Source organism: Somniosus microcephalus, unplaced genomic scaffold (genome assembly GCF_052327205.1).
Source record: "Somniosus microcephalus isolate GS21.2 unplaced genomic scaffold, FLI_Smic_1.0 unresolved_chr7, whole genome shotgun sequence".
NCBI classification, from domain to species: domain Eukaryota; kingdom Metazoa; phylum Chordata; class Chondrichthyes; order Squaliformes; family Somniosidae; genus Somniosus; species Somniosus microcephalus.
The window spans coordinates 14,027,892-14,099,400 of record NW_028225185.1 but is presented as its reverse complement, the minus strand read 5'-3'; the positions used below and the strand labels follow the sequence as shown (position 1 = coordinate 14,099,400).

Genomic DNA, 71,509 nt, shown 5'->3' with positions numbered 1-71,509 from the left:
GACAGTGCGGCGCTCCCTCAGTACTGCCCCTCCGACAGTGCGACGCAACCCTCAGTACTGGCACTCACACGCAGGCTCCTCCCGAACCCGCACTCTACCAATCCCCCGATCTCCCAAACCCGCGACCTCTTCCACCTAGAAGGACAAGGGCAGCAGGCGCATGGGAACACCACCACCTCCAAGTTCCCCTCCAAGTCACACTCACCATGCTGACTTGGAAATATATCGGGCCGTTCCTTCATCGTCGCTGGGTCAAAATCCTGGAACTCCCTCCCTAACAGCACTGTGGGAGCACCTTCACCACACGGGACTGCAGCGGTTCAAGAAGGCGGCTCACCACCGCCTTCTCAAGGGGCGATTAGGGGGATGGGCAATAAATGCCGGCCTTGCCAGCGACGCCCACATCCTGCCCGCCAGGAAGCCGGATGGGAAAGCGCGCGCACCTGCCCATTTGTGTGCGTTCACCTGCGCACAGGATCGGGATCGGGCGCGGCGGCAATGCCCTCTGCAGCTGAATAGCCGGCCGGCAACTCTGCCACCGCCTGGCCGCTTTGGGCGCCGTCACGGGGGGAACAGCCCCATCGATCAGCTGCCCGGCCAGAGGAGCGTGGGTTGCGCAGCTGAGGTCAGCGCTGCGAGACGTGCGGCCGTGGGGGGAATCACCGGCCACCTGCTTGTGCGTCCCCCTTGGGCGCGGGGACGCGGCTGTTAAGCAAATCATTGGGTGGTGGAGTGGGAGGAGCGAGGGGGGAGCTGTCAATATGCCGTTGACGATTGGCCGCCCCCACGGTTGGCTTGTTACCGCAGTCGTGCCTGGCTGCGACCTGCGGGGCTCCCCCACTCTCCCCACCCCTGTGTGAACCTCCCACCTGAGCTCGGTGGAGCTTGGCTGCTCGAACTGAAATCTGCTTGGCTGCCGGCAGCGGAGGAAACCCAGCCCAGCGGGATCGCGCTGTGTGGCGGGACTTTCCCTTCCATCCCACAGTCAGGAGGGACCGTCCCTGGTCCCGGTGGAAGGGAAGGGAAGACGTGGGGAAACCCCCTCCTCCTGCTCTCTGTCCAGTGGACCCTAGGTGGCTCAGTGGGTAGCATCCTCGCCTCTGAGTCAGAAAGTCGTGGGTTCGAGCCCCACTCCACAGACTTGAGCACATACTCCAGGCCGACACTCCCACTGCAGTACTGAGAGAGTGCCGCACTGTCGGGGGGGCAGTACTGCGGGAGCGCCGCACTGTCGGAGGGGCAGTACTGAGGGAGCGCCGCACTGTCGGAGGGGCGGTACTGAGGGAGCGCCGCACTGTCGGAGGGGCGGGTACTGAGGGAGCGCCGCACTGTCGGAGGGGCGGTACTGAGGGAGCGCCGCACTGTCGGAGGGGCGGTACTGAGGGAGCGCCGCACTGTCGGAGGGGCGGTACTGAGGGAGCGCCGCACTGTCGGAGGGGCGGTACTGAGGGAGCGCCGCACTGTCGGAGGGGCGGTACTGAGGGAGCGCCGCACTGTCGGAGGGGCGGTACTGAGGGAACGCCGCACTGTCGGAGGGGCAGTACTGAGGTAGCGCCGCACTGTCGGAGGGGCAGTACTGAGGGAGCGCCGCACTGTCGGAGGGGCGGTACTGAGGGAGCGCCGCACTGTCGGAGGGGCGGTACTGAGGGAGCGCCGCACTGTCGGAGGGGCGGTACTGAGGGAGCGCCGCACTGTCGGAGGGGCGGTACTGAGGGAGCGCCGCACTGTCGGAGGTGCCGTCTTTCGGATGAGACATTAAACCAAGGCCCCGTCTGCCCTCTCAGGCGGATGTAAAAGATCCCACGAGTTCTCCCCGGTGTCCTGGTGGCCAATATTTAACCCTCAACCGAAAAAACAGATGATCCGGTCATTGATCACATTGCTGTTTGCGGGATCTTGCTGTGTGCAAATTAGCTGCCACGTTTCCCACATTACAACACTTGGAAAAATACTTCATTGGCTGTAAAGCGCTTTGGGACGTCCTGAGGTGGTGCAAGTGTTTCTTTAACGTGTAGTCTTGAAGTTTGCTTCGGGAATACACACGGGCCTTGGTGACAGACAGGCAACCCAACTAATGTGATTGGTGAATGCAAATGAGGAACCACACGGCAACAAGCCTGCTATCAACAGATATATTTGCATCGCTGAAAAACAGTTCGAGGAAGTCACGTGGCCCAATAAAGCCCTGGCTCCGAGCCAATGCCCCGACTGCAAAAAGTTAGAGAGCTCTTAAGGGAGAGATAGTTGGATCGTAAAATCTCTCCTCGAAGCCTGGACTGGGCTTGTTGAGTGACAGCTGCAGCTCAGTCGTGCTCTGGCTCTCTCCACCCCCCCCGCCACCCAACTCCGAGTTCCTCCGCCACAGCTGGTCACCCACCCCCCCTTCGCTGCTCGTGGGATCTTGCTCTGCGCGGAAAATGGCCGCTGCGGTCAACATCGCCACCTCCTGGAGACGGGCACTCGCCAGCGACGCCCGTATCCCCCTGAATGAATAATTGTTATTAAGTTTTTTTATATAATTGCCCCGCGTAACAACGGCCACTGCCCCTCAAACCGACCCACCGCGGGGACAATTCGGAACGGTGATGCGGGACACTTGACGAGTTAAAAGAGTTCCTCATATAGGGGCTGCTGGAAAGTTACCTTTCCGTTTCAATGCCGACATCAACACTTTTAATGAGCGTGTTAAGTAGCATCACTTTACATGAAAGGGTTAAAGGTGATCGACCGCTGAGGTTATTAAGCGAAACCACGAAGAGACGTTTCAATTTCATCTGAAGGCACAACATGACCTTTCATGGTAGTTTGGAAGAATTTCCCTTACAGAGCAGGGTACGTGCGAAATGATCACTCTGTATCTAACCCGTGCTGTACCTGCCCTGGGAGTGTTTGATGGGGACAGTGCAGAGGGAGCTTTACTCTGTATCTAACCCATGCTGTACCTGCCCTGGGAGTGTTTGATGGGACAGTGTAGAGGGAGCTTTACTCTGTATCTAACCCCGTGCTGTACCTGCCCTGGGAGTGTTTGATGGGGACAGTGTAGAGGGAGCTTTACTCTGTATCTAACCCGTGCTGTACCTGCCCTGGGAGTGTTTGATGGGGACAGTGTAGAGGGAGCTTTACTCTGTATCTAACCCGTGCTGTACCTGCCCTGGGAGTGTTTGATGTGACAGTGTAGAGGGAGCTTTACTCTGTATCTAACCCGTGCTGTACCTGCCCTGGGAGTGTTTGATGGGACAGTGTAGAGGGAGCTTTACTCTGTATCTAACCCGTGCTGTACCTGCCCTGGGAGTGTTTGATGGGACAGTGTAGAGGGAGCTTTACTCTGTATCTAACCCGTGCTGTACCTGTCCTGGGAGTGTTTGATGGGGACAGTGTAGAGGAAGCTTTACTCTGTATCTAACCCGTGCTGTACCTGCCCTGGGAGTGTTTGATGGGGACAGTGTAGAGGAAGCTTTACTCTGTATCTAACCCGTGCTGTACCTGCCCTGGGAGTGTTTGATGGGACAGTGTAGAGGGAGCTTTACTCTGTATCTAACCCGTGCTGTACCTGCCCTGGGAGTGTTTGATGTGACAGTGTAGAGGGAGCTTTACTCTGTATCTAACCCCTTGCTGTACCTGCCCTGGGAGTGTTTGATGGGACAGTGTAGAGGGAGCTTTACTCTGTATCTAACCCGTGCTGTACCTGCCCTGGGAGTGTTTGATGGGACAGTGTAGAGGGAGCTTTACTCTGTATCTAACCCGTGCTGTACCTGCCCTGGGAGTGTTTGATGGGACAGTGTAGAGGGAGCTTTACTCTGTATCTAACCCCGTGCTGTACCTGCCCTGGGAGTGTTTGATGGGACAGTGTAGAGGGAGCTTTACTCTGTATCTAACCCGTGCTGTACCTGCCCTGGGAGTGTTTGATGGGACAGTGTAGAAGGAGCTTTACTCTGTATCTAACCTGTGCTGTACCTGCACTGGGAGTGTTTGATGGGGCAGTGTAGAGGGAGCTTTACTCTGTATCGAACCCGTGCTGTACCTGCCCTGGGAGTGTTTGAATTCTGCTTATAGTGTCCATCAGTTGAAATATTGAGTTCAATGACACCCTCTTACTTTGTATAAATGCGGTACTTCACAGCTGTTTTTCAGAGCCGGGGAGGTGAAGGGGAAGGATTAATCACACATTGTGTTCATGAAACTAGTGATATTTAAAACGGTTTAAAATAGGCGAGCTCTCGTTTAACTTCTCCATCAAGCTAAGAACCCTGTGGGTTGTTTGACGGGCCGCTCTGTGTGGGTGTGTACATGTATGTGCCAGTCTGTCTGAAGACTGTTCGCTAGTGTGTGCTTGTGCAGGCGGTTCGGTTCCTGTGCACAGGAACAGTGAATGGGCTGTGTATGTGTATGTGTTTGTCTGTCCCGCCCCCGTGTCCTAACTCTCGCCGAGTCCCGCTTGCCCATCACCCCCTCCTGTGCTCGCTGACCTACATTGGCTCCTGGCCCGGCAACGCCTCGATTTCAAAATTCCTCATCCTCGTCTTCAAATCCCCTCCATGGCCTCCTCGCCCCCTCTATCTCTGTAACCTCCTCCAGCCCTTCCAGAGATCTCTGCGCTCCTCCAATTCTGGCCTCTTGCGCATCCCCCAATTTCTATCGCTCCACCATTGGCGGCCGTGCCTTCAGCCGCCCGGAGGCCCCGAGCTCTGGAATTCCCTCCCTAAACCTCTCCGCCTCTCTCCTCCTTCAAGATGCTCCTTAAAACCGACCTCTTTGACCAAGTCACCTGTCGCAATATCCCCTTAGAGGCACAAAAGGAGGCCATTCGGCCCATCGATGTCCGTGCCGGCTCTCTGTAGAGCGATCCAGTCAGTCCCATTCCCTCCGCTCTATCTCCATAGCCCTGCAAGTTTATTTCCCTCAAATGCCTATCCAGTCTCCCTTGGAAAACATCGAGTGTCTCCGCTTCCACCACTTCCGTCGGCAGCGAGTTCCAGGTCCTCACCACTCGCTGCGTAAAAAAGTTTTTCCTCACGTCCCCCCCTGTATCTCTTGCCCAAAACCTTAAATCTGCGTCCCCCTCGTCCTTGTACCTTATGTGGCTCGGTGTCAAATCCTTTGAAGCGCCTTGGGATGTTAGGTAAAAGGCGCCATATAAATGCAGGCCGTGCTGCCTCCCCTGGTCAAACAGCCGACTGAATGGCTGCTAGAGCGCAGGACTATCGGGATCCAGCGCGTGTGGAGCGTACCGGGAGGAGAAGGAGAAGAGGAAACCGGGAGAGCCAGAAGAAGTTAGCAGATTAAAAAGGGACATCTTTGTGTGAGGTGTATCGGGCCACAGAACAACCTTTCAGCCTTCCTTGTAGGCCGTGCGGCATCAGATTTGTGCAAAGCCGTCTTCATAAAAGCCAATTGTTTGTGTAACGGCAGTGAGCAGAGCATTTTATGCCGCACTATTACCCAATCCTACTTTACAGGCCCCATACAGGATGTGTTACCATGGCAACACAGCACAGGCAGTGTCAAAATGGGGGATGGGGCAGCCTGCAGAAAGCTTTGCAAAGCTGGTGTTGCCAAGGAGGCCCAGACTCGATCCCTGATCCACAGCGAGTCAGTTGGACCCAGTCAGTGCATTAATCGGGGCGCTAAAGACAGACCCAGTGTCCCCCCTCCCCCGGCACACCAGGTTCATAAAGGCTGCACTCATGCTCCTGTGTTAGGCCATGGCTCGTGGGCAGCGCTCCCTCTCTCTCGCCTCTAAGTCAGAAGGTCGTGGGTTCGAGTCCCGCTCCAGAGATTCGAGCCCATAATCTAGGCCGACACTCCCAGTGCAGTACTGCGGGAGCACAGCACTGTCGGAGGGGCGGTACTGAGGGAGGGCAGCACTGTCGGAGGGACGGTACTGAGGGAGCGCCGCACTGTCGGAGGGGCGGTACTGAGGGGGTGCAGCACTGTCGGAGGGACGGTACTGAGGGAGCGCCGCACTGTCGGAGGGGCAGTACTGAGGGAGCGCCGCACTGTCGGAGCGGCAGTACTGAGAGAGCGCCGCACTGTCGGAGGGGCAGTACTGAGGGAGCGCTGCACTGTTGGAGGGGCAGTACTGAGGGAGCGCCTCACTGTCGGAAAGGAAGTACTGAGGGAGCGCCGCACTGTCGGATTGGCAGTACTGAGGGAGCGCCGCACTGTCGGAGGGGCGGTACTGATGGAGCGCCGCACTGTCGGAGGAGCAGTACTGAGGGAGCGCCGCACTATCGGAGGGGCGGTACTGAGGGAGTGCCGCACTGTCGGAGGGGCAGTACTGAGGGAGCGCCGCACTGTCGGAGGGGCAGTACTGATGGAGCGCTGCACTGTCTGAGAGGCGTTACTGAGGGAGCGCCGCACTGTCGGAGGTGCAGTACTGGGGGAGTGCCGCACTGTCGGAGGGGCGGTACTGAGGGAGCGCCGCACTGTCAGAGGGGTGGTACTGAGGGAGCGCCGCACTGTCGGAGGGGCGGTACTGAGGGAGCGTCGCACTGTCGGAGGGGCGGTACTGAGGGAGCGCCGCACTGTCGGAGGGGCAGTACTGAGGGAGCGCCGCACTGTCGGAGGGGCAGTACTGAGGGAGCGCCGCACTGTCGGAGGGGCAGTACTGAGGGAGCGCCGCACTGTCGGAGGTGCCGTCTTTCGGACGAGACGTTAAACCGAGGACCCGTCTGCCCTCTCAGGTGGACGTAAAAGACCCCACGGCCACTATTGGAAGAAGAGCAGGGGGAGTTCTCCCCGGTGTCCTGGGGCCAATATTTATCCCTCAACCAACATCACTAAAAAACAGATGATCTGGTCATTATCACATTGCTGTTTGTGGGAGCTTGCTGTGCGCAAATTGGCTGCCGCGTTTCCCACATTACAACGGTGACCACACTTCAAAAAGTACTTCATTGGCTGTGAAGCGCTTTTGGACGTCCTGTGAAGGCGCTGTAGAAATGCAGAGAGGTTAATGTCGCATCTGAATCTTGGAAGTATGTTTCCGAGCCTGGCCTGACCTGACCTGACCTTGTTTCGCACCTTCTGTCGAACGGAAGCTCATCATTCAGCCTCGTAAACAACTGCACTTCACTGATTCGGTTCCTTTCTCGTGTTCAAGCAACCGAGAATTGCAAGAGTCAGAAGAACATAACAGACGAACATAAGAAACGGGAGCAGGAGTCGGCCATTCGGCCCCTCGAGCCTGACTCCGCCATTCAATAAGATCATGGCTGATCTGATCTGGGCCTCAACTCCACTTTCCCGCTCTCTCCCCATAACCCTCGACTCCCCTTGTAGTTCAAATGTCTGTCTGTCTCCACCTTGAATATTCAATGACTCGGTCTCCATGGCTCACTGGGGCAGAGAATTCTTCAGGTTTACGACCCTCTGAGAGAAGAAATTCCTCCTCATCTCAGTTCTAAAAGGGCGACCCCTTATTCTGAAACTATGCCCCCTGGTCCTAGATTCCCCCACGAGGGGAAACATCCTCGCTGAATCTACCCTGTTGAGCCCCCTCAGAATCTTATGTTTCAATAAGATCACCTCTCAGGCAACCGGCCGAACCCGTCCAAATGTTCGGTGGTCATGCTGGCGGGGCTGGTTATTTAACCACGGGGGGCGTCATCGCACCCCAGTCAACAGTCTCTTCAGAAGACCACTTAAATAACAGATACCCAGGAGTGAGTTACAGGCTGGAATCTAATCGAGGGTTCGGGGGGTTTATATATAGAATAAAAGATACCCGGGAGTGAGTTACAGGCTGGAATCTAATCGTGGGGTTCGGGGGGTTATATATAGAATAACGGATACCCGGGAGTGAGTTACAGGCTGGAATCTAATCGTGGGGTTCGGGGGGTTATATATAGAATAACGGATACCCGGGAGTGAGTTACAGGCTGGAATCTAATCGAGGGGTTCGGGGGGGTTTATATATAGAATAACGGATACCCGGGAGTGAGTTACAGGCTGGAATCTAATCGTGGGGTTCGGGGGGTTATATATAGAATAACGGATACCCGGAGGGAGTTACAGGCTGGAATCTAATCGAGGGATTCGGGGGGTTTATATATAGAATAAAGATACCCGGGAGTGAGTTACAGGCTGGAATCTAATCGAGGGGGTCGGGAGGTTTATATATACAATAACGGATACCCGGGAGTGGGTTACAGGCTGGAATCTAATCGAGGGGTTCGGAGGGTTTATATATAGAATAACAGATATCCTGGAGTGAGTTACAGTCTGGAATCTAATCGAGGGGTTCGGAGGGTTTATATATAGAATAACAGATAGCCTGGAGTGAGTTACAGTCTGGAATCTAATCGAGGGGTTCAGGGAGGTTTATATATAGAATAACAGATATCCTGAAGTGAGTTACAGTCTGGAATCTAATCGGGGGGTTCGGGGTGTTTATATATAGAATAACAGATACCCAGGAGTTAGTTACAGGCTGGAATCTAATCGAGGGGGTCGGGGGGTTTATGTATAGAATAACGGATACCCGGGAGTGAGTTACAAGCTGGAATCTAATCGAGGGGTTCGGGGGGTTTATATATATAACAGATACCCGGGAGTGAGTTACAGGCTGGAATCTAATTGAGGGGTTCGGGGGGTTTATATATAGAATAACGGATACCCGGGAGTGAGTTACAGGCTGGAATCTAATCGAGGGGTTCGGGGGGTTTATATATAGAATAACAGATATCCGGGAGTGAGTTACAGGCTGGAATCTAATCCAGGGGTTCGGGGGGTTTATATATAGAATAACGGATACCCGGGAGTGAGTTACAGGCTGGAATCTAATCGAGGGGTTCGGGGGGTTTATATATAGAATAACAGATACCCGGGAGTGAGTTACAGGCTGGAATCTATTCGGGGGGTTCGGGGGGTTTATATATAGAATAACAGATACCCGGGAGTGAGTTACAGGCTGGAATCTAATCGAGGGGTTCGGGGGGTTTATATATAGAATAACAGATACCCGGGAGTGAGTTACAGGCTGGAATCTAATCGAGGGGTTCGGGGGGTTTATATATAGAATAACAGATACCCGGGAGTGAGTTACAGGCTGGAATCTAATCGAGGGGTTCGGGGGGTTTATATATACAATAACGGATACCCGGGAGTGAGTTACAGGCTGGAATCTAATCGAGGTTGCTGCAGCAGACGGGCTGAGGCAGGGGGTGGAGGCGGGCGATGTGATGGAGGTGTATGTCGGCAATCTTGGCGATGACCCCATAACCTCTCCCGGCCCTCGATCCCCAAACCTTGAACCCAACAAGAACCTGCCTTCACCTTTGGCAGACAAATTGACATCATTATCTTCCTGGCAGCTACCCGTCCCTCGGATTGTGGTTTATGCTCCCACGCCTCGGCCTTCATGTCTTGTCTTGCCTGCGTGTTTCATCAAAGCCAATTAAACTTTTTGCCGTGTTCTTTTTCAGCAGGCCTGTCACTCAGCTTACTCAAGACCTGCATGCCCTCACGTCTAATGTCAGTCGTGGCTCAGTGGGGAACACCCTCGCCTCGGAGTCAGAAGTATTGTTGGTTCGAGTCCTGCTCCAGAGACTTGAGCAAAAAATCCAGGCCAACACTCCCAGTGCAGTACTGAGGGAGTGCCGCACTGTCGGAGGGGCAGTACTGAGGGAGCGCCACACTGTCGGAGGGGCAGTACTGATGGAGCGCTGTACTGTCGGAGGGACAGTACTGAGGGAGCGCCGCACTGTCAGAGGGGCGGTACTGAGGGAGCGCCGCACTGTCGGAGGGGCGGTACTGAGGGAGCGCCGCACTGTCGGAGGGGCGGTACTGAGGGAGCGCCGCACTGTTGGAGGGGCAGTACTGAGGGAGCGGCGCACTGTGGGAGTGGCAGCGCTGAGGGAGCGCCGCACTGTCGGAGGGGCGGAACTGAGGGAGCGGCGCACTGTCGGAGGGGCGGTACTGAGGGAGCGCTGCACTGTCGGCGGGGCAGTGCTGAGGGAGCGCCGCACTGTCTGAGGGGCAGTACTGAGGGAGCGCCGCACTGTCGGAGGGGCAGTACTGGGGGAGTGCCGCACTGTCGGAGGGGCGGTACTGAGGGAGCGCCGCACTGTCAGAGGGGTGGTACTGAGGGAGCGCCGCACTGTCGGAGGGGCGGAACTGAGGGAGCGGCGCACTGTCGGAGGGGCGGTACTGAGGGAGCGCTGCACTGTCGGCGGGGCAGTGCTGAGGGAGCGCCGCACTGTCTGAGGGGCAGTACTGAGGGAGCGCCGCACTGTCGGAGGGGCAGTACTGAGGGAGCGCCGCACTGTCGGAGGTGCCGTCTTTCGGATGAGACGTTAAACCGAGGATCCGTCTGCCCTCTCAGGTGGACGTAAATGATCCACGGCCACTATTGGAAGAAGAGCAGGGGGAGTTCTCCCCGGTGTCCTGGGGCCAATATTTATCCCTCAACCAACATCACTAAAAAACAGATGATCCGGTCATTATCACATTTCTGTTTGTGGGAGCTTGCTGTGCGCAAATTGGCTGCCGCGTTTCCCACATTACAACGGTGACCACACTTCAAAAAGTACTTCATTGGCTGTGAAGCGCTTTGGGACGTCCTGTAAAGGCGCTGTAGAAATGCAGAGAGGTTATGTCGCATCTGAATCTTGGAAGTATGTTTCTGAGCCTGGCCTGACCTGACCTGACCTTGTTTCGCACCTTCTGTCGAACGGAAGCTCATCATTCAGCCTCGTAAACAACTGCACTTCACTGATTCGGTTCCTTTCTCGTGTTCAAGCAACCGAGAATTGCAAGAGTCAGAAGAACATAACAGACGAACATAAGAAACGGGAACAGGAGTCGGCCATTCGGCCCCTCGAGCCTGACTCCGCCATTCAATAAGATCATGGCTGATCTGATCTGGGCCTCAACTCCACTTTCCTGCTCTCTCCCCATAACCCTCGACTCCCCTTGTAGTTCAAATGTCTGTCTGTCTCCACCTTGAATATTCAATGACTCGGTCTCCATGGCTCTCTGGGGCAGAGAATTCTTCAGATTTACGACCCTCTGAGAGAAGAAATTCCTCCTCATCTCAGTTCTAAAAGGGCGACCCCTTATTCTGAAACTATGCCCCCTGGTTCTAGATTCCCCCACGAGGGGAAACATCCTCGCTGAATCTACCCTGTCGAGCCCCCTCAGAATCTTATGTTTCAATAAGATCACCTCTCAGGCAACCGGCCGAACCCGTCCAAATGTTCGGTGGTCATGCTGGCGGGGCTGGTTATTTAACCACGGGGGGCGTCATCGCACCCCAGTCAACAGTCTCTTCAGAAGACCACTTAAATAACAGATACCCAGGAGTGAGTTACAGGCTGGAATCTAATCGAGGGTTCGGGGGGTTTATATATAGAATAAAAGATACCCGGGAGTGAGTTACAGGCTGGAATCTAATCGTGGGGTTCGGGGGGTTATATATAGAATAACGGATACCCGGGAGTGAGTTACAGGCTGGAATCTAATCGTGGGGTTCGGGGGGTTATATATAGAATAACGGATACCCGGGAGTGAGTTACAGGCTGGAATCTAATCGAGGGGTTCGGGGGCGTTTATATATAGAATAACGGATACCCGGGAGTGAGTTACAGGCTGGAATCTAATCGTGGGGTTCGGGGGGTTATATATAGAATAACGGATACCCGGAGGGAGTTACAGGCTGGAATCTAATCGAGGGGTTCGGGGGGTTTATATATAGAATAACGGATACCCGGGAGTGAGTTACAGGCTGGAATCTAATCGAGGGATTCGGGGGGTTTATATATAGAATAAAGATACCCGGGAGTGAGTTACAGGCTGGAATCTAATCGAGGGGGTCGGGAGGTTTATATATACAATAACGGATACCCGGGAGTGGGTTACAGGCTGGAATCTAATCGAGGGGTTCGGAGGGTTTATACATAGAATAACAGATATCCTGGAGTGAGTTACAGTCTGGAATCTAATCGAGGGGTTCGGAGGGTTTATATATAGAATAACAGATAGCCTGGAGTGAGTTACAGTCTGGAATCTAATCGAGGGGTTCAGGGAGGTTTATATATAGAATAACAGATATCCTGAAGTGAGTTACAGTCTGGAATCTAATCGGGGGGTTCGGGGTGTTTATATATAGAATAACAGATACCCAGGAGTTAGTTACAGGCTGGAATCTAATCGAGGGGGTCGGGGGGTTTATGTATAGAATAACGGATACCCGGGAGTGAGTTACAGGCTGGAATCTAATCGAGGGGTTCGGGGGGTTTATATATATAACAGATACCCGGGAGTGAGTTACAGGCTGGAATCTAATTGAGGGGTTCGGGGGGTTTATATATAGAATAACGGATACCCGGGAGTGAGTTACAGGCTGGAATCTAATTGAGGGGTTCGGGGGGTTTATATATAGAATAACAGATACCCGGGAGTGAGTTACAGGCTGGAATCTAATCGAGGGGTTCGGGGGGTTTATATATAGAATAACAGATATCCGGGAGTGAGTTACAGGCTGGAATCTAATCCAGGGGTTCGGGGGGTTTATATATAGAATAACGGATACCCGGGAGTGAGTTACAGGCTGGAATCTAATCGAGGGGTTCGGGGGGTTTATATATAGAATAACAGATACCCGGGAGTGAGTTACAGGCTGGAATCTATTCGGGGGGTTCGGGGGGTTTATATATAGAATAACAGATACCCGGGAGTGAGTTACAGGCTGGAATCTAATCGAGGGGTTCGGGGGGTTTATATATAGAATAACAGATACCCGGGAGTGAGTTACAGGCTGGAATCTAATCGAGGGGTTCAGGGGGTTTATATAGAATAACGGATACCCGGGAGTGAGTTACAGGTTGGAATCTAATCGAGGGGTTCGGGGGATTATATATAGAATAACAGATACCCGGGAGTGAGTTACAGGATGGAATCTAATTGAGGGGTTCGGGTGTTTTATGTATAGAATAACGGATATGCGGGAGTTAATTATAGGCTGGAATCTAATCGAGGGGTTCGGGGGGTTTATATATAGAATAACAGATACCCGGGAGTGAGTTACAGGCTGGAATCTAATTGAGGGGTTAGGGGGGGTTTTATATATAGAATAACAGATACCCGGGAGTGAGTTAAAGGCTGGAATCTAATCGAGGGGTTCGGGGGGTTTATATATAGAATAACAGATACCCAGGAGTGAGTTACAGGCTGGATTCTAATCGAGGGGTTCGGGGGGTTCATATATAGAATAACAGATACCCGGGAGTGAGTTACAGGCTGGAATCTAATCGAGCGTTTCGGGGGGTTTATATATAGAATAACGGATACCCGGGAGTGAGTTACAGGCTGGAATCTAATCGGGGGGTTCGGGGTGTTTATATATAGAATAACAGATACCCAGGAGTGAGTTACAGGCTGGAATCTAATCGAGGGGTTCAGGGAGGTTTATATATAGAATAACGGATACCTGGGAGTGAGTTACAGGCTGGAATCTAATCGAGGGGGTCGGGGGGTTTATATATAGAATAACGGATACCCGGGAGTGAGTTACAGGCTGGAATCTAATCGGGGGGTTCGGGGGGTTTATATGTAGAATAACAGATACCCGGGAGTGAGTTACAGGCTGGAATCTAATCGAGGGGTTCGGGGGTTTATATATAGAATAACGGATACCCGGGAGTGAGTTACAGGCTGGAATCTAATCGAAGGGTTCGGGGGGTTTATATATAGAATAACGGATACCCGGGAGTGAGTTACAGGCTGGAATCTAATCGAGGGGTTCGGGGGGTTTATATATAGAATAACAGATACCCGGCAGTGAGTTACAGGCTGGAATCTAATCGAGGGGTTCGGGGGGTTTATATATAGAATAACAGATACCCGGGAGTGAGTTACAGGCTGGAATCTAATCGAGGGTTTCGGGGGGTTTATATATAGATTAACAGATACCCGGGAGTGAGTTACAGGCTGGAATCTAATCGAGGGGTTCGGGGGGTTTATATATAGAATAACAGATACCCGGGAGTGAGTTACAGGCTGGAATCTAATCGAGGGGTTCGGGGGGTTTATATATAGAATAACGGATACCCGGGAGTGAGTTACAGGCTGGAATCTAATCGAGGGGTTCGGGGGGTTTATATATAGAATAACGGATACCCGGGAGTGAGTTACAGCCTGGAATCTAATCGAGGGGTTCGGGGGGGTTTATATATAGAATAACAGATACCCGGGATTGAGTTACAGGCTGGAATCTAATCGGGGGGTTCGGGGGGTTTATATATAGAATAACGGATACCCAGGAGTGAGTTACAGGCTGGAATCTAATCGAGGGGTTCGGGGGGTTTATATATAGAATAACGGTTACCTGGGAGTGAGTTACAGGCTGGAATCTAATCAAGGGGTTCGGGGGGTTTATATATAGAATAACAGATACCCGGGAGTGAGTTACAGGCTGGAATCTAATCGAGGGGTTCGGGGGGTTTATATATAGAATAACGGATACCCGGGAGTGAGTTACAGGCTGGAATCTAATCGAGGGGTTCGGGGGGTTTATATATAGAATAACAGATACCCGGGAGTGAGTTACAGGCTGGAATCTAATCGAGGGGTTCGGGGGGTTTATATATAGAATAACGGATACCCGGGAGTGAGTTACAGGCTGGAATCTAATCGAGGGGTTCGGGGGGTTTATATATAGAATAACAGATACCCAGGAGTCAGTTACAGGCTGGAATCTAATCGAGGTTGCTGCAGCAGATGGGCTGAGGCAGGGGGTGGAGGCGGGCGATGTGAGGGAGGTGTATGTCGGCAATCTTGGTGATGACCCCATAACCTCTCCCGGCCCTCGATCACCAAACCTTGAACCCAACAAGAACCTGCCTTCACCTTTGGCAGACAAATTGACATCATTATCTTCCTGGCAGCTACCCGTCCCTCGGATTGTGGTTTATGCTACCACGCCTCGGTCTTCATGTCTTGTCTTGCCTGCGTGTTTCATCAAAGCCAATTAAACTTTTTGCCGTGTTCTTTTTCAGCAAGCCTGTCACTCAGCTTACTCAAGACCTGCATGCCCTCACGTCTAATGTCAGTCGTGGCTCAGTGGGTAACACCCTCGCTTCGGAGTCAGAAGGATTGTTGGTTCGAGTCCTGCTCCAGAGACTTGAGCAAAAAATCCAGGCCAACACACCCAGTGCAGTACTGAGGGAGTGCCGCACTGTCGGAGGGGCAGTACTGAGGGAGCGCCGCACTGTCGGAGGGGCATTACTGACGGAGCGCCGCACTGTCGGAGGGGCGGTACTGAGGGAGCGCCGCACTGTCGGAGGGGCGGTACTGAGGGAGCGCCGCACTGTCGGAGGGGCGGTACTGAGGGAGCGCCGCACTGTTGGAGGGGCAGTACTGAGGGAGCGCCGCACTTTCGGAGTGGCAGCGCTGAGGGAGCGCCGTACTGTCGGAGGGGCGGAACTGAGGGAGCGGCGCACTGTCGGAGGGGCGGTACTGAGGGAGCGCTGCACTGTCGGCGGGGCAGTGCTGAGGGAGCGCCGCACTGTCTGAGGGGCAGTACTGAGGGAGCGCCGCACTGTCGGAGGTGCCGTCTTTCGGATGAGACGTTAAACTGAGGATCCGTCTGCCCTCTCAGGTGGACGTAAATGATCCACGGCCACTATTGGAAGAAGAGCAGGGGGAGTTCTCCCCGGTGTCCTGGGGCCAATATTTATCCCTCAACCAACATCACTAAAAAACAGATGATCCGGTCATTATCACATTTCTGTTTGTGGGAGCTTGCTGTGCGCAAATTGGCTGTCGCGTTTCCCACATTACAACGGTGACCACACTTCAAAAAGTACTTCATTGGCTGTGAAGCGCTTTGGGACGTCCTGTAAAGGCGCTGTAGAAATGCAGAGAGGTTATGTCGCATCTGAATCTTGGAAGTATGTTTCTGAGCCTGGCCTGACCTGACCTGACCTTGTTTCGCACCTTCTGTCGAACGGAAGCTCATCATTCAGCCTCGTAAACAACTGCACTTCACTGATTCGGTTCCTTTCTCGTGTTCAAGCAACCGAGAATTGCAAGAGTCAGAAGAACATAACAGACGAACATAAGAAACGGGAACAGGAGTCGGCCATTCGGCCCCTCGAGCCTGACTCCGCCATTCAATAAGATCATGGCTGATCTGATCTGGGCCTCAACTCCACTTTCCTGCTCTCTCCCCATAACCCTCGACTCCCCTTGTAGTTCAAATGTCTGTCTGTCTCCACCTTGAATATTCAATGACTCGGTCTCCATGGCTCTCTGGGGCAGAGAATTCTTCAGATTTACGACCCTCTGAGAGAAGAAATTCCTCCTCATCTCAGTTCTAAAAGGGCGACCCCTTATTCTGAAACTATGCCCCCTGGTTCTAGATTCCCCCACGAGGGGAAACATCCTCGCTGAATCTACCCTGTCGAGCCCCCTCAGAATCTTATGTTTCAATAAGATCACCTCTCAGGCAACCGGACGAACCCGTCCAAGTGTTCGGTGGTCATGCTGGCGGGACTGGCTATTTAACCACGGGGGGCGTCATTGCACCCCAGTCAACAGTCTCTTCAGAAGACCACTTAAATAACAGATACCCAGGAGTGAGTTACAGGCTGGAATCTAATCGAGGGGTTCGGGGGGTTTATATATAGAATAACGGACACCCGGGAGTGAGTTACAGGCTGGAATCTAATCGAGGGGTTCGGGGGGTTTATATATAGAATAACGGATACCCGGGAGTGAGTTAGTGAGTTACAGGCTAGAATCTAATCGAGGGGTTCAGGGAGGTTTATATATAGAATAACGGATACCCGGGAGTGAGTTACAGGCTGGAATGTAATCGCGGGGTTTATTTATAGAATAACAGATACCCGGGAGTGAGTTACAGGCTGGAATCTAATCGAGGGGTTCGGGGGGTTTATATATAGAATAACAGACACCCGGGAGTGAGTTACAGGCTGGAATCTAATCGAGGGGTTCGGGGGGTTTATATATCGAATAACCGATACCCGGGAGTGAGTTAAAGGCTGGAATCTAATCGAGGGGTTCGGGGGTTTATATATAGAATAACGGATACCCGAAGGTGAGTTACAGGCTGGAATCTAATCGAGGGGCTCGGGGGGTTTCTACATAGAATAACGGATACCCAGGAGTGAGTTACAGGCTGGAATCTAATCGAGGGGTTCGGGGGGGTTTATATATGGAATAACGGATACCCGGGAATGAGTTACAGGCTTGAATCTAATCGAGGGGTTCGGGGGGTTTATATATAGAATAACAGATACCCGGGAGTGAGTTACAGGCTGGAATCTAATCGAGGGGTTCGGGGGGTTTATATATAGAGTAACAGATACCCGGGGGTGAGTTACAGGCTGGAATCTAATCGAGGGGTTCGGGGGGTTTATATATAGAATAACAGATACCCGTGAGTGAGTTACAGGCTGGAATCTAATCGAGGGGTTCGGGGGGTTTATATATAGAATAACGGATACCCGGGAGTCAGTTACAGGCTGGAATCTAATAGAGGGGTTCGGGGGGTTTATATATAGAATAACAGATACCCGGGAGGGAGTTACAGGCTGGAATCTAATCGAGGGGTTCGGGGGGTTTATATATAGAATAACAGATACCCGGGAGTGAGTTACAGGCTGGAATCTAATCGAGGGGTTCGGGGGGTTTATATATAGAATAACAGATACCCGGGAGTGAGTTACAGGCTGGAATCTAATCGAGGGGTTCGGGGGGTTTATATATAGAGTAACAGATACCTGGAAGTGAGTTACAGGCTGGAATCTAATCGAGGGGTTCGGGGGGTTTATATATAGAATAACGGATACCCGAAGGTGAGTTACAGGCTGGAATCTAATCGAGGGGCTCGGGGGGTTTATATATAGAATAACAGATACCTGGGAGTGAGTTACAGGCTGGAATCTAATCGAGGGGTTCGGGGGGTTTCTACATAGAATAACGGATACCCAGGAGTGAGTTACAGGCTGGAATCTAATCGAGGGGTTCGGAGGGGTTTATATATAGAATAACGGATACCCGGGAGTGATTTACAGGCTGGAATCTAATCGAGGGGTTCGGGGGGTTTATATATAGAATAACAGATACCCGGGAGTGAGTTACAGGCTGGAATCTAATCGAGGGGTTCGGGGGGTTTAAATATAGAATAACAGATACCCGGGAGTGAGTTACAGGCTGGAATCTAATCGAGGGGTTCGGGGGGTTTATATATAGAATAACGGATACCCGGGAGTGAGTTACAGGCTGGAATCTAATCGAGGGGTTCGGGGGGGTTTATATATAGAATAACGGATACCCGGGAGTGAGTTACAGGCTGGAATCTAATCGAGGGGTTCGGGGGGTTTATATATAGAATAACAGATATCCGGGAGTGAGTTACAGCCTGGAATCTAATCGAGGGGTTCGGGGGGTTTATATATAGAATAACGGATACCCGGGAGTGAGTTACAGGCTGGAATCTAATCGAGGGGTTCGGGGGGTTTATATATAGAATAACAGATACCCGGGAGTGAGTTACAGGCTGGAATCTAATCGAGGGGTTCGGGGGGTTTATATATAGAATAACGGATACCCGGGAGTGAGTTACAGGCTGGAATCTAATCGAGGGGTTCGGGGGGTTTATATATAGAATAACAGATACCCGGGAGTGAGTTACAGGCTGGAATCTAATCGAGGGGTTCGGGGTGTTTATATATAGAATAACAGATACCCGGGAGTGAGTTACAGGCTGGAATCTAATCGAGGGGTTCGGGGGGTTTATATATAGAATAACAGAAACCCGGGAGTGAGTTACAGGCTGGAATCTAATCGAGGGGTTCGGGGGGTTTATATATAGAATAACAGATACCCGGGAGTGAGTTACAGGCTGGAATCTAATCGAGGGGTTCGGGGGGTTTATATATAGAATAACGGATACCTGGGAGTGAGTTACAGGCTGGAATCGAAACGAGGGGTTCGGGGGGTTCATATATAGAATAACAGATACCCAGGAGTGAGTTACAGGCTGGAATCTAATCGAGGGGTTCGGGGGTTTATATTTAGAATAACGGATACCCGGGAGTGAGTTACAGGCTGGAATCTAATCGAGGGGTTTGGGGGGTTTATATATAGAATAACGGATACCCAGGAGTGAGTTACAGGCTGGAATCTAATCGAGGGGTTCGGGGGGTTTATATATAGAATAACAGATACCCGGGAGTGAGTTACAGGCTGGAATCTAATCGAGGGGTTCGGGGGGTTTATATATAGAATAACTGATACCCGGGAGTGAGTTACAGGCTGGAATCTAATCGAGGGGTTCGGGGGGTTTATATATAGAATAACAGATACCCTGGAGTGAGTTCCAGGCTGGAATCTAATCGAGGGGTTCGGGGGGTTTATATATAGAATAACAGATACCCGGGAGTGAGTTACAGGCTGGAATCTAATCGAGGGGTTCGGGGGGTTTATATATAGAATAACAGATACCCGGGAGTGAGTTACAGGCTGGAATCTAATCGAGGGGTTCGGGGGGTTTATATATAGAATAACGGATACCCGGGAGTGAGTTACAGGCTGGAATCTAATCGAGGGGTTCGGGGGGTTTATATCTACAATAACAGATACCCGGGAGTGAGTTACAGCCTGGAATCTAATCGAGGGGTTCGGGGGGTTTATATATAGAATAACGGATACCCGGGAGTGAGTTACAGGCTGGAATCTAATCGAGGGGTTCGGGGGGTTTATATATAGAATAACAGATACCCGGGAGTGAGTTCCAGGCTGGAATCTAATCGAGGGGTTCAGGGGGTTTATATATAGAATAACGGATACCCGGGAGTGAGTTACAGGGTGGAATCTAATCGAGGGGTTCGGGGGGTTTATATATAGAATAACGGATACCCAGGAGTGAGTTACAGTCTGGAATCTAATCGAGGGGTTCGGGAGGTTTATATATAGAATAACGGATACCCGGGAGTGAGTTACAGGCTGGAATCTAATCGAGGGGTTCGGGGGGTTTACATATAGAATAACAGATACCCGGGAGTGAGTTACAGGCTGGAATCTAATCGTGGGGTTCGGGGGGTTTATATATAGAATAACAGATACCCTGGAGTGAGTTACAGTCTGGAATCTAATCGAGGGGTTCAGGGAGGTTTATATATAGAATAACAGATATCCTGGAGTGAGTTACAGTCTGGAATCTAATCGGGGGGTTCGGGGTGTTTATATATAGAATAACAGATACCCAGGAGTGAGTTACAGGCTAGAATCTAATCGAGGGGTTCAGGGAGGTTTATATATAGAATAACAGATACCTGGAAGTGAGTTACAGGCTGGAATCTAATCGAGGGGTTCGGGGGGTTTATATATCGAATAACGGATACCCGAAGGTGAGTTACAGGCTGGAATCTAATCGAGGGGCTCGGGGGGTTTATATATAGAATAACAGATACCTGGGAGTGAGTTACAGGCTGGAATCTAATCGAGGGGTTCGGGGGGTTTCTACATAGAATAACGGATACCCAGGAGTGAGTTACAGGCTGGAATCTAATCGAGGGGTTCGGAGGGGTTTATATATAGAATAACGGATACCCGGGAATGATTTACAGGCTGGAATCTAATCGAGGGGTTCGGGGGGTTTATATCTACAATAACATATACCCGAGAGTGAGTTACAGGCTGGAATCTAATCGAGGGGTTCGGGGGGTTTATATATAGAATAACGGATACCCGGGAGTGAGTTACAGGCTGGAATCTAATCGAGGGGTTCGGGGGGGTTTATATATAGAATAACGGATACCCGGGAGTGAGTTACAGGCTGGAATCTAATTGAGGGGTTCGGGGGGTTTATATATAGAATAACAGATACCCGGGAGTGAGTTACAGCCTGGAATCTAATCGAGGGGTTCGGGGGGTTTCTATTTTGAATAACAGATACCCGGGAGTGAGTTACAGTCTGGAATCTAATCGAGGGGTTCGGGGGGTTTATATATAGAATAACGGATACCCGGGAGTGAGTTACAGGCTGGAATCTAATCGAGGGGTTCCGGGGGTTTATATATAGAATAACAGATACCCGGGAGTGAGTTACAGGCTGGAATCTAATCGAGGGTTTCGGGGTGTTTATATATAGAATAACAGATACCCGGGAGTGAGTTACAGGCTGGAATCTAATCGAGGGGTTCGGGGGGTTTATATATAGAATAACAGATACCCGGGAGTGAGTTACAGGCTGGAATCTAATCGAGGGGTTCGGGGGGCTTATATATAGAATAACAGATACCCGGGAGTGAGTTACAGGCTGGAATCTAATCGAGGGGTTCGGGGGGTTTATATATAGAATAACGGATACCGGGGAGTGAGTTACAGGCTGGAATCTAAACGAGGGGTTCGGGGGGTTCATATATAGAATAACAGATACCCGGGAGTGAGTTACAGGCTGGAATCTAATCGAGGGGTTCGGGGGGTTTATATATAGAATAACGGATACCCGGGAGTGAATTACAGGCTGGAATCTAATCGAGGGGTTCGGGGGGTTTATATATAGAATAACGGATACCCAGGAGTGAGTTACAGGCTGGAATCTAATCGAGGGGTTCGGGGGGTTTATATATAGAATAACAGATACCCGGGAGTGAGCTACAGGCTGGAATCTAATCGAGGGGTTCGGGGGGTTTATATATAGAATAACTGATACCCGGGAGTGAGTTACAGGCTGGAATCTAATCGTGGGGTTCGGGGGGGTTTATATATAGAATAACAGATACCCAGGAGTGAGTTACAGGCTGGAATCTAATCGAGGGGTTCGGGGGGTTTATATATGGAATAACGGATACCCGGGAGTGAGTTACAGGCTGGAATCTAATCGAGGGGTTCGGGGGGTTTATATATAGAATAACAGATACCCGGGAGTGAGTTACAGGCTGGAATCTAATCGAGGGGTTCGGGGGGGTTTATATATAGAATAACAGATACCCGGGAGTGAGTTACAGGCTGGAATCTAATCGAGGGGTTCGGGGGGGTTTATTTCTAGAATAACCGATACCCGGGAGTGAGTTACAGGCTGGAATCTAATCGAGGGGTTCGGGGGGTTTATATATAGAATAACAGATACCCGGGAGTGAGTTACAGGCTGGAATCTAATCGAGGGGTTTGGGGGGTTTATATATAGAATAACGGATACCCGGGAGTGAGTTACAGGCTGGAATCTAATCGAGGGGTTCGTGGGGTTTATATATAGAATAACGGATACCCGGGAGTGAGTTACAGGCTGGAATCTAATCGAGGTTGCTGCAGCAGACGGGCTGAGGCAGGGGGTGGAGGCGGGCGATGTGATGGAGGTGTATGTCGGCAATCTTGGTGATGACCCCATACCTCTCCCGGCCCTCGATCACCAAACCTTGAACCCAACAAGAACCTGCCTTCACCTTTGGCAGACAAATTGACATCATTATCTTCCTGGCAGCTACCCGTCCCTCGGATTGTGTTTTATGCTCCCACGCCTCGGCCTTCATGTCTTGTCTTGCCTGCATGTTTCATCAAAGCCAAGTAAACTTTTTACCGTGTTCTTTTTCAGCAGGCCTGTCACTCAGCTTACTCAAGACCTGCATGCCCTCACGTCTAATGTCAGTCGTGGCTCAGTGGGTAACACCCTCGCCTCTGAGTCAGAAGGATTGTGGGTTTGAGTCCCGCTCTAAAGACCTGAGCACAAAATCCAGGCCAACACACCCAGTGCAGTACTGAGGGAGCTCCGCACTGTCGGAGGGGCAGTACTGAGGGAGCGCCGCACTGTCGGAGGGGCAGTACTGAGGGAGCGCCGCATTGTCGGAGGGGCAGTACTGAGGGAGCTCCGCACTGTCGGAGGGGCAGTACTGAGGGAGCGCCGCACTGTCGGAGGGGCAGTACTGAGGGAGCGCCGCATTGTCGGAGGGGCGGTACTGAGGGAGCGGCGCACTGTTGGAGGGGCGGTAGTGAGGGAGCGGCGCACTGTCGGAGGGGCGGTACTGAGGGAGCGCCGCACTGTCGGAGGGGCAGTACTGAGGGAGCGGCGCACTGTCGGAGGGGCAGTACTGAGGGAGCGCCGCACTGTCGGAGGGGCAGTACTGAGGGAGCGCCGCACAGTCGGAGGGGCAGTACTGAGGGAGCGCCGCACTGTCGGAGGGGCAGTACTGAGGGAGCGCCGCACTGTCGGAGGGGCAGTACTGAGGGAGTGCCGCAGTGTTGGAGGGGCAGTACTGAGGGAGCGCCGCACTGTTGGAGGGGCAGTACTGAGGGAGCGCCGCACTGTCGGAGGGGCAGTACTGAGGGAGCGCCGCACTGTCGGAGGGTCGGTACTGAGGGAGCGCCGCACTGTTGGAGGGGCAGTACTGAGGGAGCGCCGCACTGTCAGAGGGGCAGTACTGAGGGAGCGCCGCACTGTTGGAGGGGCAGTACTGAGGGAGCGCCGCACTGTCGGAGGGGCAGTACTGAGGGAGCGCCGCACTGTCGGAGGGGCAGTACTGAGGGAGCGCCGCACTGTCAGAGGGGCAGTACTGAGGGAGCGCCGCACTGTTGGAGGGGCAGTACTGAGGGAGCGCCGCACTGTCGGAGGGGCAGTACTGAGGGAGCGCCGCACTGTCGGAGGGTCGGTACTGAGGGAGCGCCGCACTGTTGGAGGGGCAGTACTGAGGGAGCGCCGCACTGTCGGAGGGGCGGTACTGAGGGAGCGCCGCACTGTCGGAGGTGCCGTCTTTCCCCTGCTCCACCCCCTACAACCCTCCTCCACCAATTCTGGCCTCTTGAACATCCCTGATTTCCATCGCTCCACCATTGGCGGCCGTGCCTTCAGCCGCCTGGGCCCTAAGCTCTGAAATTCCCTCCCTAAACCTCTCCGCCTCTCTCTCCTCCTTTAAGACGCTCCTTAAAACCGACCTCTTGGACCAAGCTTGCTCTCCTAATATCTCCTTATGTGGCTCGGTGTCGAATTTTTGTCTGATAATCGCTCCTGTGAAGCGCCCTGGGACGCTTTACTACGTTAAAGGCGCTGTGTAAAGGCAAGTCGTTGTTGTAAGTAGGAAGGGGTGTGTGAAAGGGTTAAACCCTTGTGTTGGCAACTGGCTGGCCCCATTGTTCCTCTGTGAGAACAGGATGTCCTTTCAGCCACTGAACATAGGCTGGGTTGGCCAAAGCATGGAATGTGAAGAATGTCGATGAACATCACAATGTGGTTCTCACCCGCGCTATTTCCAGCCACCCACTCCTTTATCTATTCCAAGGCGCCTGCCCAGCTGCTCCAAGCCTCTCCCGTTCGGAAGTACTCCTGGGAAGGAGAAAATCCAGCTGGGTATTGCGACAGGAACAATGACCAGCACAATCGAAAGGAAGTTTGAAGTCTGATGTGGCGCAGTGGGCCGCACTCATTCTCTCTCTCACCTCTGAGTCAGAAGGTTATGGGTTCGTAGTCCCCACTCCAGAGACTTGAGTACCAAACTCCAGGCCGACACTCCCAGTGCCAGTACTGAGGGAGCGCCGCACTGTCGGAGGGGTGGTACTGAGGGAGCCCCGCACCGTCGGAGGGGCAGTACTGAGGGAGCCCCGCACCGTCGGAGGGGCAGTACTGAGGGAGCGCCGCACTGTCGGAGGGGCAGTACTGAGGGAGCCCCGCACCGTCGGAGGGGCAGTACTGAGGGAGCCCCGCACCGTCGGAGGGGCGGTACTGAGGGAGCGCCGCACTGTCGGAGGGGCAGTACTGAGGGAGCCCCGCACTGTCGGAGGGGCGGTACTGAGGGAGCGCTGCACTGTCGGAGGGGCAGTACTGAGGGAGCGCCGCACTGTCGGAGGGGCGGTACTGAGGGAGCGCTGCACTGTCGGAGGGGCGGTACTGAGGGAGCGCTGCACTGTCGGAGGGGCAGTACTGAGGGAGCGCCGCACTGTCGGAGGGGCGGTATTGTGGGAGCGCCGCACTGTCTGAGGTGCCGTCTTTCGGATGAGGCGTTAAACCAAGGCCCCGTCTGCCCTCTCAGGTGGACGTAAAAGATCCCACGGCCACTATTGGAAGAAGAGCAGGGGGAGTTCTCCCCGGTGTCCTGGGGCCAATATTTATCCCTCAATCAACATCACTAAAAACAGATGATCCGGTCATTATCACATTGCTGTTTGTGGGAGCTTGCTGTGCGCAATTTGGCTGCTGCATTTCCTACATTACAACAGTGACCACACTTCTAAAAAAACTACTTCATTGGCTGTAAAGCGCTTTGGGACGTCCTGAGGTGGTGAAAGGCGCTGGAGAAATGGGAGTCTTTCTTTCACGGATCAGGTGGAGCACCTCCGCCCCCGCCGAGGTCCCACCTCTTTGGTTGCTATGGCACCGAAGTAGCCTGGGCCCAGGAGTTCGACGGGGACAAAAGTGGCCTTAATACATACAGGGCGGCCCAAAACACTTCACAACCCAAAGCGCGACCCGTCAAAGCGCAGCCGGCCGCTGCTGCCCAGGCGAGCGCGGCTGCCGACCGGCGTGCACAGCAAGATCCCGCGAGCGGCAGCGCGGGGTGGGGGGAGAGTTAATCGAGCTTTCGGCAGTGCTGGTCGAGGGACCAAAATGGCCGCCGCGTTTGCCTGAGACCGAGTTGGCGGGGTGGGGGGGTGGTGATATAAATGTACATCCCACAAAGTATCTCACAAGGCGTTGTTAAGGAACGAAAGAAATAACGGGCATTTATACCGCGCCTTGCACGACCTCAGCATGTCCCGAAGCGCCAATGAAGTATTCCCCCCCCCGCCACCGCCACTGAAGAGCGGACACGATTGTGAGGTCGGAAACCTGGCTTTTGCGCATGGGAGGATCCCACAAACGAGCGACGCGTTTACTTTTAGCGATTTCGGTCGAGGGGATAAAATATTGGGCCGCAGCGGGCGAGAACTCCCGCCCCCGCCCCCCCGCCCCCCGCCTGCTCTGGTCTCGGGTTTAACGTCTCACCCGAAAGACGGCGCCTCCGACAGTGCGGCACTCCCTCCCCGAGAGCGTCGACCTGGATTATGGGGGGCTCGAGTCTCTGGACTGGGGACTTGAACCCACAACCTTCTGACCCAGAGGTAGGAGAGAGCGAGAGAGAGAGAGAGATAGCCTGGCAATCGAAAAAGGTAGACACAGGCAGACCCGGCTACCAAGAGAGGACAGGATATGCTCTCACTGCAGTCAGGGAGTGGTGGAGACAGAGATGCACTTCCTCACAGCTTGTAGAAAATATCAGGGCATAAGGGAGAATTTCTACCCAAAATTCACAAAAATATGCCCGGAATTCAGAAATTTGAATGACGACCAAAAACTCCCATACCTACTAGGGGAAGAGAGAAATTGTGTAACATTAGCGGCACACTATGTTACAGCTTGCCATAAACAGAGGGACAACCACTAAATATAAGAAAAGAGTATATATAAATTATATGAATGTATATTTATACACTCAGGGATATATCTGTTTATACACTGTATGGATAGATCTGTATTTTTGTGAACAAACATGAATGTTTTTCGATGCTTTGGCAACATAAGATGTACCTTGTCATGCCAATAAAGCGATTTGAATTGAATTGAATTGATAGAGAGAGACAGAGAGAGACAGCGAGCGAGCTAGCCACTAAGCCACAGCTGACACTGCAGAGCGATGTCGCTGCCCCTTTAAGGGAAATCTAATTTCCTGCTATGAAATACTTAGAAATCTAAGTTTTGCATTGCAAAAAGGCAGAGACAACACCTTCAAATATAGACTTCCTTTTCAGGCTTCTTATCTCGTACATCGATTTTAATCTCCCTCCTGCTACTGCATGCTTAGATTCTGAGGGAGGTTGTTGGTGAAAAGATTTGTCCTTCTTGTTGTTCTGAATAGTTTAAGGAGGCTGCCTTTAAGGCTTGAATGTTCAGTCCTAATCCCCCCACCCCCGCTCCCCCATCCCCCTCCCGTACCAAGACTCCAGGAACAAGTAAACAGGCAGAATCCTGCAGTCTGGCACGTCCGAGCTGGGGTTTAACAGGACGGAGGGCTGTAGCCGTGACACAGAGCCTTGTGTGCGAGGGACAGATTGTCCACTGGCCCTGGGACAGCAGTTACGTGGAACATACAATCCACGTCATTGTATTGCCCAGGCCTGTCTGTTGTGCAGTGTGGAAATAATAATCTGAAGGCAAGGGTGAAGAGGAAGAGACTCGCATTTCTCCCCCGCCTTAGCACGTCCCAAAGCGCTCTACAGCCAATGAAGTACTTTTTTTGAAGTGTTGTAATGTAGTAAACGCAGCAGCCAACTTGCGCACAGCAAGCTCCCACAAACAGCAATGTGATAATGGACCGATCATCTGTTTTTTAGTGATGTTGATTGAAGGGTAAATATTGGCCCAGGACACCGGGAAGAGCTCCCCCTGCTCTTCTTCCAAATAGTGGCCGTCAGTACTGCCCCTCCGACAGTGCGGCGCTCCCTCAGTACTGCCCCTCCGACAGTGCGGCGCTCCCTCAGCACTACCCCTCTGACAGTGCGGCGCTCACTCAGTACTGCCCCTCCGACAGTGCGGCGCTCCCTCAGTACTGCCCCTCCGACAGTGCAGCGCTCCCTCAGTACTGCCCCTCCGACAGTGCAGTGCTCCCTCAGTACTGCCCCTCCGACAGTGCGGCGCTACCTCAGTACTGCCCCTCCGACAGTGCGGCGCTCCCTCAGTACTGCCCCTCCGACAGTGCGGCGCTCCCTCAGTACTGCCCCTCCGACAGTGTGGCGCTCCCTCAGTACTGCCCCTCCGACAGTGCGGCGCTCCCTCAGTACTGCCCCTCCGACAGTGCGGCGCTCCCTCAGTACTGCCCCTCCGACAGTGCAGCGCTCCCTCAGTACTGCCCCTCCGACAGTGCGGCACTCCCTCAGTGCTGCCCCTCCAACAGTACAGCGTTCCCTCAGGACTGCCCCTCCGACAGTGCAGCGCTCCCTCAATACCGGCACTGGGAGTCAATAGAATGGCCCTATACTCTCTGGAGTTTGGAAGAATGAGAGGTGATCTCATTGAAACGTACACGATTCTGAGGGGGATTGACAGGGTAGATGCTGAGAGGCTGTTTCCCCCTGGCTGGAGAGTCTAGAACCAGGGGTCACAGTCTCAGGATAAGGGCTCGGCCATTTAGGACTGAGATGAGGAGGAATTTCTTCACTCAGAGGGCGGTGAATCTTTGGAATTCTCTGCCCCAGAGGGCTGTGGAGGCTCAGTCCTCGAGTATATTCAAGGCTGAGATCGATAGATTTTTGGACTCTCGGGGAATCGAGGGATATGGGGATCGGGCGGGAAAGTGGAGTTGAGGTCGAAGATCAGCCGTGATCTTGTTGAATGGCGGAGCAGGCTCGAGGGGCCCAATGGCCGACTCCTGCTCCTAATTTTTGTATCAGCTTTGATTACAGGCTCAAGTCTCTGGAGTGGGGACTCGAACCCGGGTCCTTCTGACTCAGGCGAGAGAGGGTGCTACCCACAGACGGCACAGATGAATGGCCTCCACAGAGGATAGAACTAGGGGTTGCCAACACTCCCTGGGACTGCCCTGGAGTCTCCAGGAATTGAAGATTATCGTGAGCAGCAGCTGGGAGAAAAACCATAGGGGCCTTCAAAAAAAGTGGTGCGTCCTTTCCAATTGGCTGCGGGGAGTGCGGGGTGACGTGACGACCAATGGCGGGAGAGTGTGTGGGCAGGAGCAGTGGGAGGTCATGTGATGAACCCTCCAGGAATACACCCAATCAGAGTTGGCGATCCCTGGGCAGTATGAGGCTAAGTGCTTTAAGAACCAATTAGCATGGATAGGTTCAGAGGGACCGAATGGCCTCCCTCGTCTGTTATTAGCCCACGAACAATAGTCGTCTGCGGCTCAGTGGGTAGCACTCTCTCTCCCCTCTGGGTCAGAAGGTTGTGAGTTCAGGATCCACTCCAGTACTGAGGGGGCGCCGCACTGTCAGAGGGGCAGTACTGAGGGAGCGCCGCACTGTCGGAGGGGCAGTACTGAGGGAGCACCGCACTGTCGGAGGGGCAGTACTGAGGGAGCGCCGCACTGTCGGAGGGGCGGTACTGAGGGAGCGCCGCACTGTCGGAGGGGCGGTACTGAGGGAGCGCCGCACTGTCGGAGGGGCGGTACTGAGGAAGCGCCGCACTGTCAGAGGGGCGGTACTGAGGGAGCGCCGCACTGTCGGAGGGGCAGTACTGAGGGGAGCGCCGCACTGTCGGAGGGGCAGTACTGAGGGAGCGCCGCACTGTCGGAGGGGCAGTACTGAGGGAGCGCCGCACTGTCGGAGGGGCGGTACTGAGGGAGCGCCGCACTGTTGGAGGGGCGGTACTGAGGGAGCGCCGCACTGTCGGAGGGGCAGTACTGAGGGAGCGCCGCACTGTCGGAGGGGCAGTACTGAGGGAGCGCCGCACTGTCGGAGGGGCGGTACTGAGGGAGCGCCGCACTGTCGGAGGGGCGGTACTGAGGGAGCGCCGCACTGTCGGAGGGGCGGTACTGAGGGAGCACCGCACTGTCGGAGGGGCGGTACTGAGGGAGCGCCGCACTGTCGGAAGTGCCGTCTTTCGGATGAGACGTTAAACCGAGGCCCCGTCTGCCCTCTCAGGTGGATGTAAAAGATCCCACGGCCACTATTGGAAGAAGAGCAGGGGGAGTTCTCCCTGGTGTCCCGGGGCCAATATTTATCCCTCAACCAACAATACTAAATAATAATAATGACTATAATCAACTTTATTGTCATTGTTAGTGCACAAGTGCAGTACAACAAAATGTAGGCTTGCGGCTCCCGAGAGTGTACATTTAGATTAAGACATTTAAACATTCAACATTCATTTGGCTTGTAATACATTAACATAAACATAAACATAATAAAGTGCATTGGCAGATGTGCAGGCTTTAGAGTTTATTTGTGGAGTTCAGTAGGATGACAGCCCTGGGAAAGAAGCTGTTCCTAAATCTGGTCGTTCGGGTGCGAATGCATCTGTAGCGTCTCCCAGATGGCAGGAGGGCGAACAGACTGTGGCTGGGGTGGGTAGGGTCTTTGATGATGGACCGTGACCTCCGTAAACAGCGTTTCTGGTATATGTGCTCTATGGTCGGTAGCCGGGTGCCGGTAATGCGTTGGGCAGTTTTGACTACCCGCTGCAGGGCTTTCCGGTCATGGGAGCTACAGCTGCCATACCATACTGTGATACAGTTCGTCAGGATGCTCTCTATTGTGCAGCGGTAAAAGTTAGAGAGGATCAGGGGTGACAGGTTACATCCCTTCAGCCTCCTTAGGAAATATAGGCGCTGCTGGGCCTTCTTCACCAGAGAGGAGGTATTGAGGGACCAGGAGAGGTCTTCCGTGATGTAGACTCCGAGGAACTTAAAGCTGTCCACCCTTTCCACCACAGCCCCATGGATGTGGATGGGGGTGTGACTTCCGCCTTTAGACTTCCTGAAGTCCACAATGATTTCTTTGGTTTTCTTGATGTTAAGGGCCAGGTTGTTATCGGCGCACCACTTCACGAGATGCTGGACCTCCTCCTTGTAGGCTGACTCATCGTTGTTGGTGATCTGGCCTACTACCGTGGTGTCATCTGCAAACTTGATGATGGTGTTGGAACCATGACCAGCCACACAGTCGTGGGTGAAGAGGGAGTAGAGGAGGGGGCTCAGCACACATCCTTGTGGGGCCCCCGTGTTCAGGGTCAGAGGGGGGGAGGTGTGGTTACCTAATTTGACAGACTGGGGTCTGTTTGTTAGGAAGTCCAGGGTCCAGTTGCAGAGGGAAGTGTTCAGGCAAGAGTTTGGAGTTTGGTGGCCAGCTTGTTGGGGACGATAGTGTTGAATGCTGAGCTGTAGTCTATGAACAGCATTCTGATGTAGGTCTCTCTACCATCTAAGTGATTCAGTGCAGAGTGTAGAGCAGTTGTGATTGCATCCTCTGTTGATCTGTTTGCACGATAGGCAAACTGGTGTTGGTCAAGAGAGGCGGGAACACTGGCTTTGATGTGAGCCAGGACCAGTCTCTCGAAACACTTCATTATGATGGGTGTGAGTGCGACAGGTCGATAGTCGTTCAGGCACGTCACAGCCATTTGCTTTGGCACAGGAATAATGGTAGCGGTCTTGAAGCATGTAGGGACCACTGCCTGGGCCAATGACAGATTGAAGATGGCGATGAAGACATCAGCCAGCTGATCAGCACATTCCTTGAGTACCCGTCCAGGGATGCTATCAGGTCCAGCAGCCTTTCGTGTGTTCACTCCGCGTAGAACACCCCTTACGTCGGAGGTCGACAGAGTGAGCACCTGGTCTTCCGGGGGTGGCAAGGCTTTGGTAGCCGGCTCCCTGTTGTCCCTGTTGAAGCGAGCGTAGAAGTTGTTAAGCTCCTCCGGAAGGGAGGCATCGCTAACCTGGGGGCTGGTGTTTTTGCTCTTGTAGTCAGTGGTGGACTGGATGCCTTGCCACATGCGCCGGGGGTCCGAGTTGTTGTGGAAATGATCCTCTATCCGCAGTGTCTGTTTCCTTTTGGCAGTCCTGATACCCAGAGAATCCAGAGAATGTGATCATTATCGTGTTGCTGTTTGTGGGAGCTTGCTGTGCGCAAATTGGCTGCTGCGTTTCCTACATTACAACAGTGATTACACTTCAAAAAAAGTACTTCTTTGGCTGTGAAGCGCTTTGGGACGTCCTGAGGTTGTGAAAGGAGCTGGAGAAATGGGAGTTCATGGTTTTGAACACTCAGCTTTCGAACAAGGGTTGGAAAGAGTCATTTGATGTGACTCACTCTGATACACTCATTGTGACCATTTACACACACATGGGGAATCATTGCTGGTCCAGCGCTGGTAATCACACGATGACAGGGTGTGCGTACTCTGGTCAGGACACTGACACCTGCAAAAGAAAGACCGATCCTAATTTTAAAGGCACCTATCATATCAGATAATCTCGGCAGGAATTCAAGGGGTGACTGGAATAAATGTCTTTGTGCAGAGGGCGTGGTGCCCGCTGTCGCACACTCAAGCAAAGTCCGCAAACCCTTTTAAAAAGGTTAGTTGCTTGAAAATGAGGGTGCGTTGAGCGCTTGATCATGTGTGTCGGCCGTGGCTCAGTGGGCGGCACTCTCTCTCCTCTGAGTCAGAAGGTCGTGGGTTCGAAGTCTCACTCCAGAGACTTGAGCCCATAATCCAGGCCGACACTCCCGGTGCGGTACTGAGGGAGTGCCGCACTGTCGGAGGGGCGGTACTGAGGGAGCGCCGCACTGTCGGAGGGGCAGTGCTGAGTGAGCGCCGCACTGTCAGAGGGGCAGTACTGAGGGAGCGCCGCACTGTCGGAGGGGCAGTACTGAGGGAGCGCTGCACTGTCGGAGGGGCGGTACTGAGGGAGCGCTGCACTGTCGAAGGGGCGGTACTCAGGGAGCGCCGCACTGTCAGAGGGGCAGTACCGTGGGAGCGCCGCACTGTCGGAGGGGCAGTACTGAGTGAGCGCCGCACTGTCGGAGGGGCAGTACTGAGGGAGCGCCGCACTGTCGGAGGGGCAGTGCTGAGTGAGCGCCGCACTGTCGGAGGGGCGGTACTGAGGGAGCGCCGCACTGTCGGAGGGGCAGTGCTGAGTGAGCGCCGCACTGTCAGAGGGGCAGTACTGAGGGAGCGCTGCACTGTCGGAGGGGCCGTCTTTCGGATGAAACGTTAAACCAAGGCCCCGTCTGCCCTCTTAGGTGGATGTAAAAGATTCCACGGCCACTATTGGAAGAAGGGCAGGGGGGGAGTTCTCCCCGGTGTCCTGGGGCCAATATTTATCCCTGAATTAACATCACTAAAAAAACAGATGACCCGGTCATTATCGCATTGCTGTTTGTGGGAGCTTGCTGTGCGCAAATTGGCTGCCGCGTTCCCTACATTACAACAGTGACCACACTTCAAAAAGTACTTCATTGGCTGTGAAGTGCTTTGGAACGTCTGGAGGTCGTGAAAGACGCTATAGAAATGCAGTTTTTTTGTGTGATGTGTGGATTTGTACATGTGCGCCCACGTCGGTGTGTGTGCACGTGGGCGTGTCAGCGCCTTCAGGAGAGATGCGGAGATCTATTGGGAAGGGGGAGAGGGGGCGGACATGAAGGACCAGATTAACCCCTGACTCGCTGGATGAAAGCAATGTGCCGACGAGAGATTTGGACACTGGAGGGGGGGGTCGGGCGGGGAAGTTGCGTTCATGCTCCCAGGTTGTTCTCACACACGCGCCAAGTAAAACCATAATGTTTAACAGCAATAGGGACCACTGTGTTCTTCTGGAATGCGAGGATCCAATTATCTCGCCCCGAGAGCAGTCACCAGCGAGGAGAACACGGACCTAGTCACAGAAACCACAATTCACCGCAATCTAGGCAGCTCCTGTTCAATGATTAGGAGCCTCTTAAAATCTCCGTTTCAAAGCTTTCTTTGAGCTAGATAGGGAAGTGACCTACTTTGGAAGGCGGTATAATTGGCTGCGACTGGTGTAGTGTTGATTGACCCCCCTGGTCTTTATTTCCCAGCCCCCCTCCACCCTCAAGTGCTGGCTTACAGTCCCAATGGCGCTGGGCATCGTCCAGTTCCAGCCTCCGTATCTCGCGGGCGGGGGGGCGGTGGGGGGTGGAGTGTCGGCAGCTATTCGACTCTGGGGTGCATCGCAGCTGAGCCCTATTACATAGAAACATAGAAGATAGGAGCAGGAGTAGGCCATTCGGCCCCTCGAGCCTGCTCCGCCATTCAGTGAGATTGTAGGAATAGGTGTATTCCTAACAAATAACGGAGCTTGACTCGGAAGAACAACAAACAGGATTTTAATGTTGATTTAGATTAAGTACAGCAAACAACGTAGATGGATGCAGGAGAGTCGTGGAACAGGTCTTTCTCCAGCGGGCACGCCACGAGGACTGACTAGGCAGTCCGGAGGTTTGTGCGATGACGTCATTGCGTTGCTCGCGCTTCCCGCGCTTGGGGCGTCACGTGACTTGCGACGTGACGTCATCGCGTTTGCCCGTACCACCGGGTGTCCCTTACTTATTATACATAATTCCCTTTAACTTACCTATGTATATATACTTAGTTTACCTGTTCGGGCTGTTGCCCCTTTAAGAACGCGTCCTAATGCAATGACGTCACGCCGCGCATCACGTGACTCACCTAAACGCGGGCTAACGCGATGACGTCACGTTGCGCATCACGTGACTCACCTAAATGCTGACCGGCCCAGCTCGGCCTCCCGCTCCCGCGACTATCGCCGGCTCAGTTCGGCCTCCCGCTCCCACTTTTTCGGCCGCAACGGCCCGCTGCAGTGCCGGGAGAACGCGATGATGTCATCGCGCCATTTACGTGACCGCCCCAAGCGCGAGCATAGAAACATAGACGATAGGAGCAGGAGTAGGCCATTCGGCCCCTCGAGCCCGCTCCGCCATTCGATGAGATCATGGCTGATCATCCAAATTCAGTACCCGGTCCCTGCTTTCTCCCCATACCCCTTGATCCTTTTAGCCTTAAGAAATATATCTAACTCCTTCTTGAATATATTTAATGAATGGCCTCCATTGCCTTGTGTGGTAGAGAATTCCACAGGTTCACCACTCTCTGGGTGAAGAAATTCCTCATCTCTGTCCTAAATGGCTTACCCCTTATCCTTAGACTGTGACCCCTGGTTCTGGACTCCCCCGCCATCGGGAACATCCTTCCTGCATCGAGTCTGTCTAGTCCTGTTAGAATTTTATAAGTTTCAATGGGATCCCCTCTCATTCTTCTAAACTCTAGCGAGTATAAGCCCAATCGACCCAATCTCTCCTCATACGTCATTCCTGCCATCCCAGGTATCAGCCTGGTGAATCTTCGCTGCACTCCCTCCATGGTTAGAACATCCTTCCTCAGATAAGGCGACCAAAACTGCACACAATACTCAAGGTGTGGTCTCACCAAGGCCCTGTACAACTGCAGCAAGACATCCTTGTTCCTGTACTCAAACCCTCTCGCTACGAAGGCCAACATACCATTTGCCTTCTTCACTGCCTGCTGCACCTGCATGCTTACCTTCAGCGACTGGTGCACAAGGACACCCAGGTCTCATTGCACTTCCCCTTCTCCCAATCTATTGCTGTTCAGATAATAATCTGCCTTCCTGTTTTTGCCACCAAAGTGGATAACCTCGCATTTATCCACATTATACTGCATCTGCCATGCATCTGCCCAATCATCCAACCTGTCCAAATGGAGTTTCTCTGCATCCTCCTCACAGCACACACGCCCACCCAGCTTTGTGTCGTCTGCGTATTCTCTCCTCCCGGCTCCCTGATTTGCGGGGGGTGGGGAACAATCGAGGCACAGGAACTGCTTTTACCTCCACCTTGAGACAGGGGTGTTGAGGCAGATTGTAGTCACCACACCGCCACCCCCACCCAACTCCCAAGGCTCAGCCCAGACGGGGCATCGAACCCGGCAGGCTCCCTGGTCCGTGCAGCCGGCAGGTGCGGCGCTCCCCATTAATCCGGCGGAGATCCGTCCCGCGTAGGATTAGAAGCCACCCACTCTCAGCCGGGGCGGCTCGCAGTTGCCCTCAGTACCAAGGAGCTTGGGGAGTGGACTGCCACCCAACAACCCCTGTTGATACGCGCGCGCGTGCGTGCGTGCGTGTGTTGGGGCGGTGGGCAACATACACTGGACAAGGGCAGGATCGGACGTGCCTGCGATACTTCACCCCGCCCCTCCACAGTCGAATATCCCAGCGACACTCACCCTCCCCGACGAAAGGCCGCTCGGGCGAGGCCACGGGAGGGCTGCGAGCGGCCGTGGATCCTGGGAAGCAGTCCGGAGAGGTGGGGAGGACCACATTCGCGGGGGCGGGAAAACTCTTCCCGTCACTCCACGGTATGGTGACTTGCCGTAAACGTGGAATAATGAGAACAATTGGGAGGAGTTCTGAGCTACCAAAGTGTACAATACATATATATAAATAAATGCAAACCCTTTCTTTCATTCTGTGCGGAGAGAGGAGGGCAGTTTTGGATCGATACAGGGCTCGGGGTAGGGGGTGCCATCCTTCGAGGATTGCCCTGGCGTCTCCGGGAATGAAAGGTTAATCTCCTGGACACTCAGGAGATGAAACAAATTGCGCGCTTTAAAAAATTTTGTTTTTTTAAAAAAAAACTCGGCGACGAGGGGGGAAAAAAAAGGGCCCCTCAATGGAGATCCGAGAATCGGCCAATTTAAGAGGTGGCTTTGCTTTCCGACTGGGCTGCGGGAAGCCACGTGTGTGAACCAATAATGGGAGGGTGGGGGGGTGGGGGGGGGGCGGTGGTCGGAGGACGACAAAACCTCAAGGAATACCTTCTGCCACTTGCCCCCCACCCCCCACCCCCGGCGCTATGGCAACAACAAAAATGGCCAGAAGCAAGTGACAGGCTATCCATCACGTCATAGAGTCATACAGCACAGAAAGAGGCCCATCGTGTCCGCGCCGGCCATCAAGCCCAGTCTATTCTAATCCCATTTTCCAGCACTTGGGTCCGTAGCCTTGTATGCTATGGCGTTTCAAGTGCTCATCTAAATGCTTCTTGAATGTTGTGAGGGTTCCACCCTTTCAGGCAGTGAGTTCCAGATTCCAGCCACCCTCTGGGTGAAAAAGGTTTTCCTCAAATCCCCTCTAAACCTCCTGCCCCTTACCTTGAAACTATGCCCCCTGGTTATTGACCCCTCTACTAAGGGGAAAAGTTCCTTTCTATCTACCCTATATCTATGCCCCTCATAATTTTGTACACCTCAATCAGGTCCCCCCTCAGCCTCCTCTGCTCTAAGGAAAACAGCCCCAGCCTGTCCAGTCTCTCTTCATAGCTGAAACGCTCCAGCCCAGGTAACATCCTGGTGAATCTCCTCTGCACCCTCTCCAATGCAATCACATCCTTCCTATAGTGTGGCGACCAGAACATAGAAACATAGAAGATGGCATCGTGGTTAGCACTGTTGCCTCACAGCGCCAGGGACCCGGCCTCAGGTGACTGTCTGTGTGGAGTTTGCACATTCTCCCCGTGTTTGCGTGGGTTTCCTCCGGGTGCTCCGGTTTCCTCCCACAGTCCAAAGATGTGCGGGTTAGGTTGATTGGCTCTGATAAAAATTGACCCTTAGTGTTCGGGGGATTAAATACGTGGGGTTACGGGGATAGGGTGGGGTAGGGGTTACGGGGATCGGGTGGGATATGTGTCGGTGCAGGCTCGATGGGCCGAAATGGCCTCGATCTGCACTAGAACATAAGAACATAAGAAATAGGAGCAAGAGTAGGCCAATCGGCCCCTCGAGCCTGCTCCACCATTCAATAAGATCATGGCTGATCTGATCCTAACCTCAAATCTTCTATCACTCTGCATCCACCCGAACCCATGTGATCTCCCGGGAGAGGCGAAAAACCAGATAAAGACCCAATGGCCAATTTGGGAGAAAAAAATCTGGGAAATTCCTCTCCGACCCATCTAGGCGATCGAAATTCTTCCAGGAGATCACTCTGTCCCTATATTTTCTACAGTACTTACCTTCTGTAAAGGCGATCTCCACCCCAGCCAGGAACAGGAATAAAACCATCTCCTGAAATCTAACAGAATTAGAACACAGTAGGAGCAGAACAAGGCTACACGGCCCCTGGGCCCGCTCCACTACCCACAGGGCCATGACCATTCCGAACCCAGACTCATGTCCAATTTCCTGCCCGCTCCCCGTAACCCTTTATTCCCTTTACTTCTAGGAAACTATCTATTTCTGTTTTAAATTTATTTAATGATGTAGCTTCCACAGCTTTCTGGGGCAGCAAATTCCACAAACCTACCACCCTCTGAGTGAAGAAGTTTCTCCTCATCTCAGTTTTGAATGAGCAGCCCCTTATTTTAAGATTATGCCCCCTAGTTCTAGTTTCACCCATCATTGGGAACATCCTCACCGCATCCACCCGATCAAGCCCCTTCACAATCTTATATGTTTCAATAAGATCGCACTGTGGGGTTTCTGTGATTCTGTGTGATTCTGTGAAGATAGGAACAGGAGTCGGCCATTCGGCCCTTCGAGCCTGCTCCGCCATTCAACGAGATCATGGCTGATCATCCAAACCCTAGCACCCGGTCCCTACACCGACAGCCATCCCACCCAAGCCCTATCCCCGTAACCCCACGTATTTAATCCCCCCCTAACGCTAAGGGCCAATTTTTATCATGGCCAATCAACCTAACCCGCACATCTTTGGACTGTGGGAGGAAACCGGAGCACCCGGAGGAAACCCACGCAAACACGGGGAGAATGTGCAAACAGTATTCCAGCTGTGGCCCTAGCGTTTTGTACAGCTCCATCATAACCTCCCTGCTCTTATATTCTATGCCTCGGCTAATCACAGAATCACAGAAACCCCACAGTGCAGATAAAGGCCATTTCGGCCCATCGAGCCTGCACCGACACATATCCCACCCTATCCCCGTAACCCCACGTATTTAATCCCCCAACACTAAGGGTCAATTTATCATAGCCAATCAACCTAACCCGCACATCTTTGGAGTGTGGGAGGAAACCGGAGCACCCGGAGGAAACCCACGCAAACACGGGGAGAATGTGCAAACTCCACACAGACAGTCGCCCGAGGCCGGATTCGAACCCGGGTCCCTGGCGCTGTGAGGCAACAGTGCTAACCACCATGCCACCAAATGAAGGCAGGTATCCCATATGCCTTTTTAACCGTCCTCGTCTGCGCACGCAAGCCAGCCAGCCATGTGGTCAAGTCATCTGGTTTGGTGATAAGCAAGGAAGTGCACATTTGTCGAAGGCCAAAAAAAAAACGAACTTCTGACAATTTCCCAGAACCGAGGTCGAAATTGTTGAGTTCCTGGAATCTCCCCCACCACCACCACCACCCCAGGCCTAAGCGCGAAGGCCCTTAATTCGCAGAAACTTTTTATAGCCTAGCACTGTTGACACCCAGTGTGCGGGGTTTATTTATGTCACAGAGGTCTGCAAGAGAATAAAATAGCACCTCGGATCGGAGAATTCATGCATGATTCATGGGCTGCAGAGCTTTCGAGCAATAAAGCTCAGGAGAGACGATGATAAGGCTCTTTTTATATAGGGCGTTAGTGAGACCACACTGTGTAGTTTTGGTCTCCTTACCTAAGGAAGGATATACTTTAGAGGGCCAGCAACGAAGGTTCACCAGATTGATTCCTGTGATGAGAGGGTTGTCCTATGAGGAGAGATTGAGTAGATTGGGCCGATACTCTCTGGAGTTTGGAAGAATGAGAGGTGATCTCATTGAAACATGTAAGATTCTGAGGGGGATTGACAGGGTAGATGCTGAGAGGTTGTTTCCCCCTGGCTGGAGAGTCTAGAACCAGGGGTCACAGTCTCAGGATAAGGGGTCGGCCATTTGGGACTGAGATGAGGAGGAATTTCCTCCCTCAGAGGGTGGTGAATCTTTGGAATTCTCTGCCCCAGAGGGCTGTGGAGGCTCAGTCGTTGAGTATATTCAAGGCCGAGATCGATAGATTTTTGGAATCTAGGGGAAATCGAGGGATCGGGCGGGAAAGTGGAGTTGAGGTCGAAGATCAGCCATGATCTTATTGAATGGCGGAGCAGGCTCGAGGGGCCGTATGGCCTCCTCTTTCTTACATTCTTATGTTTATAAACACAACTCTAGTTCCTTCAAAGCAGAGGCCTACCCTGACACCTTCTGTCACAACGCTGCCCACAAGCCACTGAACACGGAATAATCCTCCAACTGGGAAGCCTATGGCCCTCCCTGCAACAGTTCCGTGTTGATTTTGCTCAACCACATGCAGGAAACCCTCTTTTTACTGGCACCTAAATAACCGGAAATCTCTCTTAACCGGCCAAATTCAGGAGTTAGGTTCAGGTTAAGTTTTACTTCATATTAGTGGCCGTGTAACCGGGGTTCCTGGATCTGTGGCCGTGTAACCGGGGTTCCTGCACCTGTTGCCATGCAACAGGGACGTCTGGACCTGTGGCCATGTACGGGGCTCTCGTACCTGAGTAAGTATACTTCTCTGTAATCCGGACTTTTGGATCAACCAGCGGCACGCCGGTCCCGTCGGTGCCGGATAAAAAAAAAGTTTCCTGTACCATCACTTCCGCCTTTGATGCCCTTGTCCCCAGTAACACCTTCACTGCCTCCCAGCCCGCCCGTTCCCCCCTAGTACGGCTCCCATCCTTGATAAGGATGCAGACTTGAGCATATCTGGTGCACAACTCATTTAGCCATCCATTACCTGCACCGTATCACCATGAACAACTTACAGTTATACAGCGCCTTTTAACACTTAAGGAAGGATGTAAATGCGTTGGAAGCAGTTCAGAGAAGGTTTACTGGACTAATACCTGGAATGGGCGGGTTGTCTTATGAGGAAAGGTTGGACAGGCTAGGCTTGTATCCGCTAAAAATACCTGTCATATTGGGCAGAAACAACAAAAACCCAAAGCAAACTCAATTGCTACTTGGCCCTAAACAGACAATACAACATGGCTGAGTACCTGACCATGGTAAAGGATAACAAACTGAGAAAAACCTTGACAAGGTACAGACTTAGCGAACATAGCCTGGCGATCGAAAAAGGCAGACCAGGCTGCCAAGAGAGGACAGGATATGCTCTCACTGCAGTCAGGGAGTGGTGGAGACAGAGATGCACTTCCTCACAGCCTGTGGAAAATATCAGGGCATCAGGGAGAATTTCTACCAAAAATTCTCACAAATATGCCCTGAATTCAGAAATTTGAATGACGACCAAAAACTCCCATACCTACTAGGGGAAGAGAGAAACTGTGTAACACTAGCGGCACACTATGTTACAGCTTGCCATAAACAGAGGGACAACCAGTAAACCTAAGAAAAGAGTATATATAAATTATGCGAATGTATATTTATACACTCGGGGATATATCTGTTTATACACTGTATGAATAGATCTGCGTTTATGTGTTCAACCATAAATGTATTTTGATGCTTTGGCAACATAAGATGTACCTTATCATGCTAATAAAGCGATTTGAATTGAATTGAATTGAATTGTAAAAGGTGGCTTGATTGAAACAGAAGATCCTGAGGGGTCTGGACAGGGTGGATGTGGAGAGGATGTTTCCTCTTGTGGGAGAATCTAGAACTAGCGGTCACTGTTTAAAAATAAGGGGTCGCCCATTTAAGACAGATGAGAATTTTTTCTCAGAGGGTGGTGAGTCTTTGGAACTCTCTTCCTCAGAGGGCGGTGGAAGCAGAGTCTTTGAATATTTTGAAGGCAGAGGTAGATCGATTCTTGGTGAGCACGGGGGTGAAAGGTTATCGGGGGTAGGCGGGAATGTGGAGTAATCAGATCAGCCATGATCTTATTGAATGGCGGAGCAGGCTCGAGGGGCCGACTCCTGTTCCTAGCTCGTATAGTAAAATTTCCCAAGGCTCTTCGCAGGAGCGATTATCAGACAACAATTTGACACCGAGCCACGTAAGCAGGCATTAGGACAGGTGACCAAAAGTTTGGTCAAAGAGGTCGGTTTAAAAGGAGAGAGGCGGAGAGGTTTAGGGAGGGAATTCCAGAGCTCGGGGCCCAGGCGGCTGAAGGCGCGGCCGTCAATGGTGGAGCGATGGAAATCGGGGGATGCGCAAGAGGTCAGTTTTGGAGGAGCGCGGAGATCTCGGAGGGTTGTAGGACTGGAGGAGGTTACAGAGACAGGGAGGATATTTGATGGGAATTTTAAAATCGAGAGCTATCAGGCCTCACTCTCCTCTGCCAGATCACCCTCTGCTCCAGGAACTGCCTGGTAAACCCTTGCATCTTTTCTCCACTGCCAAACATCTCAAATCCCTCTCCACTCTCACCTCCAACAATAAGTGTGAGGAGCTCATGGGCTCCTTTGACAACTAAGATTGAGACCATCCGTTCAGCTGCCTCTGTGGCTTACCTCCCTCCTCCTAGACCACTGAGCCAAACTTCCCACCATACCCAACCCCTGAACCCCTTTAGTTTTTCCTCCCAGCTCCCTTCATGGCCTTTGAGCTCAACTTGTCTACGAGGCACACCTCTTGCTCCCTTGACCCGCTTCCCACCAACCTGCTGACCACCCAACTTCCCATCCTGGCCCCCGGCACCAAGTCCCAGCAACCTTGACCTCAACGACCTACATTGGCTCCCCGCCACCCAACCACCTCCGAACTTAAAATTCCCATCCAGCCTTGGTGTTTAAATCCCTCCGTGGCCTCGCTCCCCATCTCTGTAACCTCCTCCAATCCTCTCAAACTCCATTCCTGCGATCCTGGCCTCTTGCGCCCCCGCACCTTCCCACCTCCCCACCATTGGCGGCCGTGCCTTCAGCCACCGAGGCCCCACGTTCCCTCTCCTCCTCAAAACCCACCTCTTTGACTGAGCTTTTGGCGCCGGAGGTCTGTTTGGTCCGAAGGTTTTCCATTCGACGCCACTGAAACGCGCAATCCCGCCGACGAGCCCGCGGCGGGACCCGAGAGATTTATTTGTGGCTCGAAACTACAAGCAGCAGCGAAACGACAAAAAAAAACCCTCGTGATGTAAGAGGGAGGTTCTGCTCATCATCTCAACAGTGGTTTCTCCGTCCAATCGTGCATGACTTTCAACCACCCACTGAACAGCGCAAGCTGACTATGGAGACCAGCCCGAGTGTTGTTTTTTGCATGCCATGATGCAAAAAACTAAGTATGCAAAACCTCCTTCCGCTTGCAAATTTCCATGGTCACGCTAAGTGCTCTACTTCCGGCCTCGCACAAGACATAATAAAATGGAACAAAGACTTCCAATTCCATCGCGCCTGATCCCACCTCCCAAGGCACGCTCCAAAGCTTTTCACGGACACAGCGTGCTACTATTTTGGAGCACGGTCGCTGGTGCCAAGTGTGGCCAGTTTGGAACCCTCAAAATAAAAACAGACCTTGCATTTCTCCAGCGCCTTTCACGACCTCAGGACGTCCCAAAGCGCTTTACAGCCAATGAAGTGCTTTTTTTTGTTGAAGTGTGGTCACTGTTGTAATGTAGGAAACGCGGCAGCCATATTGCGCACAGCAAGCTCCCACAGGATCATCTGTTTTTTAGTGATATTGGTTGAGGGATAAATATTGGCCCCGGGACACCGGGGAGAACTCCCCCTGCTCTTCTTCCAATAGTGGCCGTGGGATCTTTTACATCCACCCGAGGGGGGCAGACGGGGCCTCGGTTTAATGTCTCATCCGAAAGACAGCACCTCCGACAGTGCGGCACCTCCTCAGTACTGCCCCTCTGAGAGTGCGGCGCTCCCTCAGTACCGCCCCTCCGACAGTGCGGCGCTCCCTCAGTACCGCCCCTCAGACAGTGCGGCGCTCCCTCAGTACCGCCCCTCTGACACTGAGGGAGCGCCGCACTACTGCCCCTCTGACGGTGCAGTACTCCTTCAGCGCCGGCCTAGATTATGCGGTCAAGTCTCTGGAGCGAGACGCAAACCCACGATCTTCTGACTCAGAGACGAGAGCGCGCGCTAGCCACTGAGCGACAGCCACTAGGAGCGGTAAGACTGCGGAGGTGCCACCGACAGCTTTGGCCACTCCCTCCCCCTTTCACGATTGCGTGGCTGGCCACTCCTGGCACCTTAGTCACCCCGTTCACCTCAGAGGCCACGAGTTGGAGGAACTATGTCCTACTGGGCTCAGTCACCGATGAGTTATGTTCTGCCCGGGTTGAGCAATGCAAGTTGGGCTTTCGCCACTAATTAGTGCTGAGGCATGGTTTGATTAATAATTGACATAGCACCCGAGGCTGGATTACAGGAACTGACTCTGACCAGCTGCCATCCACTTTAGACCATGTGAGAATGCCCGTGTGTTGCAGTGTTTGGTTTATTTATCAAGCTGGGTGGGGTGGGAGGCGACAGAAAGCACCATAGCTGTTCTTCGCCACCCCCCACCCCCGCTGGACTTCGCCGCAAGCAGCCACTTTCACACCAGCTATTCAACCAAGGGGGCCATCACAGGCCACTCGCAAATCCAGTTCCCGAGGGATTATCGGGGCAGCAATCATGGAATAGAGTAGAATCACGGAAAATTACAGCACAGGAGGCCATTCGGCCCATTGTGTCCGTGCCGGCCGAAACGAGAGCCGTCCAACCTAATCCCACCTTCCAGCTCTTGGTCCGTAGCCCTGGAGGTTACGGCACTTCAAGTGCATATCCAAATACTTTTTAAATGCGGTGAGGGGGTCTCTGCCTTTACTGCCCTTTCAGGCAGTGAGTTCCAGACCCCCACCACCCTCTGGTTCAAATCCTTCTACCAATTACGTTCAATCTCTGCCCCCCCCTGGTTAGTGACCTCTCTGCTAAGGGAAATTGGTCCTTCCTATCCACTCTATCTAGGCCCCTCATAATTTTATACACCTCAATTAAATCTCCCCTCAGCCTCCTCTGTTCCAAAGAAAACAACCCCAGCCTCTCCAATCTTTCCTCATAGCTAAAATTCCCCAGTCCTGGGGTGCAACATCCTGGTAAATCTCCTCTGCACCTTCTCCAAGTGCAATCACATCTATCCTGTGATGTGGTGACCAGAACTGTACGCAGTACTCAAGCTGCGGCCTAACTAGTGTTTTATACAGTTCAAGCATAAACCTCCCTTCTCTTATATTCTATGTCTCGGCTAATAAAGGCAAGTGTCCCGTAGGCCTTCTTAACCACCTTGTCTACCTATCCTGCTACCTTCAGGGATCTGTGGACATGCAGTGGGCAATCAGCTAGTCATACCAGGAAGCTGAGGCCAACTGAAGCACGTTCAACCCCTTCTCCCCCCTCCTCACCTTGGGAATTGAGCCTGGGGTAGGGGCCCCCTGCTCAACAATGACCCGCTCCACCCACCAACCCAAGGGCCCACCGCCAGAGCAGCACAAGTCGCGAAGCCGTGCTGCGCGTCACACACTGACGAGTTTCCCCCCCCCCCCCTTGCCGCGGTCACGTCAAAGGGGGCAGATTTCAGACACCCGCTCGAGCTTGCGGGCGCATCGACGGCCCAGCGATCTCCCGGCAGCCCATAATCGGCAGGCGCCAGAGCAACCGATACCACGCGATTCGCAAAACGCCAAGAGGTGGTTCCTTGATTGCTCATTTGTGGAAGTGGATCTACATGATCACGCTGTAGAAGATGTTTGCGCTTGTGTGTGGCGAGTCCAAAACTAGGGTCTCCTCTTTTAGCGTCCCCTTCACATCATCCGCTTCCATTGTCGAGACAGATGCAAAGTACTCATTTAATACATAAGGCAAGCGCTCGGCATTTACCAGAAGATTTCCCTCTGGGCCCTTAACAGGCCCAACTTCTTCCCCATGCCAACCGCCGACACTTTGTAAAGTGTTTTAGGGTTTAATTTAATGTTGCCTTGCTAATCTTTCAGCCTCCCGTATTAAATCTTTCAATCCCCCAAGGGGCCATCAATATAAGAGAGTCACTGATAAATCCAATCGGGATTTCAGGAGAAACTTCTTTACCCAGAGAGTGGTGAGAATGTGGAACTCGCTGCCACAGGGAGTGGTCGAGGTGAATAGTGTAGATGTATTTAAGGGGAAGCTGGATAAACACGAGGGAAAAAGGAATAGAAGGATAGGGTGATGGGGTGAGAAGGGTGGGAGGAGGCTGGTGTGGAGAACGGTGGGGCCGAATGGCCTGTTTCTATGCTGTAAACTCGAAGTAGTTCTGGGGAGGGCGAGGGCAAGGTTGAAAATGGCAGGTTGTTTGGCGGATCGCGGGCGTGCAGAATGAACGACAGAAACCGTTGCGTTTTTCTTTCAAAAATACTTTAATTTATTTTAAAGCTGCCATTTACAACACAATTGTGTAAATTCTCTGATGACTGGCAGTGGCCACTGACCTTAAGGCTCCACTTGGTTCATTCAGCACCAGCGTGGCAATTGCAAACCTTCACTTAAAATTGTAAACTTCAAGGGGGGTGGGGGGCGGTTTAAATCAACTAGTGCCACTGCTGGGATCTTACTGTGTATCTTAAAATCAACTGAATCGGTCACAAACTCGACAACAAAAAAAAAAAAAATTGAATTCGTCTCGGAGCACCAAATTAAATGTCTCATATCTGCGTTTTTTGACCTCGCTGTTATCCGAATTAGAAGCTATTTAAAAGTGTGCATTAAACGGGCTTCTGATTTTCATTGAGTGCTGTGCTCTCCCTGTGATGCTGCGATACAGGACAAACACACACACACACAGAGACAAAGTGTGCTACTCGGAGCCTATCGTGTGTCGTTGCCAGGGGGCTAGCTTTCCTCCCTCGCCCCCCCCCCCACCCCAATCCCAGTTAGCAGTTTAGTGGCGCCACAGAGAAGTTATCGCCCCGATAACGCACGCTTCCATTGTGCTCCCCTCGGGCCATGGGAGGAGACGTCAAACCTCAAGAGCTCACTCCAAATCAGGAGACCCTCTCCCGGGTTTGCGGGGGGGGGGGGGGGGGGGGCTCGGAGCAATCTGTGTTGCCGAGGGCCCAGGAGAGGCAAGGGCGGGCCCTTAAAACTAGCGACACAGTTCGGTCGAGGGTACCTTTATTCGGAACAAGATAGCGACAGGAAGCAGCAACCATGGCGAGAGACCTAGAGATACATCAGGAAGGATTTTACAAACAGGAATGTAAATTTAAATAAAAATTAACAAAAGAAAAGGGGTGGAGGGGAGAGAGAGAGAGAGAGAGGGGGAGAATCATCAAAGGGGTACAATGTCATTATCTGAAAAGCTAAAGATTACTAAAGACTAAGAAACAAGGCGAGAGGATCGTCCATTGGGACGCTGGCTGTGGAACTGAACGGCTACTTAAGAAGCTTAAATCAAAGTTCAGATACCACGATGAGAGAGAGAGAGAAATTGAAGTCCATGAATGGCTGCCCAGTTATCGCAATTGGAGGGTCTGCTCAGGAATTCCCGAAAGCCGCGACGGACACCAAATATAAGCCAACTGCGCCTTTCTCTCTCATCCTCTGTGACCCCTGCCACTAGCGAGTGGCGAAAGGCTGAACGGAGATCAAGAGTTTGGGGGGAGGGGATTTACCGCACCAGAATTCAGGCCAGCACTCCCCCCCCCCCCCCCCCCCAAACCACCCAATCTGGACTGGACAGGACGCTTCTCCCCGCCAGACGCCTCGATTTACAGCTCGGGAGCAACTAACTGCACGTCACCACCCGTGGAAGATCGGCGAGGCACCCGGGGCTAGCGTTCCTTCTCAGCTGCTGCTGGCTCCTAAAAGGGGGGAAAAAGACCAGGCGGGCGCGGTACTTTGAGCGGGCCCGGACACCCCCTCCCAAAAAAGTTAAAGGGAGCATCGACCCCCCCCACCCCAGGGCTTACAGAGCAGGGAACCATCCCGCGGACAGCTTTCGACAGAATTCTGTTCAAAACCTCCCAATCCCCCCCTCTTAAAATTTATCATACATTGCCTATTCAAAAAAAGTGTATATATATATATATATATATATATATAATCAAAACATTTATTCAGCAAGTCATTCAGATCAAATCTGGTCACCAACCTAAATGCTGCCACTCTCAGATTTAACGAATTGTGATGCATTGTACTGCAGATTGCAATGTGTTGTGGTGATCTGGTTATGTGTATCCTCGTTCCCCCTTCCCTCCCCACCCACCACCCCCCAAAGCCCTTTCCAGACCACCGAACTCAACTTTTCCCCCAGTTCTCTCTCGATCTTTCCCCCCTCCCCCTCCACCACTTCACAATTTATCACCTTGGGAGCATTAGAGAGGGGGGGGGGGCAGGGGGAAAAGAGTCGAGAGAGAGAGCGCGCGTGCGCGAGCGAGAGGTGTCACGGTCGACACTTAATGCTGAAGTGGGTGTCTTGCCGTTCGCTGACAGACCCCGGTGGTACAGTTGCCGACACGGAATTGTAACCGAGTGGATTCAGGTAGCTCAAGCATCCTAACAAGTCCTCGGGCGTTTTCAAACAAAACAAAGTCTTAGGGAATCCACGAACAGTACGTGCTGAATGTTCCAGACAATGGGGGCGGGGGGGGTCTATCATTCCCAACTTCAGTCCTCAGCGACCGACGAGCTTTCGACAGGCCTCGATCCACGCGAGGCGGAGGGCCCACTTCCGTCGGTGCCCCCCCCCCCCCAACAACAACCCGCTTACCACGCTGCAGAAAAGCCGCCCTCCCGCGGGCTGGGTCCAGATGGAAACTGTCGACGGGATTCAGGTTGTCAAAAGCTTCCTTTATTGGGAGAGGTGGGGGGGGCGGGGGCAGGGTGGGAGAGGGGAGGGACGCACAGCTTGTTCTTATCTTTTGTTTCGTTGCAGTCGGATGCGAGAACGCGGAGACGGGTTAGGGTTCACCTTAGGAGGTGCATGATGCCTGCTCCGGCGATACCAAAACCAGCTATCCACATCAACGCTTTCTTGGCGGATTCCTCTGCATTGTTCTCGTGGAAGAACTTTGTGAACCCGTCCTATGGAGAAACAAGACAGCATTCAGAGATGGAAACGAGGAGAATCGCGTTACCGTTCCTTTGACACGCTCCTAGTTTATTTCCCACCCCCCACACACACCAGGCTAGACAAACGCAAGTCTTTCGTCATACCCCCAACCCCAATGCAGTTGAGGTACAGATCAGCCGTGGTCCAATGGCGGGACAGACTCCAGACGTCGAATGGCCTCCTCCTGCTCGGAGGTTCCCACTAACGTTCCCTTTAAGCCAGGCCTCCCGCACACTGGCTTTTCAATGGGGGAAGTACCGCGCATGCGCGGTTTTGTGAACGGGCCGCCCACCCCCGAAAAGAAACTGAAATGGGTACGACTCATCCTGGGGCATGGGTGGACAAGTGTAACGGGACCAAGTAATCGCTGTTTGCGAACCCTGCCAATAACTCCCACCAGGGTATCTGACAACAGATCCACCCCACAAGCCGAACCCATCACTAATCCACATCCACGGGTATGGTCGGATCAGGGAGAGCACGCAGGGGCGGGAACGTGGCCGACCTTCTCCCTCTGTTGTGGGAGTTCGCTGTGCGCAAATTTGCCGCTTCCCCGACAGTGGCCACGCTTCTAAAGCAGGACGATGACCGGGAACCGCTTTGGGGCGTCCAGAGGTGCTATATAAATGCAAATTCTCTTTCTCTTGCACCAACCAGGGATGCAACCAGGCACCGTTCCTGGGGCGCGGTGGTCAGTCCCACACTCGTGCCTTTTGTCAGCAGGGCCTGTGGGAAGAAACACAGTGCTGCCGAGTCTTTTGGTACAAGTAGCAGTCCTGGCTCAGCGGGCGGCAGTCTCTCTCTCACTTCTGAGTTAGAAGGTCGTTGGTTCGAGTCCCCACTCCAGAGACTTGAGCACAAAATCTAAGCCGACACTCCCAGTGCCAGTACTGAGGGAGCGCCGCACTGTCGGAGGGGCGGTACTGAGGGAGCGCCGCACTGTCGGAGGGGCAGTACTGAGGGAGCGCCGCACTGCCGGAGGGGCAGTACTGAGGGAGCGCCGCACTGTCGGAGGGGCAGTACTGAGGGAGCGCCGCACTGCCGGAGGGGCAGTACCGAGGGAGCGCCGCACTGTCGGAGGGGCGGTACCGAGGGAGCGCCGCACTGTCGGAGGGGCGGTACTGAGGGAGCGCCGCACTGACGGAGGGGCGGTACTGAGGGAGCGCTGCACTGTTGGAGGGGCGGTACTGAGGGAGCACCGCACTGACGGAGGGGCGGTACTGAGGGAGCACCGCACTGACGGAGGGGCGGTACCGAGGGAGCGCCGCACTGACGGAGGGGCGGTACCGAGGGAGCGCCGCACTGACGGAGGGGCGGTACTGAGGGAGCGCCGCACGGTCGGAGGGGCGGTACTGAGGGAGCGCCGCACTGTCGGAGGGGCGGTACTGAGGGAGCTCTGCACTGTCGGAGGGGCAGTACTGAGGGAGCGATGCACTGTCGGAGGGGCAGTACTGAGGGAGCGCCGCACTGTCGGAGGGGCAGTACTGAGAGAGCGATGCACTGTCGGAGGGACAGTACTGAGGGAGCTCCGCACTGTCGGAGGGGCAGTACTGAGTGAGCACCGCACTGTCGGTGGGGCGGTACTGAGGGAGCGCCGCACTGTCGGAGGGGCGGTGCTGAGGGAGCTCTGCACTGTCGGAGGGGCGGAACCGAGGGAGCGCCGCACTGTCGGAGGGGCGGTACTGAGGGAGCGCCGCACTGTCGGAGGGGCGGTGCTGAGGGAGCGCCGCACTGTCGGAGGGGCAGTACTGAGGGAGTGCCGCACTGTCGGGGGGGCAGTACTGAGGGAGCGCCGCACTGTCGGAGGTGCCATTAAACCCAGGCCCCGTCTGCCCTCTCGGGCGGACGTAAAAGATCCCACGGCCACTAATGGAAGAGCAGGGGGGAGTTCTCCCCAGTGTCCTGGGGCCAGTATTTATCCCTCAATCAGCATCACTAAAAAACAGATGATCCGGTCATTATCACATTGCTACTCGTGGGATCTTTTCGCAATTCGATTCTCCCATGGGGAGAGCGTTGCGCAAATTGGCTGCTGCGTTTCCTACATTACAGAATGACCAACACGTCAAAAAAACTACTTCATTGGCTGTAAAGTGCTTTGGGACGTCTGGAGGTTGTGAAAGGCGCGGGAGAAATGAAAGCCTTTCTTTTTCTTTAAGCAAGTGCTTCTACTTTGCACCAGGACTTGAAAAAAAGACGCTGAAGGATGAGAGCTGCGCAGTCAACGATAAGATAGATTGCACGGGCAAAACTAAAGGCAATATGGCACGCAATAACGAGGCTGTGTGAGCGACGGCATTGGGCAACATACTGCCTAGCTGGTTATCTATCCTGTGCAGTCAGCGATTGCGCAGCCCGACGATTGCAATGTATTCAGTTCACAGAACCAAGGTCATAAAACCAACAGCAACATGCGATCCCACGCTCAAAGTACACAACGTGCATGAGCCTCCTTCACGGGCACCGCTCTCCCGTGGGAGAATCAAATTGCGAAAAATGCGACTGGCTGATCAGTCACCAACAACCCCCCCCACCGCCCCCCCCCCCCCCCGGCGTCACCATGGTCAGTTACATCAATGGCATGCTGACGTCATCGAGCAGGAAACTGACTGCTTCGAGCGCTGCGTGCGGGGCTCTGGTCTCAAAACAAGGAGGCGGCCCAGATTGCCACAAGCAGGGACTGTCGCGTGGTGTTATCACACGCCCTGCCAGTGTCACCGGAACAGGAGGAGGCCATTCATCCCCTCCAGCCTGTCCCACCATTCAATGAGATCATTGTTCTTCTGCGAGCTAACTCCATCTACCCGCCTTTGGCCCACATCCCTTAATACCTTTGGTCAACAGAAAGCTATCAATCTCAGATTTAAAATTAATTGATCTAGCATCAATTGCCGTTTGCGGGAAAGAGTTCCAAACTTCTCCCACCCTTTGTGTGTAGAAGTGTTTCCTAACTTCACTCCTGAAAGGTCTGGCTCTAATTTTTAGACTCTGCCCCCGAGTCCTAGAATCCCCAACCAGCGGAAATAGTTTCTCTTTATCGACCCTATCAGTTCCCTTAATATCTTGAAAGCTTCAATCAGATCACACCACCCCTTAATCTTCTAAATTTCCAGGAATACAACCCTGGATTGTGTAATCCTCTCCTCGTAATTTAACGAGTCGGTTGCAATCCCAACAACAGCCTGTGAAAGGCTTTGTTGGTACATGCGCTGCCCTGTGTACTGCCTAGTCACACAGAGCAGATGGACTCCCGAGCGTTCAGTTCTGGGCGAAGTTAGCAGATCCTTTGTCCTATTCTACAGCTGGGCCCAGTGTCCCCGGGCTAGCAGAGTCAAAAATAAATGCATCCAGTGCTCCCTGCTTTTCGAACCTGCCCTGTGACCCCTCCACTTGGCGGAATGTAATCACACACGGATATCAGGTGATGATAGGCTCAAGGTTACCCAGTGACCCGCCCTTGCAAAGTCCAGGCGCGCTGGATAGATTCAAACACAGTCACTCGGGCCGGGGTGGGGGACAGAAGCTGGGCAAAGGACTAGAAAGTTGCCAGCAACCCAGACAGCCTGCATCATCTGGAGAGGGGGAGGGAAGAGGAAGGAGACCAATGTTCCATTGAGCTGCGCGGCGGGCTGGAGGTCCCGTGCGACATAGAAACATAGAAGATAGGAACAGGAGTAGGCCATTCGGCCCCTCGAGCCTGCTCCGCCATTTAATGAGATCATGGCTGATCATCCAAATTCAGTACCCGGTCCCTGCTTTCTCCCCATACCCCTTGATCCCTTTAGCCTTAAGAAATATATCTAACTCCTTCTTGAATATATTTAATGAATTGGCCTCCACTGCCTTCTGTGGTAGAGAATTCCACAGGTTCACCACTCTCTGGGTGAAGAAATTCCTCCTCATCTCAGTCCTAAATGGCTTACCCCTTATCCTTAGACTGTGACCCCTGGTTCTGGACTCCCCGACTATCAGGAACATCCTTCCTGCATCTAGTCTGTCTAGTCCTGTTAGAGTTTTATAAGTTTCAATGAGATCCCCTCTCATTCTTCTAAACTCCAGCGAGTATAAGCCCAATCGACCCAATCTCTCCTCATACATCATTCCTGCCATCCCAGGTATCAGTCTGGGCTTTACGATTGGAATAACCTCGCAAGCCAAAAACAATGGGCCGCACGGGCTCCCCCCACCAAAAATAAATTAGCAAAACGGAGACGAGCGGGGAGCGGGAGGGATCCTTACCCAGCCGTTGTGAGTTTCTAGCCACTCCCTCTTCTGCTGCACCAGGTACTGTGAGACCCGCATGGCCACCTCGTCGATGCAATCCTCCCGCTGAATCTTCTTCAGGTGGGCGCCCATGACCGCCCCGAAGGCGATGAAGCTCACCACCCGGCCCCAGTTCACTTCCCCGTCGCTGAACATTTCAGTGGCGACCCGCGGGATCGCTTCGAGGTCACTTCTCCCGGAAATGTTTAGACGATTTATCATTCCTATGCAAGGGGTGGAGAGAAGAGAGGTACTGTTAATAATGCACCCGGACAGTGAAGTTGAAGTACTTAATTGGCGGTAAAGCACTTTCAGATGCCCTGAGGCAGTGAACGGTGCTAAATAAATGCACGTTCTTTTTATATATACATACACACTGATGTAATAAAACTCACTACACACTTGGTTTGAGCATAGAGCAAGGCTTTAATCAACTTGTTTCAGAACATGGAGGTCTAGTTGTACTTCACTAGTTCCTCGTCTTACAAAATGTCCCGGGCAAGCTGGGCCCACGCCCGAGTAATTATACTCCTTGGACGGCGCCACCAGCTGGCCGTCCAGCGTCATTTCATGAGTAGTTTCTTGATGAATGATGAGATTTATAACACACACCAACCAGATAATCTAATACATTAAAAATGCAGTTCACACGCATTCTCTGTCAGCTTCTCCTCCCCGCCCCTCACTATTATAATATTCGTGTGTCCACATTTAAGTTGAAATCGGCCTGTGTAAATCCATCACCCAATTAATGTACAATTTGAAAGTGTGCTCACGAACAGAGACACCTGGGGGTGTATGTACACAAGTCTGTGAAGATGGCAGGACAAGTTGAAACATAGAAACATAGAAGCTAGGAGTAGGCCATTCGGCCCCTCGAGCCTGCTCCGCCATTCAATGAGATCATGGCTGATCATCCAAATTCAGTACCCTGTCCCTGCCTTCTCCCCATATCCCTTGATCCCTTTAGCCTTAAGAAATATATCCAACTCCTTCTTGAATATATTTAATGAATTGGCCTCTACTGCCTTCTGTGGTAGAGAATTCCACAGGTTCACCACTCTCTGGGTGAAGAAATTCCTCCTCATCTCTGTCCTAAATGGCTTACCCCTTATCCTTAGACTGTGACCCCTGGTTCTGGACTCCCCCGCCATCGGGAACATCCTTCCTGCATCCAGTCTGTCTAGTCCTGTTAGAATTTTATAAGTTTCAATGAGATCCCCTCTCATTCTTCTAAACTCTAGCGAGTATAAGCCCAATCGACCCAATCTCTCCTCATACGTCATTCCTGCCATCCCAGGTGTCAGCCTGGTGAATCTTTGCTGCACTCCCTCCATGGCAAGAACATCCTTCCTCAGATAAGGCGACCAAAACTGCACACAATACTCAAGATGTGGTCTCACCAAGGCCCTGTACAACTGCAGCAAGACATCCTTGCTCCTGTACTCGAATCCTCTCGCTACGAAGACCAACATACCATTTGCCTTCTTAACCACCTGCATGCTTACCTTCAGCGACTGGTGCACAAGGACACCCAGGTCTCTTTGCACTTCCCCTTCTCCCGATCTACTGCCATTCAGATAATAATCTGCCTTCCTGTTTTTGCCACCAAAGTGGATAACCTCACATTTATCCACGTTATATTGAGAAGGCCGTTTACAAAGGTATACGGGATCCTAGGCTTTATAAACAGAGGCATACAGTACAAAAGCAAGGAAGTTATGCTGAACCTTTCTAAAACACTGGTTCGGCCCCAGCTTGTGGTCAATTCTGGGCACCACACTTCAGGAAGGATGTCGAGGCCTTGGAGAGGGTGCAGAGGAGATTTACCAGAATGGTACCAGGGATGAGGGGCTTCAGTTGAAGACTAGAGAAACTGGGAATATTCTCCTTAGAGCAGAGAAGCTTAAGGGGAGATTTAATCGAGGCGTTACAAAACCGTGCGGGGTTTTGATCGAGTAAATAAGGAGAAACTGTTTCCAGTGGCAGGAGGGTCAGTAACCAGAGGACACAGATTGAAGATAATTGGCAAAAGAACCAGAGGGGGAGATGAGGAGAATGTTTTTTACGCAGCGAGTTGTTGTGATCTGGAACGCGCTGCCTGAAAGGGCGGCGGAAGCAGATTCAATAGTGACTTTCAAAAGGGAATTGGATGAATGCGTGAAGGGGAAAAATTCACAGGGCTGTGGGGAAAGAGCAGGGGGGAGTGGGACTAATTGGAGAGCTCGTTCAAAGAGCCAGCACAGGCACGGTGGGCCGAATGGCCTCCTCCTGTGCTCTATCGTTCTGTGATTCCATGAACGACCACCTCCCCAGTGGAGGCACTGCAGCACCACCAGTGGCAAGAGGAGGCAATTACAACGTGACACAGTTCCATTGACAGTCTCCATTCTAAATGTGTACATAGGCATTTACTGTATAATGGGAATATACAAGAATATGGGCCGTGACTTTAAAACGGGGCTGAATGACACCCCCAATTCACCAAAAACTACACTTGGTCTTGCTTCCCTCCCCCCGTGAGAGCAAAGAGCCTGCACGAAAACCCTTTGCCAACTGCACTGCAGATGTACAACTATCGATTGGCTGGCCGAATGTGCAGCTGCGCTGAGCGCAGGATCGACACACGAGGTTAAAAGAAAATTTGTCTTGCTGAATGAGCTAGGTGTGTACTGATCGAAGATTAGATATGGCTTGTAAACAAATCAGGCTTCCTTTGAAATGACAGAAAGTGACGTGTCAGAGAGGTGGAAAAATAGATACAAGGCTGCATTGATCAGCCATCATCCATGGCTTCGCAGTTAAAAAGACTCGCGTTTCTCCAGCGCCTTTCACCACCTCAGGACGTCCCTAAGCGCTTTACAGCCAATGAAGTACTTTCTGAAGTGTGGTCACTGTTGTAATGTAGGAAACGCAGCAGCCAATTTGCGCACAGCAAGCTCCCACAAACAGCAATGCGATAATGATCAGATCATCTGTTTTAGTGATGTTGGTTGAGGGATAAATATTGGCCCCAGGACACCGGGGAGAACTCCCCCTGCTCCTCTTCCAATAGTGGCCGTGGGATCTTTTACATCCACCTGAGGGGGCAGACGGGGCCTCGGTTTAACGTTTCCTCTGAAAGACGGCACCTCCGACAGTGCAGCACTCCTTCAAATCAAATCAAATCAACTTTTATTGTCATTGTTAGTGCACAAGTGCAGTACGACGAAATGTAGGCTTGCGGCTCCCGAGTGTACAATTTGGATTAGGGCACTTAAACATTTCAACATACATTTGTACATATATATTAGCATAAATATGACCATAATAAAGTGAATAAAGTGCATCGGCAGATGTGCAGGCTTTAGTGTTTATTTGTGGAGTTCAGTAGGATGACAGCCCTGGGAAAGAAGCTGTTCCTAAATCTGGTCGTACGGGTGCGAATGCATCTGTAGCGTCTTCCAGATGGTAGGAGGGCGAACAGACTGTGGCTGGGGTGGGTAGGGTCTTTGATGATGGTCCGTGCCCTCCGTAGGCAGCGTTTCTGACCTCCGACAGTGCGGCGCTCCCTCAGTACCGCCCCTCCGACAGTGCGGCGCTCCCTCAGTACCGCCCCTCCGACAGTGCGGCGCTCCCTCAGTACCGCCCCTCCGACAGTGCGGCGCTCCCTCAGTACCGCCCCTCCGACAGTGCGGCGCTCCCTCAGTACTGCCCCTCCGACAGTGCGGCGCTCCCTCAGTACTGCCCCTCCGACAGTGCGACGCTCCCTCGGTACTGCCCCTCCGACAGTGCGGCGCTCCCTCAGTACTGGCACTGGGAGTGTCGGCCTGGATTATAGGGCTCGGGTCAATGGAGTGGGGCTCGAACCCACGACCTCCTTACTTATTATTTAAACCGGTCAGTGAACCGCAAGCGGAGGTTGATAACAGGACACGTAACCGATTGCCGTTACATTGCTCTTTGAAGCAAGGATATCGAGGAGTCTGTGCCCCTGCACCTGGCAACTATTCCAATAGCCCAGTGCAGTCAAGAATTACCATCCCTCCTGGACTGCCTGGGAGTCTCCAGGAATTAAAGATTAATCTCCGTATTAACTGCACCGAGCAACACGCAGTAAAAACATAGGGACATTAAAAAAGTGTTTCCTTTTACATTTTCATTTATTAGCTACGAAAATATTGGTGATGGAGGAAAAAAGACTTAATCTGGGTGGGGCAGCCGGAGGCCATTTGACAAAATATCCGGGAAGATGGCCAAGCAGAGTTGACGACCCCCCAAGTGCCATCGGGAACGCAAGGGGTCCAACAAATGGGCTACAGAGTCAGAACTTTGACCCCCAGAGCAACACACAAGCAGCTGTGGCTCAGTGAGTCGCAAGAGTCAGAAGGTTCGAGTCACCACTCCAGAGACTTGAGCCCATAATCCAGGCCGACACTCCCAGTGCAGCACTGAGGGAGCGCCGCACTGTCGGCGGGGCGGCACTGAGGGAGCGCCGCACTGTCGGAGGGGCGGTACTGAGGGAGCGCCGCACTGTCGGCGGGGCGGCACTGAGGGAGCGCCGCACTGTCGGAGGGGCGGTACTGAGGGAGCGCCGCACTGTCGGCGGGGTGGCACTGAGGGAGCGCCGCACTGTCGGAGGGGCGGCACTGAGGGAGCGCCGCACTGTCGGAGGGGCGGCACTGAGGGAGCGCCGCACTGTCGGAGGGGCGGCACTGAGGGAGCGCCGCACTGTCGGAGGGGCGGCACTGAGGGAGCGCCGCACTGTCGGAGGGGCGGCACTGAGGGAGCGCCGCACTGTCGGAGGGGCGGCACTGAGGGAGCGCCGCACTGTCGGAGGGGCGGCACTGAGGGAGCGCCGCACTGTCGGAGGGGCGGCACCGAGGGAGCGCCGCACTGTCGGCGGGGCGGCACTGAGGGAGCGCCGCACTGTCGGAGGGGCGGCACTGAGGGAGCGCCGCACTGTTGGAGGGGCGGCACTGAGGGAGCGCCGCACTGTCGGAGGGGCGGCACTGAGGGAGCGCCGCACTGTCGGAGGGGCGGCACTGAGGGAGCGCCGCACTGTCGGAGGGGCGGCACTGAGGGAGCGCCGCACTGTCGGAGGGGCGGCACTGAGGGAGCGCCGCACTGTCGGAGGGGCGGCACTGAGGGAGCGCCGCACTGTCGGAGGGGCGGCACTGAGGGAGCGCCGCACTGTCGGAGGGGCGGCACTGAGGGAGCGCCGCACTGTCGGAGGGGCGGCACTGAGGGAGCGCCGCACTGTCGGAGGGGCAGTACTGAGGGAGCACCGCACTGTCGGAGGGGCGGTACTGAGGGAGCGCCGCACCGTCGGTGGGGCGGTACTGAGGGAGCGCCACACCGTCGGAGGGGCAGTACTGAGGGAGCGCTGCACTGTCGGAGGTGCCGTCTTTGGCCCCGTCTGCTCTCCCGGGTGGATGTAAAAGACTCCACAGTCACTATTGGAAGAACAAGGGGAGTTCTATATATTCCAATATTTATCCCTCAATCAACATCACAAACAGATGATCTGGTCATTTTCACATTGCTCTTTGCGGGAGCTTGCTGTGCGCAAATTGGCTGCCACGTTTCCTACATCACACTTCAAAAAGTACTGCATTGGCTGTGAGGCGCTTTGGGACATCCTGAGGTTGTGAAAGGCGCTGGAGAAATGCAAGTCATTTTTTTTTTAAATAAGCAAAGCAAAATAAAGGCAAGGGACTATGTTAATGAGTGCCTATCTCCAGGCACCCTACCAACATCACAAAACAGACATTCCAGAGACGTTTTAACACACCCATAGAACAATGAAACCACACTGTCTGCCGGGAAAATGATCCACCCAGACCTTGCCAAACTGGTCTCGACTGAGCTAAGTGGTATTTCTGACTTGCTGGGGGACTATTTATATTCATTCACAGAAGGGTTTATTTATGCCAAGCCCAGTATTAATTTCACCGAGTAAAATAGAAACGGAAGGACACAGTAGTCATTTAGTTATTGATCTCGTTCCAATTCTCTGGTTGCAAAACGATGGGAGGGCCGGGGTGGCTGGAGCTGAAACACTCGCCACTTCTTGTCGAACTTGCCCATGCCTCAGTCTGTGTCGTGTCCACCCACCCTGGCTAGCTACATTTCTCAGCATTTGCTCGCAAGAGCCCCGAAGCAGACAAGGGGTAACAGGCGTGTGCTGACTTACTTTTTTTGGGGGGGGGGGGGTGGAAGAGAGAGTGCTGGCTAGGCTCAGTACCACGGGAAGAGGGGGCTACCGGACGAATCTTGCATGGGCGTGATGGGCCGATTGGCCCCTTTCTGTGCTGTTTGATTCTACTCGATTTGCTGTAGCCAAGTTGGAGGGGGTGACATGGGACAAATAACAGAGCTGTGACATTGAGTGGAGGGAAAGGAGATCTAGAATCATGCAGCACAGAAGGAGGCCATTCGGCCCATCGAGTCTGCGCCAGCTCTCTCGAAGAGCAATCCAGTTCTTTCCCCATATCCCTGCAATTTTCCCCCTTCCAGTATTTATCCCATTCCCTTTGGAAGGCTGGTGTTGAGTCTGTGTCCACCGCCCTATCAGGCAGCGCATTCCAAATCCTAACCACTCGCTGCGTTAAAAGGTTTTCCCTCGAGTCGCCTCTGGTTCTTTTGCCAATCACCTTAAATCTGAGGTTCTCGACCCTCCTGCCACTGGAAACAGTTTCTCCATATTTACTCTGTCTAAACCCTTCATGATTTTGAACACCTCTATCAAATCTCCGCTCGACCTTCGCTGCTCCAAGGAGAACAACCCCAGCTTCTCCAGTCTCTCCACTTGACTGCAATCCCTCATCCTTGGGTCCAGTCTAATAAATCTTTTCTGCAGCCTCTCCAAAGCCTTCATGTCCTTCCCGGAATTGGACAATACTCCAGCCAGGGCCGAGCCAGTGTTTTATAAAAGGTAACATGCATCATAAAGCAACCTGCTGCCATTTAATATAGTAGCCATGATGTGGAGATGCCGGTGTTGGACTGGGGTGGAAAAATGTGAGAAGTCACACAACACCAGGTTATAGTCCAACAGCTTCATTTGAAATCACAAGCTTTCGGAGCGCTGCTCCTTCGTCAGGTGAAGTGGAGAGATGCATAAAGACACAGCATATATAGTCAGAGAATAATGTCAGATGTTTACAGGTAATCTTTCTAACTGCCCTTTATCACACCTCGGCAGAGATAAGCACAGCAATCAAAGGTGTAAATGGTGTCCAAACTATATATGCTGTGCCTATATGCATCTCTCCACTTCACCTGACGAAGGAGCAGCGCTCCGAAAGCTTGTGATTTCAAATAAAGCTGTTGGACTATAACCTGGTGTTGTGTGACTTCTCACATTTAATATAGTAACCAGGGTTGGTCGGGAGCAAGAGTTAACAGTGGGACACCTTGGTTTTAAATCCCAGTCTGAGCAGGGTCCCACCCACATCCATCTTGTTTAAATATCCTTTAAGCGCTCCCGTACAATCAACCAATGCACTCCTCTGCTGGCCGTGCTAAAGTCAGCAACTTCAGATCATGCAGACTTCAACTCTGAAACTCAGCCTGAATCACCACACCCTCGCTGCTGCCGACACAGATAGCAGAAGATAAGGATATTGCACTGGGGTTTTACGATCCACCCCACCCACGGATATTATTAACAATCTTGGTTCTCGGCCAGGGCTTCCCAGCAATTTCTGTTCTCCCTCCCCGCCCCCCAGCTCAATGTCACAGCTCAGCGTCAGAAGACCCTGGTGTCAGCTGTGGCTCAGAGTCAGAAGGTTCCGGGATCGAGCCCCCACTCCAGAGACTCGAGCACAAAAATCCAGGCCGGCGCTCCCAGTGTCAGTACTGAGGGAGCGCCGCACTGTCGGAGGGGCAGTACTGAGGGAGCACCGCACAGTCGGAGGGGCAGTACTGAGGGAGCGCCGCACTGCCGGAGGTGCCGTCTTTCGGATGAGACGTTAAACCGAGGCCCCGTCTGCTCTCTCAGGTGGATGTAAAAGATCCCACGGCCACTATTGGAAGAAGAGCAGGGGGAGTTCTCCCCGGTGTCCTGGGCCCAATATTTATCCCTCAACCAACATCACTAAAAACAGATGATCCGGTCATTATCACATTGCTGTTTGTGGGAGCTTGCTGTGCGCAAATTGGTTGCCACGTTTCCTACATTACAACACTGACTACACTTCAAAGCAAGTACTTCATTGGCTGTAAAGCGCTTTGAGATGTCCAGTGGTCGTGAAAGGCGCTGGAGAAATGCGAGTCTCTTGTTTCTTTGATTCCTACCAGGAGTCCATTTCAAGCTTCCTTTTAGCAAAAGGAGGCGTTTGAAACTCGTCGGCATAACTGTACAATTTTACTTCCTAGGGTACAGGCCCTGGCTGTTAGTCATTTTGCACTTTGCGGGCAATAATATAAAATGCAAAGCCGTGAATTCTGGAACCAAAACCGCAGCTCTGACTGTGCTGAAGAGACAGATTAATAGTTTCGCTGGAGACCCCGGGCCTCAAGGGATTCTACCTCAACTGCTAGCCAGCTGCTTTGCATTTTTGCTTTGACACGGTGCTTTTAGCACAGGAGAGAGAGAGGCCAAAGGGACTCCTTTGTAAGCAGGCTCAAAGTGCAACTCGCAATGCATTTGCAGTGTTGTTTTATAAACAGAGCGTGTTATTGTAAAGGGGTGGAAATCATCCGGTGCAGCCCGCTATTTACACCCCCCCACCCCCTTCTCAGCAACCACAATTTGCACAGCTCCGCCAACCCTCTCACCCCCTTGTGAAAAATCACACCAACTCCGACTCTGACCCACTGGTAATTTCACCAACCCCACCCACCCCAGTCCCGAAACAGAATCCACACCCCACCCCTCCAAAACACGACCCCGCGTTCTGACGCACTTACGGCGCCCATCGCGGTAACCACGGGCAACAGCCCCCAGCGCCTACACTCCGCAATACAGCGCTACATTCTCACAGTGCAACATGGTTTCTTTCAACGTCACGGCCGTTGACAAAGGATGACGAGGCCGACAATCTATTCAGTGTTTCACAGGCCAGTCAACCTGCAAGCTCAGCCCTCCCCAGCTAACCGTTGCTCCAACTCTTCCCCACCCCACCTTCCTCAAATTAAAATTGAAAGTAATTGGTAGAAAGGGTCAGAGGGGAGTTGTGGAGATCTTTTCTCACCCAGAGGGTGGCGGGGGTCTGGAACTCACTGCCTGAAAGGGTGGTCGAGGCAGAAACCCTCATCACATTTAAAAAGTATTTGGATATGCACTTGAAGTGCCGTAACCTCCAGGGCGATGGACCAAGAGCTGGAAAGTGGGATTAGGCTGGGTGGCTCTTTGTCGGCCGGCACATAGAAACATAGGAGATAGGAGCAGGAGTAGGCCATTCGGCCCCTCGAGCCTGCTCCACCATTCAATGAGATCATGGCTGATCATCCAAATTCAGTACCCTGTCCCTGCTTTCTCCCCATATCCCTTGATCCCTTTAGCCTTAAGAAATATATCCAACTCCTTCTTGAATATATTGAATGAATTGGCCTCTACTGCCTTCTGTGGTAGAGAATTCCACAGGTTCACCACTCTCTGGGTGAAGAAATTCCTCCTCATCTCTGTCCTAAATGGCCGACCCCTTATCCTTAGACTGTGACCCCTGGTTCTGGACTCCCCCGCCATCGGGAACATCCTTCCTGCATCTAGTCTGTCTAGTCCTGTTAGCATTTTATAAGTTTCAATGAGATCCCCTCTCATTCTTCTAAACTCCAGCGAGTATAAGCCCAATCGACCCAATCTCTCCTCATACGTCATTCCTGCCATCCCAGGTATCAGCCTGGTAAATCTTCGCTGCACTCCCTCCATGGCAAGAACATCCTTCCTCAGATAAGGCGACCAAAACTGCACACAATACTCAAGGTGTGGTCTCACCAAGGCCCTGTACAACTGCAGCAATGGGACACGATGGGCCGAATGGCCTCCTTCTGTGCTGTCGATTCTATAAACGCTCACCTTTCACTCAGTCAAGGCAAAAGGTTAAACCCAAAATATTGACCTACGTTCTCTTTATAGTGCTTGTTGTATAGTGCTGGCTTGTTTTCTACATCAATAGGTTTCTATTCTGTACAGGAACAGTTTGTCTCTTTCTCCCTGCATCCCCTCCCCATGACGTCATGTTGAAAAAATCATTCATACAAGCCTAAACACAAGAGGGAACAGGCGGAAGAAATCTGAACAGAAGGCGCTGGAAACAACAAGTCAGCCGGGGAGAGGTTCAACATCTGCAGTGCTACCTCCCCCCTCCTCGGAGAGGAGTTGTTCACTGATTCAGCTGCCGACCGACTCCGAGCATTTGCAGTTTACAAAATACAAATTGGAATCCGCACGCCCTAGGGGAGGGAGTTCCCACCGGAGGGGCATCATCTGCGCTTTGCATTATATTAAACTGAACGAAAGCAGCTCGCCAAAAAAAAAGGCAACACTCTCTCCTGGCTGAAACAGAAAGACATGTTTAATGAGGTCTGATGCATTCATTCACAGCAAGAGTGTTGCATATGTCAACATAGACTTTTAAAAAAAATAGATAGGCGAATAACTGGAAAAGCCAGAAAAGGTTTGCTACATCAGTCCTCGGATTCAGCACCAATTCCCTGATGGCTGCCTGGCTCCATGCAGTAATATTCCCTCGAATTCGCTGAAACTCCCCTGCCACCACTAGTGGAAACTACCAGACATCCAGGGATACATTAGCAAAGGCGAGCGTCACAAGAGAAAAATGCAGGCTTTAAAGCTCAATGAAGGCGGAGGGCAATGCTCCCCTCCAGCTGTGTTCTCGGGCTGCGCGGTCCCTTTAAGGGGCCGCGCGGCCCATTCGCGCTTCCACGCGTGGGCGGGACCTCCAGGCTGCCGCACGGCTTAACTCAGAGGAACAAACGCCTGGGATTGGATTTGAATTCTGCATAGGGATTAAATCAGAACACACAAGGATATAGAAACATAGAAGATAGGAGCAGGAGTAGGCCATTCGGCCCCTCGAGCCTGCTCCGCCATTTAATGCGATCATGGCTGATCATCCAAATTCAGTACCCTGTCCCTGCTTTCTCCCCACATCCCTTGATCCCTTTAGCCTTAAGAAATATATCCAACTCCTTCTTGAATATATTTAATGAATTGGCCTCTACTGCCTTCTGTGGCAGAGAATTCCACAGGTTCACCACTCTCTGGGTGAAGAAATTCCTCCTCATCTCTGTCCTAAATGGCTTACCCCTTATCCTTAGACTGTGACCCCTGGTTCTGGACTCCCCCGCCATCGGGAACATCCTTCCTGCATCTCGTCTGTCTCGTCCTGTCAGAATTTTATAAGTTTCAATGAGATCCCCTCTCATTCTTCTAAACTCCAGCGAGTACAAGCCCAATCGACCCAATCTCTCCTCATACGTCATTCCTGCCATCCCAGGAGCGTCCCTGCAGGGAAACAGGCGCACAGCTCCAAATACTGATGGATCCGTCCCAACTCCAAAGAGATGAGTTTAAATTTGTCAGGCAAAACAAGGTGTTAGGAACTCAGGATCTAAATAGACAAGGGCAGTTAAGCCACTGTTACACATTATAAGCCACACTAAAGTCTCTCACAGAAATTATGTACTATGCAGAACGATAAGCTTCTGCAAAAAAAAAGAGGGTGAGAGCACGCCCAGCATAAAATGGAGTTCCATGGTAAACCCAAACACTGAATTAGACCCACTCTAGTCAAACAATAATCGAGGGAGTAAAGCCACCAGTCAGGTGAAGGATGCCAACAGCAAAGCGAGCAAAATACTAAAGCAGCAAGTGTGGGGAGACAAAGCATAGTGAAGGGTCATGCCGGGGGGGGGGGTAAAAGGGGGGGACACTAGCCCAGGAGGGAAACATTACTGACTATAGCCCCAAGGTAGAAATGACTAGCCAAGGAAGTGAACATAACTAGCCCAGGGCAGAAATGACTAGACCGAAAGCAGAAATAACTAGCCAAGGAAGTGAAGATAACTAGCCAAGGAGAGAGAAATGATTTAAAAGGAAGTGAAGACTGGCCAAGGAGGGAGACCATAGCTCGCCCAGGAGAGTGAAACGTAACTCGCCCAGGAGAGTGAAACGTAACTCGCCCAGGAGAGTGAAACGTAACTCGCCCAGGAGAGTGAAACGTAACTCGCCCAGGAGGGAGAAATAACTAGCCCAAAAGGAGAAATGATTAGCCAAGGCGAGAGAAATGATTAGCCAAGGAAGTAAACACAACTAGCCAAGGAGAGAAATGACTAGCCCAAAAGGAGAAATGACTAGCCAAGCGAATGAACATAAACTAGCCCGAAGCACAAATGGCTGGAGCCCTGGGCAGAAATAACTAGCCAAGGAGAGAATGACGACTAGCCCAAAAGGGAGAAATGACTTGCCAACGAGAGAGAAATGACTAGCCAAAGAAGTAGAAATGATTAGCCAAGGGAGTAGAAATGATCAGCCAAGGAAGTAGAAATGATTAGCCAAGGAAGTAGAAATGATTAGCCAAGGAAGTAGAAGTGATCAGCCAAGGGATTAGAAATGATTAGCCAAGGAAGTAGAAATGATTAGCCAAGGGGGTGAACATAAACTAGCCCAGGAGAGAGAAGTGATTAGCCAAGGAGAGAGAAATAACTAGCCCAAAGCACAAATGACTAGAGCCCTGGGCAGAAATAACTAGCCAAGGAGAGAATAATGACTTGCCCAAAAGGGAGAAATGATTAGCCAAGGAAGTAGAAATGATTAGCCAAGGAAGTAGAAATGACTAGCCCAAAAGGGAGAAATGAATAGCCAAGGAGAAATAACTAGCCCAAAGCACAAATGACTGGATCCCTGGGCAGAAATGATTAGCCAAGGGGGTGAACACAACTAGCCAACAGGCAGCAATGAGCAGGCCACAGCAGAGCTGAGTGGAGCCCAGGACAGTGCGGGCGCGGGCCCAGGGCAGAGCGGCGTGGGGGCCCAGGGCAGAGCGGAGTGGGGGCCCAGGGCAGAGCGGAGTGGGGGCCCAGGGCAGAGCGGCGTGGGGGCCCAGGGCAGAGCGGAGTGGGGGCCCAGGGCAGAGCGGAGTGGGGGCCCAGGGCAGAGCGGCGTGGGGGCCCAGGGCAGAGCGGCGTGGGGGCCCAGGGCAGAGCGGAGTGGGGGCCCAGGGCAGAGCGGAGTGGGGGCCCAGGGCAGAGCGGAGTGGGGGCCCAGGGCAGAGCTGAGTGGGGGCCCAGGGCAGAGCTGAGTGGGGGCCCAGGACAGAGCTGAGTGGGGGCCCAGGGCAGAGCTGAGTGGGGGCCCAGGGCAGAGCTGAGTGGGGGCCCAGGACAGAGCTGAGTGGGGGCCCAAGGACAGAGCTGAGTGGGGGCCCAGGACAGAGCTGAGTGGGGGCCCAGGACAGAGCTGAGTGGGGGCCCAGGACAGAGCTGAGTGGGGGCCCAGGACAGAGCTGAGTGGGGGCAGTGCCCCCTGCCCCCCGGGCGGGCACTAGGACCCGGCGGACGCCTCTTACCGGTGAAGGCCGTGCCGTGTTTGTGGATCAGGCGCGCGCCGACCTTGTAGAGTATGTCGGCCGCGCGCCGCGCGTCGTCCCGGGCCCAGCCGCCGCACCAACCGCCGCCGCCCTCCCGCTCCGGCTGACCCTCGACGTGTTGCCGGATGAAGCCAGAGACCAGCGCGTAAGTCCTCGGGTACAAAGCAGCAGCGGCGGCGTCGTCGTGCTGGGGGAAGAGCGGCTCGGCCCGCTCCTCGTCCGGGCTGCCGCTGTCGGGGGTGTGGGGCAGCGAGCCCACCTGAGCGCCGGGCTGCGCTAGGCCGCAGGCCGGGCCTCGGCTTCCTCCTCGACCTCCAGCCGGGCAGTAGAGCTGGTTCTGCAGCTGCATCCAGGCGCTGCTCGAGCACCGGTTCAAGGCCAGCGCCGTCTGCTCCATTGGATTTCTTGGAAGTAAAAAAAAATTTAAACGGGGTTTGTCGAATAAGTTTTTTTTTTAATTTTTCCCCTCCCCCCTTTAAAAAAAAAGACTGGACACAAAATGGCGGTCGGGGGAGCTTTGCAAATTCGCTGCTTCCGCCGCTCTTATATACACCCTGCAGCAGCTGTTCGTCATCGCGTCGCCTACGTAATCGCCCTGACGCTCCGCCCAGTCTCCCCCCCAGGCCATTCAGCCCATCCTGCCCGTGCTAGCCCGCTCAATGAGATTTTTGAATTCCCCAGTATTATGCGGCTCTCGGCTGTTTTGTATTAGTGCTTTTTGTATTTGGTTCGTTTGAAACCCCCCTCTTCCTCCCCCCCCCCCGCCCCCCCCCCACAGCTTTCACCATTCACAGGGCCAGACAGCACAGAAGGGAGGACGTAGAAACATATAGAAGATAGGAGCAGGAGTCGGCCATTCGGCCCCTCGAGCCTGCTCCGCCATTCAATGAGATCATGGCTGATCATCCAAATTCAGTACCCTGTCCCTGCTTTCTCCCCATATCCCTTGATCTCTTTAGCCTTAAGAAATATATCCAACTCCTTCTTGAATATATTTAATGAATTGGCCTCCACCGCCTTCTGTGGTAGAGAATTCCACACGTTCACCACTCTCTGGGTGAAGAAATTCCTCCTCATCTCTGTCCTAAATGGCTTACCCTTTATCCTTAGACTGTGACCCCTGGTTCTGGACTCCCCCGCCATCGGGAACATCCTTCCTGCATCTAGCCTGTCTCGTCCTGTTAGAATTTTATAAGTTTCAATGAGATCCCCTCTCATTCTTCTAAACTCCAGCGAGTACAAGCCCAATCGACCCAATCTCTCCTCATACGTCATTCCTGCCATCCCAGATATCAGCCTGGTGAATCTTCGCTGCACTCCCTCCATGGCAAGTACATCCTTCCTCAGATACGGCGACCAAAACTGCACACAGTTCTCGAGGTGTGGTCTCACCAAGGTCCTGTACAACTGCAGCAAGACATCCTTGTTCCTGTACTCGAACCCTCTCGCTACGAAGGCCAACATACCATTTGCCTTCTTAACCGCCTGCTTCTTAAAAAAAACCTGTTACATCTCCAATTCGTTTCCAGGTCGGACGAACAGGCGGCGATATGAAACGTTAACTCTGTTTTTCTCTCTCTCTCTCTCTACAGGTGCTGCTTGACCTGCTGAGCGTTTCCAGCATTTTCTGTTTTTTAATTACAGAAGGAGGCCATTCGGCCCCTCGAGCCTGCTCCGCCATTCAATAAGATCATGGCTGATCATCGACCTCATCTCCACTTTCCTGCACTATCCTTTGATTCCCTTAATATCCAAAAATCTATCGATCTCAGACATGAGTCTAGGTTCGGATCGGTCATGGCCCTGTGGGTAGCGGAGCGGGCCCAGGGGCCGTGTAGCCTGATCCTGCTCCTATTTCGTGTGTCTAACTCTGTTAGATTCAGGAGATGGTTCTGTGACAGTAGATTGGCGGTTAGGATCAGATCAGCCATGATCTTATTGAATGGCGGAGCAGGCTCGAGGGGCCGATTGGCCTACTCCTGCTCCTATTTCTTATGTTCTTGAATATACTCAACGACTGAGCCTCCACAGCCCTCTGGGGTAGAGAATTCCAAAGATTCACCGCCCTCTGAGTGAAGAAATTCCTCCTCATCTCAGTCCTAAATGGCCGACCCCTTATCCTGAGACTGTGACCCCTGGTTCTAGACTCCCCAGCCAGGGGGAAACAGCCTCTCAGCATCTACCCTGTCAAGCCCTGTAAGAATTTTGTATGTTTCAATGAGATCACCTCTCATTCTTCTAAACTCTAGAGAATATAGGCCTAGTTTACTCAATCTCTCCTCATAGAACAATCCCCCCATCCCAGGGACCAGTCTGGTGAACCTTCGTTGCACTCCCTCTATGGCAAGTATATCCTTCCTTAGGTAAGGAGACCAGAACTGTCCACAATACTCCAGGTGTGGTCTCACCAGGGCCCTATATAGTTGCAAAGAGTTTTCTAATTCATAAAGAAAGACTTGCATTTCTATAGCGCCTTTCACAACCACCGGACGTCCCAAAGTGCTTTACGGCCAATAACATCATAGGAGGCCATTTGGCGCATCCTGCTTGTGCCAGCTCATTTGAATGAGCTTTCTAATTCATTGAATCACGCAGCACAGAGGGAGGTCATTCAGCCCATTGTTCCTGTGCCGGGCTTTTGAATGAGATTTCTAATTCATGGACTTATACAGCACCCAAGGAGGCCATTCGGCCCATCCTGCCTGTGTCAGCCCCTTGAAGGAGCTTTCTAATGCATAGCAGCAGACAGCACAGAGGGAGGCCATTCGGCCCCTCGAGCCCGCTCCGCCATTCAATGCGATCATGGCTGATCATCCAAACTCAGTACCCTGTCCCTGCTTTCTCCCCCTATCCCTTGATCCCTTTAGCCTTAAGAAATATATCCAACTCCTTCTTGAATATATTTAATGAATTGGCCTCAACTGCCTTGTGTGGTAGAGAATTCCACAGGTTCACCACTCTCTGGGTGAAGAAATTCCTCCTCATCTCTGTCCTAAATGGCTTACCCCTTATCCTTAGACTGTGACCCCTGGTTCTGGACTCCCCCGACCATCGGGAACATCCTTCCTGCATCTAGTCTGTCCAGTCCTGTTAGAATTTTATAAGTTTCAATGAGATCCCCTCTCATTCTTCTAAACTCCAGCGAGTATAAGCCCAATCGACCCAATCTCTCCTCATACGTCGTTCCTGCCATCCCAGGTATCAGCCTGGTGAATCTTTGCTGCACTCCCTCCATGGCAAGAACATCCTTCCTCAGATAAGGCGACCAAAACTGCACACATCTTTCGATTAGGCACGTTACAGCCTTCTGGACTCAACATCAAGTTCAACAATTTCCAATCATAACCTCGCCCCATGTTTTTGCAGACGGCAGCTGTTGATGATTCTGCCGTTCCCATTTACACCTCCTCCAGACCCAGCTTTTGTCCCGTTACCACGCCTCGCACCATCATCCCTTTAAGTCATTTAATCTCTCCTGCCTTGCACCCTATCACAGACCTTCTCCTTTGTTCTTTCCTCCCCTCCCCCCTTTCCCTGCCCCCGCACTTGCTTCAACCCTGTTACATCTCTAACCTTTTCCAGTTCTGACGAAGGCTCACCGACCTGAAACGTCGACTCTGTTTCTCTCTCCACAGATGCTGCCTGACCTGCTGAGTGTTCCCAGCATTTTCTGTTTTTATTGCAGATTTCCAGCATCCGCAGTATTTTGCTCTTGCATTTCTCCAGCGCCTTTCACGACCACCGGACGTCCCAACGCGATTTACAGCCAATTAAGTACTTTTTGAAGGTGGTCACTGTTGTAATGTGGGAAACGCGGCAGCCAACTTGCGCACAGCAAGCTCCCACAAACAGCAATGTGATAATGACTGGATCATCTGTTTTTTAGTGATGTTGGTTGAGGGATGAATATTGGCCCCAGGACACCGGAGAGAACTCCCCCTGCTCTTCTTCCAATAGTGGCCGTGGGACCTTTTACATCCACCCGAGAGGGCAGACGGGGCCTCGGTTTAACGTCTCATCCGAAAGACGGCACCTCTGACAGTGCGGCGCTCCCTCAGTACTGCCCCTCTGACAGTGCGGCGCTCCCTCAGTACCGCCCCTCCGACAGTGCGGCGCTCCCTCAGTACTGCCCCTCCGACAGTGCAGCACTCCCTCAGTACTGCCCCTCCGACAGTGCGGCGCTCCCTCAGTACCGCCCCTCCGACAGTGCGGCGCTCCCTCAGTACCGCCCCTCCGACAGTGCGGCGCTCCCTCAGTACCGCCCCTCCGACAGTGCGGCGCTCCCTCAGTACTGCCCCTCCGACAGTGCGGCGCTCCCTCAGTACTGCCCCTCCGGCAGTGCGGCGCTCCCTCAGTACCCCCCTCCGACAGTGCGGCGCTCCCTCAGTACCACCCCTCCGACAGTGCGGTGCTCCCTCAGTACCCCCCCTCCGACAGTGCGGCGCTCCCTCAGTACTGCCCCTCCGACAGTGCGGTGCTCCCTCAGTACTGCACCGGTGTGCCAGCCTAGATTACGTGCTCGAGTCTCTGGAGTGGGGACTGGAACCCGCGACCTTCTGACTCGGAGGCGAGAGAGAGAAAAACCCATCTAGCCACAGCCGACTCAATCGAGGAAGTCGGCAAGCTTCGAGATGAAGTGGGGGTGGAGCAGCCCCCTTAAATAATGAACTGAGGGCTGCGGCCTCTTACATTCCACACAAGTGCGGAGCACCATGCATCGGGGCTGAGGGTACTGCTGAGTCTTGCAGCATTTTGAACTTTTCTTTCAGATTTCCAGCTTCGGCAGTTTTATGCTTTGATTATGAAATAGCTCCGGGTTCTGGTTGACTGTCTGCGGCACAGGTGGAATTTCTTTTATATTCTCTTTATCAGGCCCACCAAGAGCCTCTTAAGGTCCGGTTCTGCGGGCACCGGCTTGCAGGCTGTTACCCCATCTGGCTGGGGGTTGCCTCACTGCCGAGCTGTTCGCCCATGGTATGCAGCACGGCTGAGGCCGGTCTCGTCTCTGTTCCCCCCCCCCCCCTCCCCGCCGATGTCAGTTCTTTCGAACCAGCGGGAAACGTTGAGGATTTCTCTTTCCCTGACTCGTATCCCCTCCTTACCCTGCATCCACCAGCACGTGCTGCTCAGTGGCAGTCACTGGAGGGTGATCGGGTGAGTGAAGCTTGGCACCTGGGGCCCTGAGTGTAGGCGCACGGCCTGTTTATAGTCTTTGACCAAAGA

The 71,509-nt window shown here is 52.9% G+C and overlaps 1 protein-coding gene across 1 annotated transcript; it reads right to left on the bottom strand.

Moving 5' to 3' along the window:
• Positions 1-45,773: 45,773 nt before the first annotated feature.
• Positions 45,774-66,822, bottom strand: mcl1b (MCL1 apoptosis regulator, BCL2 family member b). The gene is made up of 3 exons (XM_085978678.1): positions 66,266-66,822; positions 52,725-52,972; positions 45,774-48,457 (listed from the first exon to the last, which is right to left on the bottom strand). The coding sequence occupies exons 1-3, from the start codon at positions 66,681-66,683 to the stop codon at positions 48,341-48,343; spliced, it is 783 nt and encodes a 260-aa protein (XP_085834804.1). The 5' UTR covers positions 66,684-66,822; the 3' UTR covers positions 45,774-48,340.
• Positions 66,823-71,509: the final 4,687 nt, after the last annotated feature.

Bases quoted from the DNA above. Each gene is read 5' to 3' on its own strand.
- mcl1b (XM_085978678.1), bottom strand. From the start codon at position 66,683: ATGGAGCAGACGGCGCTGGCCTTGAACCGGTGCTCGAGCAGCGCCTGG. The intron at 52,973-66,265 runs GTAAGAGGCGTC...CCCCTTGCATAG, and splicing joins ACACGGCACGGCCTTCACCG to GAATGATAAATCGTCTAAAC. The intron at 48,458-52,724 runs GTAAGGATCCCT...GTTTCTCCATAG, and splicing joins TAGAAACTCACAACGGCTGG to GACGGGTTCACAAAGTTCTT.